Here is a 72,089-nt window from a genome sequence, read left to right on the forward strand (position 1 = left end):
AACCACCTCTGGCAAAAGTTGTAGCTTCGCAACAACCACACCCACGAATCCGCGCACACCCTGTCCCATCGAAGGAAAACGTGCGTCCCTTCCACCCAAGCTTGTCTCCCTCCCCTCTTCCATGGTCCCTCCAGTGCCCTGCCCTGCCATGAGAGGCAGTGGGCTGGCAGCTAACACCATGCAAAAATGCCCAAATAGTTTTACCAAATAATGCCCAAATATAACTTATGCTTCTATTAAATTATTATAAATGATAGTGAAACCAATCTCAATCACAAGTGTTAGGCTTGCACCGTAATGATAGAATGGTTTGTCTTGGATGTCTGGAATTTGAGGAATTGATCCTGATATCCAAATTGGATTAGGAAGGTGATCTTTGGGCTTGGTTTTGCTAAGCATATATTGTATCATCTACTACTGCTAGTTGTACTGAATGTGGATGAGGAATTGATAGTATTGGTGTGTTTTGCCTTTTGTAATGAGAGATAGAGAGAACGAGGGCACAAAATAGAAGAATCTGGAATACTTCCGTGTATTTCATCAATCAGTAAAGAAAACAATATATAGTAAAAGTGAGTAACACACTAACTAAGGTGCACGTGCATACAAGTGATTAAAATAAATTTAATACACTAATAGGCCCCCTCAAGCTGGAGTGTGTAAATTAAGAACACCCAGCTTGTGTAGAAGACTATGAAATCTATCTATTCCTAAAGGCTTAGTAAAAAAAATCACCTAATTGATGTTCAGAAGAAACATGTAAAGTAATTACAATGCCATTTTGAATCAAGTCCCTAACTAAATGACAATATATCTCAATATGTTTTTTTCTTTCATGAAAAAAGAAGATTAGCATCAATATGTAATGCTGCTTGACTAATACAATACAAAATAGATGGAGAGGAAAAAGTAATTCTGAAATAAGCAAGTAAAACAGTGAGCCATTTTATTTCACAACAAGTAGAAGCCATTGAGCGATACTCAACTTCAACAGAGGATCTAGAAACAGTCACTTGTTTCTTGGACTTCCATGAAATCAGTGAATCACCAAGGAAAATGCAGAAACCAGTGACGAATCTCCTAGAATTAGGACATGTGGCCCAGTCTGAGTCATAAAAACCTTTCAGCTACAGAGAATATGAACTAGGGAAAAACAACCATTGACCAACAGTAGCCTTAACATATTTTACAACTTTGAAAGCAGCATCATGATGAGATTGGTGTGGGTGGTCCAAAAACTGACTCAAAGTATTCACAGAATAAGAAATGTCAGGTCTAGTGAGTGTCAAATAAAGAAGTCTACCAATCAACCTTTTATACGATGTTGGATCATCAAGTAAAGGGCCACAAGATTCAGTTTTGGATAACTGTAAATTTTGATCCGTAGGAGAAATGGCTGGCTTACCAGCAAGAAGACCAGAATCAATAACAATCTCTAGTGCATATTTTATCTGAGAAAGAGAAATACCTTTAGTAGATCTTGCCACCTCAAGACCCAAAAAATACCTCAAATTGCCAAGGTCTTTCAACTTGAAATGTAAATGCAGAAAATTCTCAAGGTCAGCAACAAATGTGGAATTATTAGAGGCAATGACAATATCATCAACATATACCAACAGTGTCATAAAAGAACTACCAGAATACTTTCTAACTAAAGAATAATCAGATATAGACTGATTAAAACCATAAGTAATCAAAGTGGAAGAGAACTTAGAGAACCACTGACGAGAAGCTTGTTTTAAGCCGTATAGGGACTTAAGTAACTTGCATACCGAAGTGTCTCCAGGTTTTGAAAAACCAGGTGGTAATTTCATATAAACTTCTTCATCCAATTCCCTATGAAGAAATGCATTGTTTACATCCGATTGATGTAATTCCCAGTTGTGAATGGCAGCCAAGGCAAGAAAACAACATATAGTAGTAAGCTTTACAACATGGGAAAAAGTATCAAAGTAATCAATGCCTTCATGTTGAGTATAACCCTTGGCCACTAAATGAGCCTTATTTATATCTCTCTAAAATGTCATCAGATTTCAACTTGCACTTATATACCCATTTACAACCAATTGATTGCTTGCTAGTAGGTAAGTCAGTTGAAACCCAAGTATTATTAGCTTCAAGAGCATTGATTTCAGCTTCCATTGCATCCCTCCAATGAGGATGTTTTATGGCTTGATGAAAAAATTTAGGTTCATATAAAGAGTCAACAAAAGAGCAAAAATGTTTGTAGGAATTGGAAAATTTGGAATATGATAAGAATGAAGAAATAGGATATACAATACCTGTTGCTAAAGAACCATCAACCAGAGAAGAATGAGTAACTTCATTAGTATTGTTCAAGGAACAATGGTAATGTTGCAAGTAATCGGTGGTCTTCTATTTCTTGTAGATTTTTAGGTAGGAATTGAAGCAAAATCATTGTTTGGATTGGATGATGTGGATGGAATATTGGATGAGGTGAGAGTATCTGATTGAGAGTCAGATTGAGATTGAGAGGGATTTAGAACAGTGTCAGATAAAGAGGCTAGTAAAACAGGATCAGGAATGGAAACATAATCTAATGGAGTTATAGAATCTGATTTGAAAGGAAAAATAGTCTCATGAAAGACAACATTTCTTGAAATTAAAATCTTGTGAGTATGGATATTATACAGTTTATACCCTTTTATGCCGGCTGGATATCCAAGGAATATACAAGCTTGAGCTCGAGGAGAAAATTTGGTTGAAGAACCACCAAGAATTGATGCATAACAAAGGCAACCAAAAACTTTAAGATGATTATATTGAGGTTTAATAGAAAATAACACCTTGTATGGTGATTTATTAGAAATAATAGGAGTTGGAATTCTATTTATGAGATAAACAGCAGTTAAAACACAATCACTCCAAAAATTTAAAGGTATATGAGATTGAAATCTGATGGCTCGAGCAACATTTAATATATGCTTATGCTTTCTTTCAACAATAGCATTCTGTTTTGGAATATATACAGAACTAAGTTGATGTATAACCCTTTTATCAACAAAAAAAGATTTCATATCAAACTCCAAAGCATTATCAGTACGAATAGTTTTTATTTTCTAATTAAACTGAGTCTCAACAAAAGAAAAGAATGCTTGTTTATAAGATCGAGTTTCATATTTTGATTTAAGTATATCCAAGTACACCTACTAAAATCACCGACAATGGTTAAAAATATTTGAAGCCATTATAAGAGGGTATAGAAAAAGGTCCCCATACATCACAATGAATGATTTCAAACACAGATGTTGTATGAGATGTACTCAAAGGAAAGACAATCGTTTTTGTTTGGCAATGTCATGTAATCGAGAATTAGAAATATGTCCAAGTTGACAATACCATATGTAAGAATTATTTCTAACAGAATTACTGATGGGCACCAAGATGGACCTAGTCTTAAAGATCATTTACAAGTTCCAGATGGTTAAAAGGTCAAGAGTCAAGAAGATCAAGGAGGCAATGCAAGGATTCATGCAATCCACTTAAGACGAGTTTAGCAAGAGCCCAACATTCAAGATGGGCTTGAAGGATGAAAATCAAGATTTGATTCATTTGATAAGCTATGGAAGAGGATAACAACATGACTTAAAGGCTTTGGGCACTTGAAGGCTTTCATCTTATTTAATTCATTTAAAGGACTTATTTTATTTGTTTAGAATAATTGGGTTTATTATGGGAAGGACTTATGGGGGGCCTATGCAAGGGCATGTTGGGAAATTTATTATTTTGTTGAACTAGGGTTTTAAGAAGTACTGTAGCGAACTAGGGTTTCAAAAGTACTGTAGCCGAGTTACTGTAGCGACATACTGTAGCCGCAGCACTATTCACTCATGGGCATTTTGGAAGATGGAGATTTATTTTGGCTAGGGTTTGATTAGGTTTTCCTTTAAATACTCTTTGTAGCCTCATTTTATTAAAAGTTTATGAAATTTGATGAATTTATTCATTGTGAGTTGAGTTTATCTCCTCATATTCTTGATTGAACTTTTGAACTTATCAAATGTAAATCACAACCTTTGTGACGTTCCTCCTTTGTAATCTTGGTTCTTGAGACGGGTTCTTCAACGGGTCTAGATTTTAATATAATCTAGGTTCTTGGAACGAGTACTCATCGGGTCTAGATTCTCCATCCATTGACTTGATTTTGGCTTTCTTGGGCGAGTTTTCAAATTGATTGTGGGTTCAAGGGATTCCGTTCCTGCGAGGTCATATCAATTACAGTAAGGTGAAGTATCATATTAACAGAATTACAATAAATAGAAGTAATGCCTGGTACTTGCATTAAATGATATAGTCCTTGTGATTGCTTAGCTACTCCAATCGTTCTCCAATTGGAGAGGTCTTGAATATAATAGAAAGCATGTAACAATAAAAGAAAATGTGATAACTGTGAAACTAATTTGTTTATTGAAATAAGATTGAAAGTAAATGCTCGAACATACAAAACATCAATTAGAACAAAGGAATCAGAAAGTCTAATCATGCCCTTATGTGTGATTTGAGTATATGACCCATTAGGTAATTTGATAGAAATATTGACAGTGAAATTTATGGAAGAAAAAAGAGATAAGTGACCAATCATATGATCGGTTGCACCTGTATCAAGAATCCAAGATTGAGATGGACTGGAATTGTGAGTATTATTAGCAAGAACAATGGAAGTACCTGAAAAAGAAGAATCAAGTGTGGAGGGTACAAAATAATTAAAGGATGCAGAAACTGTTCCTGCTTGATTTACATAGGGAACATTAGACTCAGTTTGAAGAAATGTAATGAGCTGTTTACATTGCTCTTGAGAAAAAGGAAATGATTGGGTTAAAACTGAATCAGAAATCTTATTTTGGCTAGCAGATACTTGATTGACATTAGGGTTTCGGGATTTCAGTTTTATCTAGGCGGATATCCATGAATCTTGTAACACTTATTAATGGTGTGCCCTGATAAACCACAATGTGTACAGTATGGTCGATCATTCTGAGGAACAAAAACCTTGTTGGAATGTATGCCTTTGATTGATATGCATGCCTCAAATTGTGATAAGGGAACGTGTTCGCATGTTTTAATAATTTCAAGTCATAATGGGATATGTATTGCATGCATGAATGTTTTATTTTATGACGAGCATTTCGGCATTCATGGTTATGATGAAGCATTGTGGTATTTCATGTGTCTCATGAAGTTCTAAGGTCCATTATCATGTCACATGCATTGGAATTGTGAAAACCCCTTTTTGAAAGGAAAAGAGTCTTTTAGAAAGTAAAGTTTTTGTCACGACCCCAGATGCTGGGACGGGGGAATGTCCTAGTAGAACTCCTCTGTCCTCTCTGAAGTGTTTAAAATGGAGGATACCCTTGGGTCAACGAAGTACTGTCAACGGATCTCAAATGGTACCTAAAAGAAAAGGATATCGGAGTGGGATCCGCCTAAAGCTATTGGGTGCACCTACAATGAAGGCGAACTACGAGCTGCCGTATATGAAAGTCAAGGTTTAGTCACCTTGGTCAAAGTGGCCAATGGTTGATGCGGTAACTAGCGGGGAACACACGGTGCATAGGAGAGCCGTGAGGTATCCAATGTTATGTTATAAGTCAAGAACGACTACGAGCTCATAGGTATGTTAATGAAATGATGGAAACATGTTTAAGAAAGCAAAAGTCATGAAATGTCATGCTTTTATATGAAGTCTTTGAAAGGTCAAGTGCATATGCATAAGTTCATGTCCATGTATTCATTATTAAGTTTGCTGCATATGCTTATGATATCTGTTGCACGTTATTTGTTTACTTACTTAGATTTCTCGAAATCTCACTGTTGTATTTACCCACTATCATTCCTCGCTCGGAATGATAGAAGTTGTGCCAGGTGCTCGAGAACACTAAGTATGGATGGAATCAGTGAAATAATAGAGGATGAGTTCACTGTCAGGGCTCGCCGTCAATCTACCCTAGAGTTACTTAAGGTGTCAGCTCAGCGACTCAAAATGATTGTAGCTATTATCAATGAGTCCAATGTTGGTTTTTCATCACTGGACCCTCAGAAGATGTTGAGACTTAAGCAAGATATGAGTTTTGTGTCAAGACATCTAGAACAAACTAAGAACTCTACCGTTGAGGCTAAGGGTATAGCCATGGAGTTGGGTTTGGACATAGGTGTTCGCCCGTCTAGGTGAATATTCTTAAGTCTGCTTGAGGATGGGACCCTGGTTCTGACCCATTCCACTTTTGGGAAAGAATCTTTTGTTTAGCTTTTAAATGTCTTGGTCCCGTGTTTTGGGAGTTCTTTAGAAACTCATACCAACTTTGATGACTCTTTTGAATTATGCAATAGTATTGGGATCTTATATTTCGATACCATGACTAATGTTTCCTTAAAATTGACTATAGTTGACTTTCCGTTGCGATATACTGCATACTGTTAGTTATCAGTAGGTGCATTGCATCTTATCTGTCATGTACAAGGGCAGGTAACCCTGGTGTTGCATGTCCCGGCGTTTCAATCTCTATCAAATCCCAAGTGAGGGCTGGGGGCGCCACATATATCCATAAGTAATGCTCTGCAGTTTGCACAATCTATAACCTCAAGTTCTAAGAAAGATCATTCTCCAAATGGCGCACATACTATAACCTTATATGCAATCATTAATGATGGTTTGCAAAATTGATACCTTTAAATCTCATAAAGATAACTCATTTCTTAAAGTCTCCAAATTCATAATTTAGATTTATCAAACTTATGTCCTCATGGTGGTAAACTCCATGGCTTCAAATTTAGTTAGACTTCCCAACTGGTTCTTCTGAACCTAAAACCTCAAATCAATAGAAATCAGACCTTAAAACTTGAGAGTCTAAAACTTTAAACATCATGGGTGATCTGGGATTGTTACCTTCCTAAATTGTAATTTTTGCGTCTGTTCCATGATTCTGGATGACTAAGCCATGTCGTCCCCATCTATGATGGATATTCTCATGCTTTCTAGCTTCAAGACATCAATTTCCATCAAGCTTTAGTACCTCTTGTTTAAGCCTACACCTAACAATTCAAGCCACAATTCAAGCTTACACCTTCTTAATAGTTCGAACCTATATTCTGGTACAGTCTCCTAGTGACATGTAGGTTTTCCCAGAGACATAATTGCTCTGATACCATGCTCTGTGATGCCCCCAGCCCCTGCTTGGGATTGAATGGTGATTGAAACGCCGGGAAATGCAACACAAGGTATACCCCTCGTACATGACAGATAAGATGCAATGTACCTATGTATACTAGCAAGTAAACAAACAACATACAACAGATAACATAAGCATACAATGGTAAACCATGAAATGCGTGCATGGACATGTACTTGACATATGACTTATGCACTTGACCAGAACTTGACTTTTGCACTTGACCATTTTCAAAAGACATGTAACAGAGACTTTAACATTTTCATAAAACTTCTCTGACTTTCTTTTTCATGTTGATCTTAATCAGAACATGCCTTGAGTGATCCTTATCATATCACAAGATTTGCATCGAGTGATCTGTATCATATCACGAGATTTTCATCAAGTGATCATTATCATATCACGAGATTTTCATCAAGTGATCCTTAACTTATGAGCTCTTATCCTTCTTTAGAGGGCGGACACAACAAAGTTCCCTTTAGCACCTCGTGTTCCTGCTAGTTACCGCACCGTCAACGGTCCGTGCACAGTGATGAATATGTTATAAATAGAGATTTCATATTAACTCGACCTTACTTCGTCAGGTTACATGCCTTATGTACCTACTAGCGTTAGGCACTTCCTCACTCCTGCATTCTTTGAAAAGAATTCATTCGAGGCTCGTCGAAAGTTTTTTGTCGACCTAGGGGTTACCACTCTTTTCTTAAGCACTTCAGAGTGGACAAATGAGTTCTACTAGGACATTCCCCCATCCTAACACTTGGGGTCGTGATCAAATTTTTAAACTCTTTTCTTTGAAAACACTTGGAAACATTTTTCCCCAAATGCTTGTGACATGAGACTTAAGACATACGTTCTTACACTTGATATGAGACACTTGAGATGTTGTGCATGAGATAATCAAGTGTAACATTTCAAATCATGGCGTTATAACATAGAACACATGAGATATCAAAACAAACGCATCAACCTTAAAAGAACATGCCTTGGCCGAAACATATAAGCATATAATCATGGAGAAATTTCACTCTAACATGTTCCAAACTTGAAGCATATTGAATGAGAAACATAGCAAAATGAATCAAAGTATAAAATCATGATAATAACACAAAGATCCAAAACATTTAACCATGTTATAACCGAATCATCGTGATATATGAAATACCAACATAACCTTAAGCAAAACCGAAACACTATATACATTTAATTGTTTAATAACAAGTATATACAATAGCAACCAAGATGCAAAGTTTACACAATCATATACAAATATTAACCGAGGTAGGTTGAGGGTCTACTTACAAACTTTTCCTTGCTTACAAAGAGTATAATCTTCATGGGTAAGTCAGAAGTCTTGAAGAGGAGGCTCTGTTTGCACTGTTCTAATGAACAGCTCTCGATTTTCACCATTGTAGTGAGTTAGGCTCTTGATTCGAATGTGGTGCAGTTAGAGCTTTGGGTGTGTACATGAATGGAGAGGAAAGGAAGAGAATAGGGTAAGCAGTTCGTGTAAAACCCTCAAATCAGAAGATTAATGGGTGTTTTTATACTAAAAATTGCCCAAACTTTCTTTCTTCTTACTTCAGCTTTATTTCCAAGTGGATGGCCTTAGATTTTTGGCTATTGCATGTTGTACAAGTGGCATATGGCAGGTCTTCATGTTGGACAAGTGGCGTAGCTGGTGCATATGAGACAAGTGACATATCTAGTGCATGTGGGACAAGTGGCGCCTTTGCTAGGCTATAGGGAACACAAAAGTATTCGTGAAAAGAATAATCTTGCCAAGTGGCGTAGCTCCTTGGAAATTCGAAATCATCTTCACTTTCTCAGGAAATCTAAGAATTTCCTTACATGGGCACCATGTGTCAAAACCCCTCCATTGTCTCTCCTTGAGAAATCCAAAAGATCCTTTGCATGAGTGACATGTGGCGTGGTATCTTGTTAAAATTTGAAATCCTAAGAGGCTCCTTCGGCATGCTCCCCCATATGGTCTAGATTCAATGAATCTTTAGGCAAAATTGCCACTTGATAAATCCTAACCCTAGGCTTGAACCTTGTAGACTTGTGCATGCTTGCCAAGTGGCAAAATGCATGTAGAACATGGGTGCATGTTTCCCATGCGTCCTTCTCTGTCCCCGTGTGTCTTTACCTTTTCCCATGCATGTCTTTTACTTTTCCCATGCATGTCTTTTCCTCTTCCTTAAGCAAGAATCTTCTTCTTCCTATGCATGTTCCCTAGGTGACTCTCTCACTTCCTTATGCTTCTAAAAAAACTCAAAACATGACATGTGGCAATGTGGTGGCTGAAATCCTAGGGGTATATGGGTAATTTTTGTGCATAGTCTCTTCCACTCCCTTCTAGAACCTTTTTCTCTACTTATGCATGAATGAAAAATGGTAAAATGTCAGAAAATAACTTGGGTGGGTGTGTGGCTTAGGGATCTGAAAGTCTCTTAGTGTTCCAATGTAAATCCTTTAGAAAATCTCACATTTAGCTTCCCTATACAAAATCTTCTTGGAACTCCTCACTAAGGACAAGTGGCGTGAGGTGGAGGTGCTTGTGTAGTCCATTGGGGTTCCCAAAACCATGCCCCTTCATTTTTGTCATCCATGTTTACATCCAGGTTCAATGTATCTTGATGTGAGGTGTGCATGTTAGATATGTGGCATGTGGGTAGGTGAAATGGGCGTGTGCCTAGGTGTGTGCCAAACCCTACATCCTCCTCCATCTCCTTAGCTTCTTCTAGAAACCTTCAAGCATGTTTGCCAAGTGGCACCAATGTGCTAACCTAGGTGCTTATTCCCTAGTTCCGCAATCTATCTTGGAACTTCAAACTCATGCCAAGTGGCATGGTGTAGGCAAATGGGTGGGTTGGCCGAAAAGCTCATCTCTTCCCAAGAAGATCTCCTTCTACCAATGTCTTGGATATTGTGTGATTGATCATTGTGGGTGGCAAAATGTACAAATCCCCTTTGCCCTTGCTGTCCACCTCAAGTGTGCCCTCACAAGATTCTTCTAGAATCCTTATAGGCGTGTAGGTCCTTCTCTTCCCAAGAAAGATTTTGCCATTTTCCAATACAAAAATCTTCACCTTCCATTTGCATGCATGACACTTGGCCAATTCTTCTAGAAACCGAATCCCTTGCTTCTTCCATTTTTTCTTCTAGAATTTCAATGCATGCTTGACAAGTGTCATCCTTACCTTTTCTCAAAATTCCAAATGAGAAGTGATTTTCCTAAAATGACCAAAAACTCCTTCTTGAAGCCAAGTGGTGCCATCTCCTTGCCTAGAGGGTAAACTTGAGCCTTCCAAAGCCAAATTCCTTAATGGGCTGAATTCTTATGGTCCTTTTCTTCTATTTTTCTCTTTTGGGCTTTTTAACTTAGAACTCCAAGTTCCAATCCAACCAAAAATAGAAAGTGGCCTAAAGAATTCTTCCAACATTTAGCCAATAACCCAATTAAAGAAATAGATAGATAAATAATATCCACAAGAATTACGAATAGAAACTTAGCAAAAATTTGGGGTGTCACACGTAGTAAACCCAACAAGTGTATAAATAGACGATGATCAGAATGTGGAATAATACAAGAAAATACATTAATTTCTCTCTTATCCTTTCTCTAATTATTTCTATTACATCTTCTCTCTCTTTATTTCTGGGTGTGTGTGATAAGTTTGGTATCAAATAATTGATGATCTGTCGTTCTTCAGAATCCCATCAGAAGGCTTTGGAGATGGAAGTTGGCTCCTTGAAGAGGTCCTTTGATACAGTTGAAAGGGCTCACTACAGAAATGCAGAGGATGAATCTGAATAAAATTGGGGAAACATCTTAGCAGACAATAATAATGGGGATACTACAATTGAAGTGAGTAATGGGGCACATACCAGATTCGCAAGAATTGACTTTCCTACCTTCAGTGGTGAGGATCTTGCAAGCTGGTTGTATAAAGTGAACCTTTTCTTTACTTACTACAACACTCCTCATCAACAAACATAGTCTCTTGCATCATTTTATATGGAGGGCAGAGCCCTTATTTGGTTTCAAGACCTAGAAGATTTAGGAATGTTGACAGATTGGGATGTGTTTCTCAAGGCTTTATTGCTAAGGTTTGGGGCTTGCTCGTATGATGATCTAATGGAAGCATTAACAAGGCTAAGGTAGACTAACTTTGTGGAAAAATATAAAGTTAAGTTTGAAGCTTTATCTAACAAGTTAAGGGGGTTATTAGAAACTATATAAATTGAGTTTTTTTTGAGTGACCTTAAAGATGAGATAAGAGTACCTATTAGGATGTTCAACCCTATGAATCTTTTATTAGCTTATGGTCTTGCTAAAATTCAAGAAGAACATGTACTAAGAATATACTAATAGAAGTTATGGAGCAGGAGGATATACTAAGAATCCATCGAGTTTTTGGGTGGACAGTAGCAAGAATAGTCTACCTGTACAGAACATTTCTCAAGATCAGATGAAAGATAGAAGGGAGAAGGGCCTCTGTTATTACTGTGATGCGAGGTGGGTGCCAGGGTGTAACAGCCCACTAGAAATTCACTGGTGGAATTTCTATTGACTTTAGGAACCTCGTGAAAACCCCATAAGTTTTTACGAATCAATCAATCGCACAAGTTTTAATCTGTCAACATAGTCAGTGTTATCACTCACTATGATACTAGAAATATGAGTTTAATTATTTGAGGTAGTTAGAAGTGTCAGAATGTGTTTTGGTCTACGCCATTAGACTCAGTTGATTATTTAGGATTTTATGGTGCAATATCCAATTTTCATAATTTCGGACGAAACGACTGTTCGAAATTGTGAAATTATTTTTAGGGGCACTTCAGGGTTGAATTTCGGTAAACAATTTTCACTACAGGTTAATATGAATATTTAGGATTTTTCAGTACTAATTTTATTATGCATTTCTTCGAAGTGAATAATAACCTCGATAAGCGCACCCAGTGCAGTGTTTTCAAAATCACAGTGTAGAATGTCCAAATTAGGCTAGAAAAGTTTTATTTGGACACTTGGCAAGATCTTAGCCACACATAGTGAATAATATTAGACACTTGGCCCCATAAGGAACCATTAGATGGATTTGTGAAGGAAGTCAAGGTGTGAGATCATGCCACCTAAGCAAAACTTTGTTTCATCTGATCAACCAAATTGTGCCAAACCAAAGAGGGTTTCAACCCTAGCAAAACCCTAAATGGTTGGAATCCAATTGAAACCCTAAAAGCTTGATTGAAACCAAAATCCTAAACGGTTTCCCTAAACCCTAAAGTTGGCCTCCAAACCCTTTTTAATCAGATTTCTAGCATTGTGTTTAATCACTTGATTAAATCACTTCCACATGCTATTAATTAATCAAATCCTTGTTATGACATAATTATCCAACCTTTTAGACCTTGAAAATTTTGATTGGGCCAAGAAAAATTGGATTTGGGCTTGATAGCATCTCAAACCCTAACCAAACCACCTTTAAATCCCAAATTGAAGCCCACTTGGTTGGGGCCCACCAAGGCCCACGAATTTGGCCACCTTGGCAAAGATTCTTGAAGAAGTTTCCTTCCCCACATGGCAACCATCCACTGCCATTGGCTGCAACCCATTAGTACCTTGATGTGAAGAGAAGTCCACTCCATCAACCTCTATCTCTCACAGTTGCTACAGGCAGTCTTTTGCCCTCATTACTCTCCACTTTATGTCACATAGCCAACTTCAATCAAGGGTCTTTCAAGCCCATAACTTCCCCCTCCAGGAGTCTAAAGTCGTGCAAGACACACTTATCTCAGTTTTATCACTTATTTCCCTCGTTCTTAGAGAAAAAACCCAAAAGAGCTCTCTCAGGCAGATTTCTGGGTCTTTTTACGTCGCCATTTTCGACTCTTTGTAAGTATTTTCTCATGATGACACCTTCATAAAAGTTTCGTCTTTGAGTCTAGTTTCCGTATATATCTTATTAGTCTCATTACATGCTCATTTGATCGGTCAAAAGTATTTTTAAAAATGGAAAGGTCATTCTAGGCGTGAAACTTGAGAGTATGATATGTTTTGGAATTTTTGACCAAGCTAATGGACATATCTTGGTCCGAAAATATTATGGAGTGTTGTTAGCATATGTTTATGAATATTCATTGAGGTTTTGTTGCATAGATAAACTTTTGATGATAGATTTCCTTAGATTTAGAAACTTGAAAACCGGAAGTGGAAAAGCAGTTTTTGTTCTGTGAAAGTTGGAATATTTCATGGTTTGATCTTATTCCAAAGACTTTGATATTTTTATATGATGATCCTAAGCCTCTTATATACATGTTAGGATGTTATTTTGAAGATATTTAGTATTAGTTTTAAAGGTATGATTTTCCTATGCAAGAGGATTTCGGTTAGGCCTGAGATTTGATGTTCTTGGGTTAGATTCATGTTTTATTGAGTTTTAGCCATTTGATTTTACGTTTGATGGTTGGATCTTCTTTAGGACACATTTTTAAACCATGAGATGTTTTAGTTTGAAGATCACATGTGTTTAAGCCATGGATCCAGAGATTGATCTAAGTTAGTGGAGAGAAAAGTTTCTGTTTTGGACTAAGTTTAAAACCCAAAACTCCAAGTGTTGTTTTGTATTTTTGGTGGCTTTTGTTTGATGATTTAAAACATGGTTGATCTTAGGATGATGTTATGAATGTGTTAGAAGTAAGATTTGTTTTTTTTTGGAATTCTTGGAGATGTTTTTATGAAGGCCAAAACTTGTGATTTAAGGGTTTACTTTTTGTTAAAAAGTTTGGTTCTTTTTACAAAAAATTTGGTGTTGATGATTAGCTTTTCTTAATGGATATTTTAAGTGTATTTTTAAACTTAGGATAGGATGTTGTTTGTTACAAAATTTTGATTTAATCATGGGTTTTGATGATGGAAGAAATTGCAACCAAAATCAAGAGAAATGGCCTATGAATGTTTCGACCATTGTGGGTTTTCCATAGTTGTGAATGGTTTTAAATTTTTCTGACTTGATATTTGAGTCTAGGACAAAATTTATGTCAGGAATGTAAATTTTGGTAATTTTTTGAGTTAGGATGTGAAATCCTTAAATTAGTGATAAAATGAACATTTTTCCACATATAGAGGGTAAAATGGTAATTTTACTTTAAGTTGTCTCTTTTCATATTTCTAATTGTTAGTAATTAAAGTTTTAACTTTTAGAATACCCTCTTACAGTTCCTTGTGTTTCACGCTTTAATCTCGTAGAACGCGACGATCGAGGTAAGTTAGCTCTTAACTTACTATCAGTTTACTGTGTATGTGTGATGGGTAAGGGAACTACAGTTTATGTTTGTATGTTCGTATGTTGTTATATATGTCATGCCTTGCCATGTCATCACATGCTTATCTATTACACGAATTATTCTGTCACAAAAATCTTATCTATTACATAATATATTCTGTCACATGTTACTATCTGTTGCAAGTATGTCACATTACGTATGCCATCTGTTACATGTATCTCATGTCACATAATATTCATTGTCACATGTTATGCCATGTTACGAAATATTGTCTGTTACAAGTTATGTCATGTCAAGAAATATTGTCTGTTATATGTACGCCATGTTATGAAATATTTTCTGTTACATTTAGTGAGGAAAGCATATGGTAGTTGAAGAATGTATATAGAATGCAGAGTTTTGAATAATGAAACTATTAAGGATAAGTTTCCTATTCCGGTAGTGGATGTGATCAGTCGCTCTTTTTATCTCGATTGGTCATGAGTCTCGTCTATGCTTTTAAATCCTGAATAGTTGTTTCTAAATTTAGCATATGATTTTTAAATGGAGTCCAGTGTTTTAAAGTTTTTGATATATTTTAAATGTCCAAAACTATTTTAAATGGGCTATTTTTAGTATTATTGAAGCAAGCCCATGTTTTCAAGTAAGCCTTTTTATATTGTGAAGCCCCGAAAATAATATAGTTTTAGTAAATAATTTTATTTAGATGATTTTATTTCTTTAAGAATAGTAGTCAATACTCATCGCTTTATTTTATGTTAAAAAATCTATTTATTAGATGATTTTATTTCCCTTAGAAATATTTATAAAACTCTTCATTTTAAATTATGATGAAGAATATTATTTTAAATTAAGAAAACAAAGTTGAGTTTTAAACATAGTCTCATTTCATCTTTCTACTTATCTTAGTTAGTTATTTTTAAGTGTTTAAATCTCCATCGTCAGATCTAGGTTAGGGACCCCTAGATGAAGGGTTGGGATTAGATCCCAAAAATCCTAACGTTTCCCCCTCACTTTCCGTCTTCCCTCTCTCTCCTCCCCTCCCTCCACCTCTCGTCGCTGCCGCACGCCAACAACACCACCACACCGGCAAACTCCCTCCACCTCTGATCCCCTCCCCTCATCACGAATCTCTCTCTCTCTCTCCCCGAAGCACACCCATAGCCCCTCTCTCCCTTTCCCCCTCGGCTCCTCTCCACGGCGCCGCACGCCACTGAGCCTCACCGATCACCCCCATCCAGTGGCCCCCAGACCACTTTCGTGCACCTAACCCCTCCACCGAAGCTCTCTGTCTACCTCTCAGATCTCACTCGATCTCTTACACTACCGCTGCCTCCGACCATGACAATCGCCACCCACGGCTAACCCTCAGCCGCACCCCCATGCCACCACCGTACCCCAGCCAGCTCGAGGCCTCTACCTTCCTCTCGGCTTCTTCCTCCACCCACGGATCTATCCCCACCACCGTTAGCCCCCTCTGCCACTACGCCAAGCCAAGACCACCCCTCTCCATCTCCCTTCTGGTCAGCCACGACCTGGTCGCACCACCCACAAGCACCACTGCTCAGCCACCTCATGCCCCTTGCCACCACCCGCAACACACTGTATAACCACCCCAAACCCTCCCACAACAGTCCAACAACCACGGTAACCCCCTTGCCGCCAAACTATAGCTACAAGCCACCCAAACAGCCCCTATTTTAGGGTTACAGCAGTGACCACCGTAGTCACTGCCTAAACTAGTGGCTTTTGATGCCACGGGGCCTTGCCGAATAGCAGGCGACCCAACATTTTTGCCCCGACGTATGGTATAATCTCTCTCTTTTCCCTTGATAATTTAGCTTGTTTATGAAGCTAGACATTGTTGTGAATTGTGTTGTTGTTGTCGAGTGCACTATGTTGTGACACTGTGTACAGAGTAGGTTGTGTGGATTGTGATGTGAAGTGTCGGGATAACCTTTGTAATTGGACGAGTGTTATTGTGTAATTGTGTTGTGGCTGTAAGAAGTATGAAGTGGCGGAGTTGTGCGGTTGTGACGTAGTGGTGGTATGGAGTGATGTTGTTAAGTGTTCGGATTAAATGTAGAGTTGTGCTGCTTGAAGAATGGGGTGATTGAGTAGTTGTGCAATGGTTGGATGCCATGTGAAGTGATGTGATCATGGTGCAGTTTGGAAGTGGTTGGGAATTGTGTAAAGTATTGGGACTGTGAAGTGGCATGATGTCAAGTGAAGTATTGGGATTCTAAAGGTCGGGGAAGACTGTGAAGCGTGATGATTGTATGTGTTTGAGTTTGACACTAGTGTCCGGTGTATGAAGCTTGTTTATACAAGGGGTTGTTTAGTGGATTATATGTTGATCTTAGGTGATAAAAAGGGGTAAGGTACATGTGTAAATTGGTTGGACATATGTGCCAGACACATTTACCATATGTAATGGATAATCTATCTTAAGTTTGAGTACACGATGTTTAAGTCTCAAGGTTAGCTTAAAGTTGTGTATTATGCATGGTCAAGAGTACGGTGAAGTGTTAGTTAGGTTATACATGAATGAAGGAAGGGGTGTATGTATTAACTAGGATTGGGTTGTATAACTAGGTTGGCCCGAGTTATGCATCAAAAGTGATTATTTGGTAGGAAAAGTATGATGAAGGTGATAACATGTCTTAACCCTTAAAGTGAATCGGGTTCACTTTAAAGGATAAGAACTTGAAGTAGAATGATATATGTTGGAAAGGTGACCTCAAGTGGGTCTCAAGCTATGGGTTTGAGAATTTAGGAAACGCGATAAAGGAAAGCATAGAGGATGGACTTGGATAGAAGAGTATGTCTGAGTAAAGGAAGTCCAAGTGGAGGATAGTTTATGCATTTTCTAAGTTTTAGTTGCTAATTCACTTGAGGAAGAAAATGATGTTTATGTACGAATCTAGGTTGTCATCTGGCACTCACATGAATGGATTGCATGGAATGTAAATAGCATGGAGTCCATGTAAGTATTATGTTCATACTCTTATGGAGTTTTCCAGTGATACGAAAATGAAAAGAAATGTTCTCTTCATGATGCTTTATGAAATGAAATGAAATGATGCTTTATGAAAGTATGCTAAGTATTAATGTTTAAAGGTATATGTATGTAAAGGTCCCCTCTGGCAGCCCCTATTTATGAACCCAAAGTAATAGTTGTACACATGTGAATGGATATTATACATAGTAGCTATTGTCCTTATTTTCATGAAATGAAATGTTAAGGTTTATGCTTGATGCTTTTAAATGATGTTTAAATGTAACTCCCCCTTCCTGTAGGCTAGGAGTGTCACGTATTTTTCATAAAAATAAACCCGGCAAGAGATCTCAAATTTCATAAATGAAATTAGAAATTTATTTTGTAGAAAAAGGTCTAATAAAATGTCTTCCAAAAATATTAAATGAATAAACTGAATAAATTCATGTCATAAAAGCATGTTTTATTTTAGAAAGTCTACTGCTCCTTCTATTCCTGGCCTGCCTGCTCGTATTTATCATCCTCACCTGGGTGGTTAAAAACATGAAAACAAACTAAAATAAGTCGAAAACTCAGCAAGAAATCCATCACATTGTAAATATAATAAATATAAGGTTTTCATAAAAAATTTCATGCTAAGAGTTTAAATTCATGACTGTTCATACTGATGCTTATGCTATGCATGATTGATTTAACTGAATTAACTGACTGATCTGACTGATTTATCTGATTTAACTAATTTATATGACTGGCCAATACACTTAACCCTGTGTGCGAGGTTGTGCACTGACCCCACGCCCCGTTGTAGCAAGGGGAGCCGCTGATAGTATTCTGGCATACTATGGTGGACCACGACTGAGTTCGTGGCTTGCACATCCACCCTGAAACTGAACTGCATTGGTACCATGCATCTGAACGGCCATCTTATTAACTGATATGATCTTATCTTGCAATTTGAACTTAAGATAGCTTATGCGTTTTATACACATGAGATGCATGACATAATACATACATAATTATAATTTCTGAATCTGAACATGATGCGGAATGACACGATCTTATGCTATACTGGATGACATGTTTGCATATGACATGAGTGGTTCATAAATAATGGTTGTCAATGAACTGGCTTGAATAATACTTATATATAAGCTAAATTGTGATGATCCTAATTTATGATCAAATTACTTACCTCGCTACGCTTCTTCTTGAATATTACTTCGTAACTCGACATCTATATGCAATAATAACTATCACTAAATCTGTCTGGGAATAATAAGTACTAATATCCTACTTAATTAAATTCACATCGTATAACATAATCAAATAAATATTCTGTTTAACACCATAATCAATAAATCCTGGTATTTAAATTACTTAAAATACTAATTTATAATTTAATAGAACACTCGAGCTATTTTAAAATAATTCATAAAACTTAAATTCTTAAACTAAGTTTCATTTCTTAACATAATTATTAAATCTTATAAGAAACCTAATAAATTCTATTAAATATTCTTAACATCATAATTTTATTAAATTCTTAACATAATAATTTTATTAAATTCTACTAAATAGACAAAGGAATATTAACAAAATATTAGCAAAATATCCTTATAAAATAGCCTTTGACTAATATATTTATTTAAGAAAACAGACTTTTAAAATGTTACGCCCAATAAAATTAGTAAAACTGTTGTTGAAAAATAAGATCAAATCCAATTTCAAATACAAGTCCATTTAAAAGATTACTAGAATCTGTAAGAGTTGCAATTTGGCCCATAATAATATTACTACATGAGTCCAACAAAAAAAAAAAAAAAAAGTCCATCCCATGCACATAAAGGCCTAGGGCCCAAGGCCCATCAAGAACCTAAGAATTCTTCTAGAAACTGAATACACGGCTAAACAAAACAGAGAGTTTGAGAGAGAGGGAGAAGTTCTGTGATATAGGGCCGAAACTCAGCGAGGGAGAGAGGCTGATTCGGCGATTCTGGGAGGCCGGAAGTGGTCGACGGCGTGACTGGAAGTGGACAGCGACGCGGCTGGGTTCCTGACCAGGGAGGTTCGACGCCGTGAGAGAAGATAGAGAGAGAAACTATAAGAATGAAAACAAGAGAGAGAGAGAGAGAGAGAGAGAGTGAGTGAGAGAAGGCTGGCAGCGGTCGGCTTATCGGAAAGGAGTGGGCTCAACGGGGCAGCGGGTCGGCAGTTTCTGTGTCATCGGAGAGGGGGTTCGGCGCCTCTTGAGGTGGCTACCATGGAGGAGGGGCGACAGCTCTGCTTCGGACAACAGGGGTTCACCAAAAAAAAAAATGGTTTCCGTGAAGAGGGTGGGTCGGCTTATTGTGTTTGGGGAAAACTTAGCCTTGCACGGTGGTTGAGAGTGGGGGAAAACTCACGGTATGGAGAAGTTCCAGTGGGATGGCTTACGGCTTCGAGTTTCTCCTCTCGTATACGGGGTAAGCAAGATTTATAAGTGTAGAAGATAGAGAAAATAAAAGGAAACCTAGAAGAGTAGAGACGTGCATGTGCTAGAGAGTGGAGACATGCGGAGTGGAGAAAAATACTCATCAACAAAGTCGGTTTCCACTAGAATGTTAACAACCAACACTGAGAAACGTAAGGATTTTGAGGTTTATAGTGTTTGAATAGAGGCTAAAATCAAGAGATGAGGTTCGGTGGAGATAGGGAGAAATAAACTTTAAATTCAAACCAAGCTCTAGTGAACGTAATCTGATACAATTTAGTAATCATTATTAAAACAAAACTCTAGCAAATTTCAAATAAAAATTTAATAGTAATTATTAAAATAAAATAAATATAAAATCTGATAAAACTATATTCATAATAATGATAGAAAATTTTTTACTAGGAAATTTACTTATATACCCTAAATCCAAGACTAGTATGTTACATTAAATGATGCGATGAAAGTGTTTTTAAATGACACTATAAAAGTGTATTTAAATGAGGCTATGAAATGAGTGTTAAATAATGCAATTAAAGGATGTTTAAGGAATGCTATAAAATGATGTTTATGATGATGTTTAAGCTTATGCTTTTAAATAATGTTTATAAAATGAATGGACTGATGAATGAAAGGAAATGAAAATGAATGAACTAAAAGGACTGAATGAATGAAAGGAAAGGAAATGAATGAATGTTTTCATGTATGAAAATACGTAACGACCAAGACTGATTGAATGAATGATGGTATCAATGGACTGGGCAGATTGTAATGCTGGGTAAGTAGTACTGGTAGTGCACTCAGTGTTGTCCCTTGACTGAAAAGGATTCCCAACTTGTGACCACGAGCTGAATCCGAGTCCAGAAGACCGCTAACCCCAACACACAGGGCGTAACAGTGTGTACCGGCCAGAGGAAAAGTGAAAAGAATAAACTAAATGTAAAATGTTTTATGAAAAGAAAACCATTTTAAAGAAAAAACTCCACCTTGTAATGTTTTCAAAGGAAATGAATGTTTATGAAAGTATGTACAGGAATTATGAATGCATGAATGAAAGCCTATGTTAGTATATTTTTACAGTATGAAGTAATATTTACTAAGTATTTCACTCACTTTAGTTTTTATTTATATCCCTCTCCCTCTCAGGGACAAATCAAGGGAGGAGCATCAGGATTGACAAGGCCCCAGGGAAGTGTGATAGAAGCCTAGGCAGTTTTACGTAATGTATGAAAGTATGTTTTGTAAAATGACTTTTTAATTTAACTTAATGATTTCTGCTGCAAAACTCTCTCTTAGATTTACAGGGTATGTTTTAGTTTTAAACTTAGAATCTTTCATATCTTGGGAAGGAATGAGAAAAATTTTTAAAAGGGTTAGTAATTCCCGTATCATTTTCTAAAATCATTTTCTAAAGTCCCACCACAAGGACGGACGTTACAGTGGAAAAGTTGCTTGACGAATTATTTCGGTCACATTTATTCTAAGCTGGATCTACGATATGGTTATCATCAAATCAGGGTCAAATCTAAAGATATCCCCAAAACAGCTTTTAGGACCCATGAGGGTCACTACGAATTTTTAGTCCTGCCTTTTGGCTTGACTAATGCACCTTCTACATTTCAGTCATTAATGAATACCATATTTAAGCCCTATTTGAGAAACTTTATTTTGGTATTCTTTGAAGATATCCTAGTGTATAGCAAAGATGAGGCTGAATATGTCCAACACTTGCAAATTACACTGGAGCTATTGAGGCAGAATCAATTGTTTGTAAAAATGAGTAAATGCAGGTTTGGGTGTAATGAGGTGGACTACTTGGGTCATTTGGTTTCTATAAACGGAGTTAAGCTAATCCTGCTAAACTACAAGCCATGGTTGACTAGCCAGTACCCACATCAGTTAAATCTTTGAGGGGTTTTTTGGGTTTAACAGTATACTACAGGGAATTTATTAGAGGGTATGGTGGAGTTGTTGCTCCCCTTACTGCCCGACTTAAGAGGAATAGTTTTGTGTGGAGTATAGAGGTTCAAACAACCTTTGAGAAATTGAAAGAAGCAATCACTTGAGCAGTCACTAAACCTCCATATTTGGTTTTTCCTGGTTTCTCAAAAAGCTTTGTTATCAAGTGTGATGCTTCAGGTACATGTATTGGAGAAGTTTTGATGCAAGATTCAAGACCTTCGGCTTTTTTAGCCCAGCCTTGAAGGGTAGGACTTTGACCTTGTCTACCTACGAGAAAGAATTGCTAGCCCTAGTATCTGCAGTACAAAGATAGAGGCACCCTAGTATATGCAGTACAGAGATAGAGGCCATATTTGTTCAATCAGTCTTTTGTCATTAAAACTAACCATCAAAGTTTGAAGTATCTTTTGGAGCAGAGGGTGGGTACTCCTATGCAGTAGAGATGGATCACTGAATTGCTAGGCTATCATTTTAGTGTGGAGTACAAGAAAGGGCAAGAAAATCGAGTAGAGATGCCCTTTCTAGGCAGTTTGACGAATCTACTTCTTTCATTTCCTATTATGAATTGGTTGTCAGAACTTGAACAAAGCTATTCTAATGATCTTGAATTTTAGGAACTTTGTAAGAAGGTGGCTGAGGGTCAGATGTCATCTCCTAATTTTGCTATTAAAGCAGATCTGTTATTTTACAAGGGAAGGTTGTATATACGTAATGACCCCACTTTTATTCAGAAACTGCTACATCTCCTACAAATTAGTGTTAAGGGTGTACATTATGGAGTAGATAAAATCCTTTATAGGGCGAGGAGGAATTTCTTTTCCCCAATCCTTAAGGATGCTGTTAAGGAATTCATACGAAGCGGTGATGTGTGCTAGAGGATTAAGGTGGAGCAATCTCTGCCCAGTGGGTTGCTTCAGCCCCTTCCTATTCCTAATAAGCCTTGGAAAGACATCTCAATGGATTTCATTGAGGGTCTGCCAATTTCAAAGGGTCACTCAAATTCCATTTGGATAATGAGTTGAGATGAGATGAAAGTTGAAAGTTGAATAAAATATTATTAAAATATTAATTATTGTTTTGGAATTTGAAAAAGTTGAATTGTGTATTATATTTTGTGTGGAAATGAATGAAAAGTTGTAATGATGAGATGAAATGAGATAGATGCGATGAAACACTTATTGTATCCAAACGGGGGGTTATCTCAATGGTAGTGTATAGATTGACTAAATGTAGTTATTTTATCTCATTATCACATCCATACACTACTAAAACTATTGCAACTTATATTTAGATTATATCGATTTCCTAAATCTATTGTATCTGAAAGAGATCCTACTTTTACAAGCCGTTTCTGGAGGAAACTCTTCAAAATTCATGATGTACCACTATGCCATAGCTATTCGTACCACCCACAAACAGATGGGCAATCAGAGGTTGTTAATAAGAGCCTCGAGAACTATCTAAAGTGCTTTGTTGGAGATTGTCCTAAAGACTCGGTGCAATGGATTTCATTAGCAGAGTGGTGGTACAATACCTCAGTGCACAGCTCGACTGAAATGACCACTTTCCAGGCTGTGTATGGATTTCCTCCACCTCGGCTCATGTCCTACATGCCTGGTACCACTCAAGTTATGGAGGTAGATAAGAAACTGTTGACTAGAGATTAGATGGTACATCTACTGAAAGACAACTTGCACCGTGCACAAGATTGTATGAAAAAGTTTGCAGATCTGAAAAGAAGGAGCAAACTTTTAACGAAGGTGATTGGGTTTACCTTCAATTACAACCGTACTGTCATATGTCAGTATCACAGTGTCGATCTCTCAAGCTAGATCCACGTTTCTGTAGCCATTTCCAAGTGACCCAAAGGAGTGGAGAAGTTGTTTACGGCCCGGTTTGTATTCGCAACCTATCTCAACTCATCTCACTACTATTCATCAACTTTAACTCATAAATCTTACTACTATTCACAATTCATCTCACTACTATTCACAACTCATCTCAATTCATCTCAACTCATCTTCGAATACAAACGACACCTAAGTCTAGCTACCCATGTCATCTCAAATCCATCCAGTCTTCCATGTGTCTCAGCTAAAACGCAAGCTGGAATCTGCCGTTATGATTCTACCGTAGTTACCTCCAGTTGATGCAGGTGGTGTCATTAAACCAGAACCAATTGAGGTTCTCAATAGGCAACTTCATAAGCACTACAATCGAGTGTTGCTTGAGTTATTAGTACAGTGGCAGGGACAAACACCTAAAGATGCTACTTGGGAAGAGTTTCATTCTCTCGCGGTGACCTTCCCACACCTCGTGGGCTAGGTGTTTTGAAGGGAGGAGGGATTGTCACATATCAAGGGTGGCGACTAGGGCAACATGAGATCAGATAAGGCATGAAGACTCAGACATAAGATTAAGGCAACATGCGACTATTGTGGGTCTGATGGGCTGAAGTAGTGATGGGTCATTGAGCTAAGCCTTTAAACAAGGAAATGTATTGTAATTACTTTTGGGTCACAAAGCCCACATTTGTAATTGAGCCCATAATGGCTTATGTAGCAGACCTAAGAAGTGTAAAAATAGACGATGACCAGCATGTAGAATAATACTAGAAAATCATATCAATTCTCAATTTCTCTCTTATCCTATCTCTAATTCTTTCTATTTCATCTTCTCTATCTTCTATTTGTGGGTGCGTGTGACACATTTGATCACAAAGAACCTAAAATGATCAACATAGATGGTCAAAACGTATGGGGTTAGAGAATTACCTTGTCTTAATTTCTTGTGGGATGAAACTTTTTTTATGGCTCGCCATTTTTTTTTTTTTGTTATGAAACAAACAACTTCGTTGAGATAATAAATGATTACAAACTTTCATCAAACCATAAAGTTTGATAAAGAAATTCTGGAGTACAATCCCACCACATTTCAATTCTATCAACTCTCCAAGCATATCTAGCCAATTGATGTGCTGCTCTATTTCCTTCCCTGTGCACATGAGGAGAAAGCTCCACTAGCAACAAACTCACTCTCCACCATGATATTGGCAATGCCCATAGTAAAACATAACTGGAGCCCTCTTAACACAGCGAGCAACTCGATAGCCTCAGGCAATTCAACTTCAACTCCGCTTATACGTGCAGCCATCACAACCTTTCCTGCTTCATCCCTCAAAATAATCCCCACACCCGCCTAATGGATATCTCCAAATGTTGCCCCATCAATGTTCAATTTAAGAACATGCTTTGGTGGAGGCACCCAACAGTATTGATGTTTGAGTTGCACCTTTGGCATCACAAGTACTTCTTGATATCTTTGCATAACACACAATGGATGATTTGACACAGAAAGAGGACTAAGACAAAGTTGTTCAAACTCCATTTTATTCCTCCTATGCCAAAAACCACAAGCCAAACAAAAGAACAAACCCAAATTACTCATATCATTACCCTCTCCCACCTGCATTTCCATTTCCAGAAAAGTATAACTAGTTGATCCAATCAAGGAAGGGAAATACCGGTGCCATATTTTTTTAAGCTGGGAGCAACCAAACACAGCATGAACTATACTCTCAACAAGATGCAAGCAGAAACTACATTGAGTATCCAAACTAACCTTCCTTCTCCTTAGATTATCCTTAGAAGGCAGACCCTCCTTACACGCACGCCAAGCAAAAACCTTTATTTTATTAGGTATCCTTAACTTCCATAGGGACTTCCATAGTCTTTGTTGTATTTCCATCGAAGAAGAACCTACCCCACCATCTCGCTGCTGTGGAAAGATGAATCTGCAACAGCTTTTAATTGAGAACTGCCCACTTCTTTCATGATTCCAAACCCATTTATCCCCTGCATCCCTGGTAATATTAGAACTTTTAAACTCTCAGTTGTTATCTTTGGATTGAAGAGAGACCTAACTTTACCAACATCCCACCAACCTATTTCCTCATTAATGATTGAAGCCACTACATCCTTTCTATTTTGCACAACCAGCCCAGCTTCTCTCTCTAAAGCTCTACAATCTGGAACCCATTGCTCAGTCCATAATAATGCTATTTTCCCATCACCAATCCTCCACCTACAACCATCCCTCAACCATTTTTTAGCTTTCCAAATCTCCCTCCAAGTAAAAGAAGGACAATTCCCCAAACTAGCATCCATAAAACTAGAATTTGAGAAGTATCTAGCCTTAAGGAGCTTATGCAAAACAGAACTCTCATCCTGCAATAACCTTCAACCTTGCTTTACAAGAAGAGCAAGGTTAAAAGTTCTAAGATCTTTGAAGCCCATACCTCATCTATTCTTCCCAACACACATATTACTCCAACTAACGCAATGAATCCTTTTTTCATTAGATTTTTGGCCCCACCAAAATTTAGACATTAAACCCTCTAATTCTGAGCAAAACTAAACAAGCAAAAGGAAACAACTCATAGTATACGTTGTTATGGATAAAGCTAAAGCTTTTAATAAGATTTCCTTACCCCCTCGAGATAACAATTGTTCCTTCCAACTTTGAAGTTTTTGCCAAACCCTTTCTTTAATAGACTGAAAAGCACTAGATTTATTTCTACCAACTATTGGAGGCAAACCAAGATACCTTTCATATTGCTGAACTTCCCTGCTTCCCCACAAAAAACAGATCTCATCTCTGACCTCTCTTCCCACATTTCCACTAAAAACCATAGAAGTCTTTTCTCTATTAATTTTCTGACCCGAAACACTTTCATAAATGTCTAAACAGCTTGCACTCTCTTATTTTCTTCCACTTCAGCCTTACAAAAAATGACGCTATCATCCTCAAATAGCAAATGATTTATATCAGGAGCTCCTCTACAAATCTTAATCCCTGAAATCTCTCTTTTAACCCCAGCTTCATTCAATAAGGCTATAAGACCCTCAATGCACAGTAGAAAAAGATAAGGGGACAAAGGGTCCCCTTGCCTTAACCCACTACTTGGCTGAATATGCCATTTTGGTTCCCCATTAATTAAAACTGAGAAAGAAATAGTTTTCACACAAAACATCACCAATTGAACAAACCCATGCTGAAACCCCATAACTTCCAACACTTTAGCTAGAAAACTCCACTCAACATGGTCGTAGGCCTTACTCATAAGCTATGAGGACATTATCAGTAATTAAACGTCTTGAAACAAAGGCTCTTTGACTATCTCCAATCACACATGGCAAGACAACTTTTAATCTATTAGAAATCACCTTAGCAATCAGTTTATAAGCCACATTTATTAAGCTGATGTGCCTATAATCAGAGATTGTGCAAGGATCCTTTTTCTTAGGAATAAGTGAAATATGAGTATGATTGAGAGTGGTTGGAAATGACCTGTGTTAAGAGCTTCAAGGATAGCTTCAAGAATGGAATTGCCCACCACATGCCAGTATTTTTGGAAGAACATTGGAGACATACCATCCGGGCCATGAGCTTTAGAAGGGTTCATTTCTGCTAAGGAAGCCAAAACTTCCTCTGTTGTATATCTCTTGCACAACTCTTCATTCATAGAGCTTGAGACTCAGTAGAACCACTAGGATTTGAAGTAGTAAACAGGTTCTGAAAATAATTGACAATAGCTCGATCTCTCTGCTCCCCATACTGCCATTCCTCAGTATCATCCTTAATTTTAAACAAACAATTCTTCTTCCTCATTTGAGTTGCCTTCATGTGAAAGAACTTTGAGTTCTTTTCCCCTTCTTTTAACCATAGTGCCTTTGACCTCTGCCTCCACATCACCTATTCCCTTTCCAACCATTTTTGAACTTCTTCTCTAGTTTGATCATGGTCTGCCTTCTGTTGCCCTGTCGGATCCTCTACACTCAACAACTCCATATTTTGTCTGGCCTTAAACAATTGCTTTTGAACATTACCAAAACAATTTGTATTCCACCTTTGCAATTAAGTCCCACAATCCTTTATGGACCCTATAACCTCTCCCATATTGGTATTCGGCATACACCTAGACCAGGTAGCCCTAATAATGGCTCACCATTGAATATGATAGAAAAAGAAATAACAATGATAGAGTTCAAAATTGATTGAATTAACCTTTTATCAGTAAGCCAACGAGGGAACCACTAAAGAAGCTGTTGTATAGTCCAACTGGTGGATTTTTTTTAATATGATTTTTTTGCCACATTTAGGGAAGCGACACTGCAACCAACTATTCAGGTGATTTCAAATAAAGGAAGCTCGAGTCTATTTGCAATTTTACCTTTGTATAACACATTACACAAGCTGGTAGATCTAAACTCTATCACTCATGTTGGCTCTTTCACCATTGGAATTAAGAAGAAATAGTTTATGTTTATTGAACCCAAAAGTCTTCAAGAATGCAAACAATCGAGTAACGTCTAACAAATCTCATCCTCCACCACAGGTCAATTTTTTGACAAATACAAGCTAGGAATCCTTCCGAGCTAAAAGATTTATGCAATGCCATTTGGAAGACTGCTAGTTTCACTTCTCTTACTGTTGTGACCATCCGCTCTTTTTTCTCTTGATTCGTCACAAGTCTCACCTTTGCATTTTAAATCTTAAATTTGTATTTTAAATTTAGCGGATAATTTTAAAATCCTTGAAATATTTTAAATGTCTCAAATTATTTTAAATGGGGTATATTTAATATTATTGAACCAAGCCTATTTTTAAAGTAAGCCTCGTTATATTTTATAGCCCGAAAAATAATATAATTTAAGAAAATCATTTTATTTAAATTATTTTATTTATTTTGGAATATTATGTAATATTCATCATTTTATTTCATGTTAAAAACTCTATTTATTTAGATGCTTTTATTTCTCTTAGAAATATTTATTAAACTCATCATTTTATTTTATGATGAAGATTGTTAGTTTCAGATCAAGAATAAAAGTTGGTTTAAAACTCAGTGTATTTTTCTTGCAATTATTTTTATTTGTCTATTATTTTAGTTGGATTTATCTCCACCGCTAGATCTAGGATTGGGACCCAAGATGGAGGGCTAGGATTAAATCCCAAAAATCCTGATTTCCTCTCTTTCCACCCGCGTCATCCCCCCCCCCCCAAATCCGAAACTCCCCATCGTGCCTCCTTGCCAACCATCGTGCCGTCGCCGTCGCCATCAATAGCACCGTCGCGTCTCGTCGGCGACAACCCCTCATTCCTTTCGACTTCTTCTCTTCCTGATCCCTCTATTCCCCTCTACATCTCATTCCCTCAATTTCTCTCCTCTCTCTCGGTAACCTAGCCCAGCCGCCACGGAGGACGCCACACCACTGCAAGCTATCGACGTAGCAACCCACAACAGCCCTGCAGCCCACCGTCGTGCACCCCAGCTCCCACGTCACTCTCTCTCTCTCTCTCTCTCTCTCTCTCTCTCTCTCCTTCTCTGTTTCTCTCAGCCCATCGCCTCAGCCCTTGCTCTTCCCACGCCGCCACCAGCCACCTCCGCCACCAAGCCTCGCCACGACCACCCCCTCCTCTCACCCATTTCGGTTTCACTCTCCCTCTCTTAGGTCTCTCTTCTCCCTCGCATCCACTCTCTCTTTCCCTCTTCTATTCTCTGTTACCATCGATCGCCGCAGCAGCTCCACCTAAATCTTAGCCCAGCCCTGTCGCACCCTCGCCACCATGCTACATAGATGCAAGCCGAGGCAACCCTCTATTCCCCACTCGAAACATAGCAAGTTTCCTTGCTCCTCCGCCAAGCTTCGCCACAAACAGCCCACCTCCCCACCACTTGACTCTCCTCGAACCTGGCAGCTCTTCCCATCCCCTGTTCTCTCCTCCACTCCACACACAGTCAGATCACCAAACACACGAAACTCTCCACCGTGCACCTCCACAAATCCCAGCCCCTGTTTTTAAGGTCACGGCAATGACCACCAAGCCTCAACCCAACCCTCCTTGCACATATGTAGCCAGCACCGCGAGACCATGTCGGACAGTAAGCAATGCAACCATTTCAGGCCCGATTTATGGTATATTGTCCATCCCTTACCTTTAGAACTGTTATGTTTGTGAAGCTTAATTGGTGTTGTGAATGGTGCACAGTTGTTGGTAATTGTGAATTGTGAATTGTGGATTGTGAATGGAGTAGTTGTGATTTGGCTGTGGAGTGTGAAGTGATGGAGATTGTTGTGTAGTTGTGTTGTGGTTGTAAGAAGTGTGAAGTGGCAGGGTTATTGTGCAGTGTGTGATGTAGTTGTGATATGGTGGTATATTATGAAGTGATAGGATTAAATGTGAAGTTTGTGATGTGGTTATTGATGCCTTGCATAATTTCTTATATTTTATCACTTCTTAACTTTAAACTTTAGTCCAATTTTTTTTTTTTTTTTGTCGGTTTTAGGCTTCATTGTTGTCATTTAAATTTTATTTCAAATTTGAAGAAAAAGTAGACCAAATTTTATTAGCCTATCGTCTAAGGACTCTCTCATTTAAATGAAGATTTATCTGAATATAAGGGTTGATCATCGAGGTTGTTTTGGAGATAACAATCAAGTTGAATTTTGAAAGGTTGAAGATTGTGGAAAAGTTGAAGACAAGAAAAATCCGCTTCCTCTTATTCGATTTTCTGTCGTATTCCAGCGTCAATCACAAAAGATTTATGTCGTATTCAAAAATTTGAATAAAAGCGCAGATTCTCGGGGAAAAGAAAAAGGCAGGATTTGGAAGTGGAGAAACTAGATTTTCAAAAATGGAAGCAAAGTTTCAAATAAGAAATAACGGCAAAATTTTGGGGAGAGGATGAAATTGAAAAAACAGAAAGGCTGAACGAGATTTTTTTGGGGAAACTGAAGCAAACGAAAAAGACAGAGAAAGAAATTTGAAGATGCTGAAAAATCAAAGGAGTCTAAACGACGAAGGAAAAACAAAAAAAAAAAAAGAGACATTGACGCTTGAAAGAAAAACAGAGAGATGACGTGGAAGGCTGAAGACTACGGAGACAATTGGAAGTTTCTTTACTCTCAGAAAAATTATGGTGAATTCATTGATGTTGAATTTAATTTCAAAGATGAACTAAGTATTTTTCATTCTAGGAAAACGATGTAATCTAGTTTCAAACTATGCTTGCTTTTCTATGCTAATTTGAAGTAATTCTCTGTTATGTTTGTCTGATTTATTCTTAACTTAGTGCTTCTAATTGACTGGCTACTTCAAGACAAACACTACAGCTGTTGATTCCATATCATGGGTGGGGTAGTTCTTTTCGTGATCATTCAATTGTCTCGACGCATAAGCCACTACTCTTCCTTCTTGCATTAGAACTCATCCTAATCTATATTCTGATGCATCTCTATATACCACGAATGGTTTGTGGGATTCATGTAAAGTCAACACAGGGGTTGTGGTTAGCCTTCTCCTTAGTTCCTCAAAGCTCTGCTCACATAATTTGGTCCAGTTGAATTTGTCATTCATCCTAGCCAACGTTGTGAGAGGTCCAAATGGTGATGCCATTTGGATTAACTAATAACCAATAATCTCAAGAAACTCCTAACTTTGTGTACCGTGTTAGGATGTTACCAATCCACGATTGCTTCAATCTTACTAGGATCTAACACGACTCCTTCCTTGGATATCACATGACCGAGGAGCTTTACTTCGACTAGCCAGAACTTACAATTGTTGAGTTTGGCGAACAACCAATGCTCCTTAAGTTCCCCCAGTACCAAACTTAGGTGGCTTCCATGATCTTCGACATTCTTGGAGTATATTAGGACATCATCTATGAATATTACCACAAACCTATCCAGCAATAGCTGAACACCCTATTCATAATGTCCATGAATGTCGCTGGGGCATTAGCTAATCCAAATGGCATTACCATAAATTCGAAATGGCCATACCTTGTCTGAAATGCGGTTTTTGGTATGTCGTCCTCTTTGATCCTTCATTGGTGTTAACCAAACCTAAGATCGCTCTTAGAAAATATTGCGACTCCTTGCAACTAATCAAAGAAGTCATCTATTCTAGGCAAGGGATATCTATTTTTTACAAATATTTTATTCATCTTCCGGTAATCTATGCACATCCTAAGTGTCTCATCTTTCTTCTTGACAAATAGTAGCGGTGCTCCCCAAGACGATATACTCGATAACACTTATATGAAGAAGCTTGTGAAATGTAAATAGAGCACGAGTTTGAGACATCTCTACCCTAGAAGAACATCAACATGAGACAAAGGGGATGGCTAGATAATATAAGCAATTGTCGGTGTGAAATCAAGTACCATCTAGGAATGGCCAACCTGGTCTCCAATGCGCTAAGTCGAAAGTCTAGATCGGGAGATGTAGGAGGTCCTATAGAAATGGACTCACTTCTTGAAGGAATGAGATAGCTATTGGTAGGGAGTTTGCAAAAAGAGGAAATCCTCGCCGCAGTACAAGAATTAAGGGTGAAAGATTATGACGAACTAAATGATCAGAAGAGGAAAGATCTGAAGTTATTAGAGATATAGCGAAGAATCCAAGGAGGAAAAGGGCTTCTAAATTAGTTTGGGTGAGAACGGAAACTTGTCATACAAAGGATGAAGAACGGTTCCGACGAATTCAAAGATTATGGAAAGAATACTCGTTGTAGCCCACTCGTCGCCATATTTGATACATCCGAGGAGTACAAATATGTATTGGGATCTTAAGCAGAACTTCTAGTGGGAAGGAACGAAACTGGATATTGTCCACTTCATCAAGAAGTGTGCCACGTAAAGGCAAGTAAAGGCTGAGCATCAAAGACCTGCCAGGAACTTGCATCCCTTACCCATTCTCGAATGGAAGTGGGAGGACAAAGTTATGAATTTTGTTGTTGGATTACCTTGAACCCTAGCAGTAAGAATGCAATTTGGGTGATCATAGATAGATTGACCAAAAATGCCCACTTTCTACCAATTTCTAGACACTTTGGGCAAGTTGACTGGAAGGAATAGAGGCTATGTTCCAAAACCGTACCATTGGTAAAGGTGTAATGGGGAAGCTTGGGAAACGTGGAATTTACATGAGAAAGTGAGTGAGTCGCGTAGAAGTAGTTTCCTATTTATTTGAGCTACAATAATTGACCTAGAACACAATAGTAAGGGTAGAAAACTAAAGGTAGGAGTGTGACTATAAATGAGCTTTCGGACTGCCCTTTGGTTACAACATCTAGAACTCCATAACTATTATCATGGTGCGAGAAAAGAGGACAGCACGAAAGGTAGCCATACCGTCAAAAGTAATCCATTGTTTCATGGAAGGATGATACGAAACGGTTGGGCTGGAAGGAGAACACCGACGAACATAGAAGGAACACCGTTGAGATTAAGAGAATCATTGAAGGGCTGGGGCCTGATATCAGACGATCTTGTCGACGAAGCTGCGAGGCAGTAAGAAGAGAAGCGGATGCCTCCAAAACATGATGGTCAAGAAGAGGACAAAGGTGAAGTCTTGCCAATATAGTGTAATGCCGAATCTAGTGGTGGAGCTAGGATGCGAGAGAGTAGCAAAGACGGTTGGAACTAGAGCAGCCACTAAAGGAGACACGAGGAGGGAACTCTTGTCTTAATTGCATATGATGGCGCAACAAACATTATTGTAGTTATATCCTTTGTTTAAAGTGCTCCAATTATTTTTTAGGGAGAGAACCTCCAACTTCTCTCTAAAAACTCCCCCAAATCGAAACTAGCTAGAGGGGGTGGGAACTTCGGCTCCTCGCCCCTCCCTTCCCTCCCGCCCAAAATGTTGGTCCTGTGTCTCTTTCTTAGTTTGTGTTTTTTTTTTTTTGTTTTTGTTTTTGTGTTTTTTTCTTTAGATCAAATAAAGGACAAAAGAGAAGTTGGCCCGATAGTGGAGAACAACGGCATCGCAATCCATGAGCAGCCCAAGAAGCACGCTCGCCGAGTGTTTTGCTCCACTGCTGCACCCCAGGTTGACTAGGCTGTGTCCTGCCAAAGCAATCGTTTTCACCACCATGAGCCCTGCTCATAACAGAGCTTTGTTTCCACCATCGTGAGCCGCATGCGCAGCTACCCAGTACCGACGATTGTGGTCACATCGTGGGCCGCATGCGCAACACCAAGCCCCCTAGCACAGACGAAGCACCAGTCACCCAATTGCCGACCACCTAGCAGTGCCTAACCTCATGTTCGTTACGAAGCTTTTAAGCAACAAGGGTTGGGCGAGTGGCAATGGTAGGTGGAGGGCAAGCTCTGGCAGGTGCTCGTGCGGAGGTAGTTCTGATGGAGGGGGCGGCGAACGGAGGCAAAAAAATGAAGAAGGGAGGGAGTCACGAGCAAAGAAGAAAGAAGGAAAAAAAAGAGAGGAGGAAAAAAGGGGGTGCGGCGTAGGAAGGAAAGTGATGAAACCCTATGGCTTCTTGCCAAAACGAAGCAGTTTTTAGGTGGACGGGCTGGGGCCAGCTACTTCGGGATCTTCAAGTTTATATTTCAATTTTTTATGTATTTACAGTTTTCTGTTGTTTTGTTTTATGTAAAAAATAAAAAGAAATAAGCTATTGGACTTGGTGTCCATAGCAGCATAGTCTCGTTCCTCCTTTGGGAGGAGGCGGAGTGATAGTACTCCTTTGGGGGGACGAAGGGTCATGGTACTTCTCTTTTTTTGGAGAGGGGTCATTTAGTTCTGTTTTTACAGAGCGCTATTATCTCAGACAAACCAGAAGGTTTGTTAGGAGAGAGTTTATAGAAGTTAAGACAATGTCCGTCATAAAGAAATTTGTGTGCAGGGCTGCCCCGGAGTAGATGCGTAGCTTGGCTTGTAGTCTGGGTTTTTTCCCTGTATTGATAAATCACAACTGTAACTTTGGTTTCATTAAATGAAATGAAGTCTATTTCCAAAAAAAAAAAAAAAATTGCAAATGATGATGAAGGTCGAAGGGTGGACAGGAAAGAATGGGCCATCACCTCAACCGGCATCGACAAAGAACGCCAAAAAATTCCCAACCTTAAGCACATCCCTCAAAGTTCCATCCCAATGGATATCCCTTACCAAATTTGGAGGATGAAATTCTATATTAAGGATGTGAGTACTGTGCCGAAGGAAGGGAAGAGACCCCTTTCAACAAGCAAGGTGCTGTGGAAGATGAGACATAGGGGTAAGCAAAGTGCAGTTAGTTCAAAAGAAGGGCGAGCGGCACTATGTAGAAAGCCTGGCTTATAAGGTCCCGCATCAGGTGATAAAGGACTTGATGTAGCATTGTGAGTTTTATGCTATCTAAAGGGATTGCTGGGACAATGTTTGTTTTCCTTCGTAGAACAACCTGAAACTCATGGCATGTTATGACTCAGATTGGGCAAGTTACCCTGCCACAAGGAGATTCGTCACTGAATATTGTACATTTCTTGGAAATTCCCTATTTTTTGGATGACCAGGACACAAATCACTGTGGCTTGATCATCAATTAAGGCAAAATATGGAGCTATGGCTGTTGTTAGCTACAAATTCACTTGGTTGCACTATCTCTTGAATGATTTGCAAGTTTTTATCTTAAAACTAGCAAATCTCTATTGTAACAATCAAGTAGCCATGCATATTGCAGCAAACCCAATCTTTCATGAGCAAATCAAACATATAGAGCTAGATTGCCATTTGATATGCGAGAAGATTCAATCTAGCTTGATCACCACACCCGCATAACTTCTCCACTTCAAGCAACTGACATATTTACGAAGCCCTTGGGAAATGCTGCTTTTAAAAATTTATTAAGGAAGTTAGGCATTCTTGACATCCACGGAGTGTAAAAGTAGAAAGTTTACTGGCAGCAATGTGTATGATCAACAAGTACTCTTACCTTTTTGGACCAGATCTGTTGTAACAATTTCTATGCTTTAGGTGCAAGGGCATTCCCATTAATAGTTTTCATATTTCCATATTGTATAAACTCTTGTAAAGCCTATATATGTTGTATTTTACATATATAATAGATAAATTAACAGAGAAATACAAAACTCTTCATTACTTTTTTCAAACATGACGTTCCTCAACCTCAATGCATGGTACCGATGTAGTAAGCAAATTCTAAACAATGCTTTATGAACATTTTGCCTGCCAATATCTATAGGGTTTGACATGCGGTTGCCATTTTCATTCGTCCATTACAATTAATTTTATTCGTTTTCCCTGTTGATTAGCACACTTGTGAAAATACATTGTTTCCCTCTCTATTCCTTATTCATACCTATTTAACCCTCTTGTTCCCATCTCACTTCTTCTCCTTCTCTTCTTTATTTATTTATTTATAGAGTGAGCTCAATCCACTTCTCTTTTGTTTTTAAAATGATTATGTTTACCCCATGTAGTTTTGCTCAATTGCTGAAGTTTTTCCATGCATTGCGATAAACTAATTCTTGCACTCAGCTGACCATTCTTGCGGGTTATATCTTTGCATTCCTCATCCTTCACCCAATATGCGTCAAATATGAATGTCTACAATTTCCTCTACATTTAACAGCCACATTTTCTTATTGTATTAATTGAATTAAAGGAACAAGTCCCTAGCTATTGGAAAAAAAAAGGTTCCTATTTATAGCAAAATTATATCGGGATGAAATAAGATAAATATCTTGATCATCATAAAAATCAACTATCTTATAAAATAAAATGTCGTCAACTCGCCACACCATTCTAACCCCCTTTGGAGGTCATTCCAAGTCTTAGAAATCTCTTCACAAGGTTAGAGCTAATTTCTAAATTATGATGAAGGACGACCTTTAACTAACATCACTACAAGAAAACAGAGCTATTGCGGTGATTTTTGTTTTGTTGTAATAGAAATCACCGCAATAGCATACTATTTGCAGTGACTTTGAATTCGTCGATCGCTTTTTACAGCAACTTCTACAGTTATGATTTCATGGGTATTCATCCCTTTCTGCAGTGATATATTTCTCTATTGTGTCGAAATAGTTCGTCGCAATAAAAAAAAAAAAAGATTTTGCGACGTTTTTGGCCATCGGAAGTTTGTGTTTTAACAGCAAATATATCAACAGAAAGCGCCATAAAGTACCAAATGTTCTTTCTCAAGCCTTCGATAGCCAAAATGACAATTGAAGGCACTCAAGATTTTCTTCCTTTCCTGCACACCTCAGAGTGCTCAGACCGAAATTTCGATCCCCTTATCCATCTTCCCAAACCTCGATTCATTACATTTACTCCATTCGTGCAACCTACTAATTCTCACCTTCTCCTTGGCTTTGATTCCTCATTGTAATGAACCCAGTTAAAGGAATAATAATATAGACAATAAAAGAGAATCAAGAATAAGGAAGATGATGATAATGGCAACGCCTTAGGGTATTCGAGGTCCCCAATTCCTCCCAATGAAAATACAAACTGTTTCAAAGATATTTTCCAGATCCTTCTCGGTTCCATTTCTGGCTTACATATGGAGGTAGCCCATGACTAACAGAACTAATGAAAATGAAACACGTGGAAAGTAAATAGAATGGAAATAACAGATTGCAACAACTATTATTCTAAACAGCAAGCTATAGACGACTTGTAGTTTAGTTGCCTTTCTTGGCCTTAAAAACAATGCGGTTGTTCAATTGGGGATCATAACACTCATCCACAGATTCGATTCCTCATCCATTCCATTTCTCCTCCACTGGACAGAACCTGTGGCGATTATCCCTTCGATTTGTCGCCTCATCCACAGTTTTGGCTCCTTATTCAAAGTCGTTGGTGGCAGTCTCCATCTTCTACCATTTTCAGTGAAAAATCCGGTACAAAACATCGTGCATGTGATACCTCTATTTTGATTCCGGCAAACACACTTCCAACTGACCTCCTCCCCGTCCTCCACTTTTCCAATTCCTCCTCGAGTTCCATTCTGAATTTGGCCAATTTTCGGACACTGACTGAGTGGTGGGCATCCCATTTCAAAGGTGCACATCTTTCAATCAACGCGAAAGGCCCAACGGTTTGGTGCCCTACAGGTAACTCTGTATCTTGTTGGAAAATCTCTCCCCTTCGCCCTTGCAATTCCTGATATTGCCTTGCCATATTCTTGTAGAATATGGCTTTTAGTTGGGGCCTTGAACCTTTGTCATTTCTGTGATTAATTAGACAATTGGAAAAATGATTAGCATTATATGCTACCAGATTTATAAATTATTAGCAACGACTGTATACATATGCACTATAAGAAATCTGACTTAAATAAGCAATAACTACATTATGGTTAATGCATTGACCCCCGTGCAACATTATTCCCCACAATGTATTACTTGGTCAGAAGATACATGTTGTTGTGAGCGTCCCGGTCCATTGTGGTTTCAATTATTGCATGCCTTGATATTACATGGTGCTCTATGACTTACTAAAGTGTATGTACTGACATCGTGGTATAACCATCAAGATTTGTTAAGCTTCGTATTATTGAGGAAAGGTGAAAAAGGATGGATGAAACCACAATATCTGTAAGAAACAAGCTAGGGCAAAATTCTAATTTTTGTAAGTTGGATTCTTAAGTTCCATCTAGCCCACATAGGTACCCACCTTCTATCTCTTTGTTTTCTGAAACAGAGACAACACAAACATGTCAATATAAACGTAGCTCTGCCTATAAATATAACTGCTTCATATATCCATTTCCTCAACAGCAGATACATGCATAAGGTGTTCCCTAGAGTTTCCCTGAAGACACCATTCTCTCTCTGTATAGAACTCTTATCAGGTTTGACATCTTAGTGCCTAATTCCCTTTCATCTATAAACTGCAATGCCTTTGCAACTTGTGTAAATCAGCCATTGCGATGACATAATTTGTGGCACAGTATGAAATCATGTTTAAGAACTATTATATATGAAGAGTATGGCTTACCAAGTATTAAATGATGTCCTTTTTAAGCAACTAATAAGTGAACTATTATGTTTACACAATTCAGTTAGAATATTGACAAAAACACATTGTGGCACTTGCAATTTAAACAAACATCCCTGCTCTCAAATTGGCCAACCTCGACCTATAGTCGACCAAAGCTGGCTCAACCACTGTCTAGAAACCCGGGAAAAGTCTACAATGCCCTTGCCTGTTTCTATTTTTTTATTATTATTATTTCTTTTTGTTTTGTCCATATTTTGACCACCCGAATCAATATTGTCTTGATCTCTTAACTTATTTTTAAGAAGCTCCAGTTTTTCTGATACTAGCCTTTCCCACCTGCAACTTCATCTATTGTTTCATCTGCCGTTGTCTCCTCCTTGTCTTCATTCGCATGGTCCTCATCTATTACTAACATCTTTAACTTCAATCGATCCACCAGATAAATCTTTGGCTACTTGATTCGCATCAAGTCTATTCTCTTCATATTGCTACATAAAAACAAGTTGATATTTTTGCTAATAAAATCATTATCTAAACGTTTGCCTGTTGTGAGGACGCATGGAGTAAACTTGAGTGGACAAAATAGTAATATGTCGTTCACAGGATGCCTGTAAATCAGTTTATTTTTTAAACCTGGCACCACCTCAGTCAGTGGATCAGCTGCAACTCAGTTCTACATAATCTAAGTCTAGTTCTAACTCGATAGGAGATAATAACAACGTAGGGGTATGACCACTTAAACAGCTTTGTATAAAGTCTGTCTACAACTGTGGCAAAAACAAAGTATTAAGATAAAACAAAACATAAACCGAAAATGCTGACTAACAATATTACTGCTGCAGATGCACTTGAAGAACTCAAGTCCCATTACATATTACAAAGGCTTGCTTTAGTCTTCAAAATGTCCAGAGAATTCCTCATCGAATTCTCTGCAGTCCCCAACTTCATACCGTTATACACAAGCCCACTAATTTCAGTACAAGAAACATCCAGGAGTTTATTTTGCAGAGAACTCCATAATTGAGTGGGCAAAACAGAAAGCTATTGCATCTTGGAGTAGGCAATAGGGTTACATGCAACCTGTCAAACAGTTTAAAGGCCACAAAACAACACCAAGATTTGGGTTCTTAACTTAACCCAATAGGATACCCAAAAATACTGTGCCTAAAAAAAGGCTGCAGTTACAACACTTTTTAAAAGAGTAAGTTGGGAGTTTGGATGGTTTTGGGCATGCGTGGGCAATGATAAAGGTTTGTGGGGGACTCCATTGAAGTTGTAAAGTGCTCCATGGAAACTACAATATTCCCTAAACTGTTGTGTATGGAAACTCAAAGGCTCACTTTTTCCTTCCTTTCTTATTAGAGAAATATTTTAATCATAAAGAGATTATACAAAAGTAATTCTATTTGCAAACTGATGTGATTTAATCATGTCTGTTACATTATAAAAGGTATTTATTGTAAAATACGATCCAATAGATGCTATGAAACTACATCAATGTTTGAATTATTTAAATACATTTCTATTTGATTGTCTAGCACTTGGGTGTTGTCTGTAATATCGAAGCTAAGACACTATTTGTAGCAAACCCACGAATATCAACCCCTTGTCTGTATTCCAACCACTATATCTCGTGGACAATGTAACCCCTATATATCATTACTTCATATCTAATGTAAAATGCCTCTCTGTTTAGATACTTAGTTGAAGATATCTGATCATCTTGTTTATTGAAGTTGTTTTCATTTATGTTTATGTTCTTCTTCTGACCCATGATGACATTCACATATTTAAGTCTCTCTCTCTCTCTCTCTAGATAGTAGAGGATAAATTTTACTTGATGAATATTTTATTCCATTGCTGTTGTTGACAGACAGACTAGTGCAAATGTTCATAGCTATGCTCTTCCTATCTTTTGTTATTTCACCCATTTACAGGTCACCTAAATACCTATCCAATACCGATTTCCAGCACAAGCAGCCATGAATATACTTGCTTCCAGAACTCAAGAAACATAGAAATAGCCCCCATGCAGTCCCAGGTCACATCTCTCGATCCCTTCTTTTCAACGCGTCTTCCCTCTCATTCCAAGAACAACAATCCAATCCTGTCACCGCCAACTTCCCCTTTACCTGGATCTATAGCACTAGAAATGTATAGAGTTGTTTGTCTTTAATTGCTAGCAAACCAATTTCAAATCTCTCCCACTCACGCCAGATGCCAGCTTCAACCAGTTTAAGGATCCATCTTTCTATATATATTGTCGTAATAGGAACGTTTCTTCTCCTTCAAAGTGATTTGTTCTAGGCTTCTTTACTCCTCCACTGGTTGATAACTTGATATTACTTGGTCAGAATTGGCTACGTTAGGACGATATATATAGAGCAGGGGGTGAAATTATATGATATAACTACTTGCCTCCTATAGAGTAGTGTTTTTTTTATGAGTTTCCGTTTTGATTAGATTTCAAATCTCTTCCCCACTACATCAAATGGTTGGTTAAACTTTAAAACTTTTCATGCATTATGGTTGGTGGCATGTAATCAACATGGGAAAAAGATAATAGGAAAGCAAAAGCGATTTTGTAACATAATTTAGATGTCTGATCATCATGGTTTGTCTGGGATCTTTGGCTAGTTGATGTTGGTTGGAAAGTTTCTGGGTATTTTTGAATGTACATGCAGTGTGTTGTAATTAGGAAAATCTTGCATGTGAAATTTAGATAGAAGCAGTAACTACTCTGCCATAGGACTTTTATATGTACCTATGGTCATGAGATGGGGTGCTTAGATACTCCTCATCTTTAACACAAGTTTTTGGAGCAGGTATTGTCAAGAAAAATGGTTTGTGATGCATATATCAGCTTATAAACATAGATGCACATTGTAGAGAACTGTATAAATTTCCTAGTGTCTGAGACTTTGGCATAAAAGCATACTCTTAGGGTCATATTCATATACCAAAGTTGATGAAATCGTGGTGCCATTTGTAGGAAATGATACCGTTATGCATGACTGTACAGTTCATAAAGTTACTATATATATATATAGTAGTTCACTATATATATATATATATAGGGGACTATAGTCTAAGTTGTGTAGCCAATTGAAAACACACATTGTAATGATGTTTACCAAGAATAAGAAAGAATTATGACTTAATAAAGTTAAATTGTCGCAGCAGTGATTTAGTGGTGGCAAAGTAATGGGATTGAGTAGGATATAATCTATAAATAAGCATAAACCCTAGTTTTAAAAAAAAAAGTCTAGACCCATATTAAAAAGCTACAGTTAGAAAGCTATCTTCGACATTGTTATATGAGCAGGTATGCACTAATGCATGGCTGGCCAATATCTTAAAGAACACATTGTGACAAGTAGTTTGATGCCTCACAGAGGAACAGAGAAAACTTTATGTAATGAAGATTTTTTTGCTTGGTTTGTAGGGTTTTTACAAAAAGCATGCCAGAGTAATGTTGGGTAAATGTTGGGCGAAGTACCATGCTAGATTTTGATGGACAGTAGATGTCCGCTAGATAATTTTTAACAATCATGACAGTACGAGTAGCAGGTGCTGCTGCGAAGGGCATCTATTACTGAAAGAGAAAGCTGCAATTCATTGAGTCCATGTGTAAGACTCAAATAGGGTATCATATCTAATTGCTCGATGTAAACATCTTTCTACATGTTTATTCACTGAATGCACCGGTGTATATAGTGTCTTAGGAAGTGAAAAATGCATGATGTAAGTGACTTGGGGGGCACCCAAATGACTGGTTTATTCACATTACAGCGAAATATTAGCGTATTACGGTGATATGTAATTGTTGAAAAATAACTATTACAGAGATTTTGGGGATTGGACGACAAAATGATCCACTATTTGCGGCGAAGAGTTAACTTATTTCGGGGAAAATTTCTGCCGCAATTAACTTTTTCCAACAATGTAAGTGTGAGACCTGTATAGCCAATTGCGGCGATTATAGATGTAATTGCGTTGACCAATATTTGTCCAAAAAGGGTAACTAATTGCGACGATTTTTGCAGTTCGCTGATCTTATGCAAACAAAAAAAAAAAAAAAAAAAAACAAACAATTCCAATGAACATGCAGTGATTGAAATAGCGACGAGAATGAGTATTTCCAGCGATTTTCCATATTATTAGCGACGAAATGTGGTGCTAGGAAAAGTCTTATTTCTTGTAGTGCATGAAAGAATGTTCTATTTGTTATATAAGTGCAAGGATGAAAATAAACACCCAGTAAGTGTTCCCCAACGACTTCCTATGTCTACAAGGAGTTAGCTAGACTTATATTTTTATGATGAATTTCATTAAGTACTTGCCTCTCTCCGGGGTTTCTCAGAGCGTATATGTGCATGGTTGATGATCCTTTAACTAAATATGCTAATTTCATTCATGCGGCTCATTATCCGTTCTCAGTGGTAAAGTTACTAGGTTGTGAGATAAAAATCTTAGGCTTCTTATGTGGAGCGCAAGGAATTGTCCTGTGGCATGAGTTGTCATGCATGTAATATTGGGAATACTTTGTAATGCATTCATTCATAAAATTGCTAATGCTAATGAACTTCGCTTTAAGGTTTGATTTCCTCAAACAAATTGGTGGAGGGTGTGATATTAAAATTTGATTACAGAAGCAATTAGTAGGAATTGACATTTGAAGACTACGAAATGAAGTCAAGAGTGGCACGGCACATCAACGGAGACAAAGACGAGAAATTTGTACAAATTTAATCTTTTTTTTAAAAAAAATATATATATATATATTTTATTTCTAAGCTTTTACCTTCGAAGATATATATACTTTCCATTAAAAGTAATGTCAAATACAATTTTAGAGTATGTAAACTCTTAGCATTTCCTTTAAAAAAAAGTATGACCCAAAATTAAAAAGTTGGTTTTTCTCATAAAAGTTTTAGATTTGTCAATTTTTTTCGGAATGCGGGGCTTGTAGATCTTGGAACTATACAAATCATGATTTTCCTTCCGTGAATGATTGTCAAAGGATCAAAATTACATCTAGATCTACTTTTTTTTTTGTTTTTTGATGGAAATAAACTTCATTTCATTCAATAAAATTGAAGTTACAACTATGACTTATCAATACAGGAAAAGACTCAAACTACAAGTCAAACTACGTACCTCCTCTAGGGCACCCTCACACTCAAATTTCTTTGTGATAGATATTGTTTTAACATCTATAAATTCTCTGCTAACAAACCTTCCAGTTTGTCTAAGATAAGAGTGCTCTGTAAAAACAGAACATCTAGATCTACTTGAAATGAAACAAAACGACCCTATGCCAATACTCTTATGGCACAGTACGCATGACTTTCCTTTTGCAACTGGAAAAAAAAAAAAGGGTTTCTCTAGGACCGTGAAGTTTTGGAAGATAAAACTTGAGATATTATGAGCATAGTAGGCCTAGATTGTGGATCAGCATTCAAGCACTCAGTTGCAAGGTTTACAACAACTACAACATCATCCAAAATTTGACGTTTTGGAAATGGAAGGCGCGGGTCCAAAACACCCTTCAGGTGTATATTTTCGTTAGTTGATGGAGATGAAAGTGAGGAGATGGAATCACCAGGATGCTTTCCTTTTATGACTTCCAATGACAACATCCCAAAGCTATATACATCACATTTCTCAGACACCTTCATTGTATAAGCAAGCTCTGCCAAGAAAAACAAAATTATCCTTAAAAATGCTCAAAATGGCAATGAAACTACATTAAACTAAATAAAGTTATAAAAAAAGGAATAAAAGTGGCCCAAGATTTTTTTTTTTTATGTTTGTTTAGTTTTGAATTTGTAAGGAGGGGGTATTTGCAAATTTAAGGTAGATTGCAACTTTTGGATGGTTATTTATAAGGGGGTGATTCACAAATTTGATTGGTAGTTAATTTAAAGGTGTTTCATATTTTCACCTTAAAATTAAATTGAGAGAACAATGAAATAAATTACCTGGTGCTATATATCCATATGTGCCTGCAAAGGATATCCAATTGGATGAGTTTAGGTCAAGAAGCTTAGCTGTGCCAAAGTCTGAAACATGAGCCTCATGTTGAGAATCTATCAAGATGTTGCTACTTTTAATGTCCTGGTGAATTATTGGTGGTGAGCAGTCATGGTGCATGTAAGACAAGGCATGAGCCACTCCTTTAACAATATTCAACCTCTTACGCCAATCTAATTCTTTAGCAGCCTCTTCATTCTCCATAATTGTTGTCAAACTACCACATTAGAGGTACTCGTAAACCAAAAGCGAATGTCGAATATGTGAACAGTATCCATGAAGTTTGACGATGTTTCGATGTTGTATTTCGGTTAATGCCCTTATCTCATTTAAGAACTGTTTTTGGATTATTTTCTGATCACCATCAGGTTGTGGGTTGAGTTTCTTCACTGCTACTATCTCACCAGATGGCAAGTTTGCTTTATAGACGACTCCGCATCCTCCATTTCCGATGCAATATTTGTCATTAAAACCTTCAGTTGCTTTTTCGATTTCTTCATACATCTTTCTTCCATCGAAAGTTAATACCGAAAGTAGTCCTCCATTCTGCTTGTTGCTTTCTTTTGATTGTAGATCTTTCTTTCTTCTCTGTAAAACGAGAAGAATTCCGAAGAAAGCAAGAAGAAATAAAAGTGATCCAACGACAGGGAAAATTACTACAAGCACTCCTTTGTGGGACCTTTTTGAGATATGTGTGCATGGTCGTAGTCCTCTACCATTCCCACACAATCCCTTATTCCCTTGCAAGTCTTCCATGGGAGCCTTTACAAATGCTTCGCTATTGGGAATGGGACCCTGCAACTCATTGTAGGATACATCAACATGCAACAAGCCATGCATTTGTTCAAAGGCCTTAGGAATGAAACCGGAAAGATAATTATGAGAGAGGTTCAGATCCTTCAAACTCTGCATTTTGATGATTTCTGATGGTATCTCTCCACTTAAAGAGTTACAGCTTAAATCTAGTACATATAGATGAATTAAGCTCATGAGCGGTTTTGGAATCCCTTCGCTAAAACTGTTATGGCTTAAATTCAAGTTGTACAATTTTGGTAGGTTCCCAAGAATATGTGGAATTTGGTCGGTCAACTTGTTTGAGGACACATCGAGGAATTCAAGATTGGTCAGTGATTCAAATTCTGAAGGTAGAGCACTAGAGAGTTGATTGCCATTCAACCACAATTTCTCTAGAGAAGTTAGTTTTCCAAATTCTTTTGGAATCGCCCCAAGTATGTGATTTAAAGAAAGATCAAGTACATGCAGTTGAGTCCAATTCCCAATATCGAGTGGTATGCCACCAGTAATATTATTCCCACTCATTTGTAGGGTTCCTAACTTTGGACATTGTCCCCAATTACTTGAAAACTTTCCATGAAAGTAATTGTGGCTTAAATCTATGAATTGCAAGTTTGGATAGACACCAAAATCTTTAGATATATCTCCAACAAGTTGGTTTCCATTCATGTGGACTCTTACCAAGCTCGTACAGTTTTTCAAGCTTTGGGGAACATGACCAATGAAATGGTTGTTGTACACAGAAAAGTTTTGAAGTAGTCCAGAACGACAAATATTTTCGGGCAAATAACCAGTAAATTGGTTTTCACCAAGTTCCAACAATGTCAAGTTCATGGAATCCCCAATTCCTTGGGGAATGGGACCAGAAAGTCTGTTTTGAAGAAGAGATAAACTTTCTAAACTGCTCAAATTGGAAAATGAACTTGGAATAGCACCATGGAGTTGGTTCATGCTCAAGTCTATTTCCTTCATCTGCGTTAGTTTCCTATCTCTTCAGGAATAGAGCCAGAAAGTTTGTTCCGGTGGAGATAGAGACGAGTAAGATTTCTTAGACAACCTAATGATGCTAGAATTGAACCATGGAGTTGGTTCATGCTCAAGTCTATTGCCGTCAAATGCGTCAAGTTTCCTATCTCTTCAGGAATGGAGCCAAAAAGTTTATTTTGGAAGAGATATAGATAGCTAAGATTTCTTAGACTACCTAATGATGCTGGAATTGAACCATGGAGTTGGTTCATGCTCAAGTCTATTTCCATCAAATGTGCCAAGTTTCCTATCTCTTTAGGAATAGAGCCAGAAAGTTTGTTTCGGTAGAGATAAAGAAGAGTAAGATTTCTCAAGTTTTTTAAAGAAATAGGAATGGAACCTTCCAGACGGTTTTCATAAAGAGAGAGATTAATTAAAGAAGTTAAGTGACCTATTTCTTTGGGAATAGAGCCTGAAAGTTTATTTTGGAAGAGAGAAAGATAGCTAAGATTTTTCATATTGCCCAAAGAAGTCGGAATAAAACCGTCTAACTGATTTGCTGAAAGATCAAGCTCAGTTAGAAACTTTAGGCTGCCTATATCTTTTGGAATGGAGCCAGAAAGTTGATTATTGTAAAGATACAACAATGTAAGATTTCCCAAGTTGCATAAAGAAGTCGGAATGAAACCATCCAAATGATTTGTGTAAAGAAAAAGGGTAGTTAGAGAGTTTAGGTGACCGATGTCTTTAGGAATCGATCCATTTAACTGATTTTCAAAAAGGCTGAGGTATTTAAGATTTGCAAGGAGGCTAATTTCTGGTGGGATTTCTCCAGACAAGAAGTTACTAGACAAATCAAGAAAAGTGAGTTTGGAAAGATACTTAATTTGATGCGGAATGGTCCCAAAGAGAGAGTTCACAGAGAGGTCAATATGTGCAAGATTTGAGAATGACGAAAATGACAATCCATGAAGCGTACCTTGGAAACCAATTCTGGTTAGGTTAATTTGGATGACACTTCCAGCAGGGTCGCAAGAAATACCAAACCATGTGCATGGAATTGTACTCAGGCTTCGATTTGCAGAAGAATTAGATTGACTATTTGGATGGAAAGTCCATGAAGATAGGCGGGACTGGGTTTCGTTTTGAAGGGTGTTTTTCCATTTCAGAAGAGCAGCAGCTTCTGAGGTATTTGAGGATGAAAAAACCTGCTGAACATACAAGACAAAGGAGATTAGCATGCATACTTTCACCAGGATTGATGATGCCATTCTTTATGGTTTGTTTAATGTATGATAGTTCATGCCTTAATTTTTAAGCACATGCATCCCTATCATTTATGCCTTTCCTCTTCTACGTGCCTATCATCACAGTTGTCCTTTTCAAGGAAAGGAAAATAAAAACGCTTTTTTAAAATGGTTTATTTAAAGTCTTCTCCACTTGTCTAGTAGAGAAGAAACTTTCGGAGTGTATAACGGGTTAGAAGAAGGGAAAATGCTAGTTGAACTGATAAAAGTGATCAATTGAATTTTTTATTTTTTATTTTTTTTACTTAATGGTTAAAGAAGTGAATATTAATAAATTGGTATTTTTTTATTTTCTAAAAATGTTTAAAGATGTATAAAAAATTATTAGAAAAAAAAAAGAAAGAAAAAAAAATACATTTGCACTCATCAGTTGAGTTCTTCGATAAAATTCATGGTCCTTGTAGCACGGTCCCGGAAGAAGAAGGGCTTATAAATGTATTGGTGAGAAGTGACACCACAGTTTGTATTTCAAAGTCTTCTACCCTCAAGATACGTCACATGATAAGTCTTTTACCATCACGTGAGTACCATAACGTGAGTTGAGAATACGAGATGAGATGAATTGAATAGTAGTGAGATATTTGAGTTGAAATGAGATGAGTTAGAAATAGTTTGAGTTAAAATATATTATGGAGTTTTGGAAAATAAAAGAGAAAAAATTAAATAAAAATATTATCATAATATTATATATTTTTGTATATTATTTTCATTTTTAGATTTTAAAAAATTGAATTATTTTTTATATTTTATTTGAAAGTTTGGGAAAATTATAATAATTAGAGAATGATTAGATAAAAAATTAGAAGATTTGAAATTGAAAAATATTTGTATTTACGGTAATGCTAGGGATCCCGATCTTGTCCCGCTCCCATTTTTTTTAATTTTTTTTTTTTTAGTTTTTGTTTTTACTTAGTAATTAAGAAAATGTTGTTTAATAATATAATGAATTTTTTTCTGTTTTTTTTAATAGTTAAAAGTGTTAAAAACTTGATGTGAAAAAAAAAGTTTTTAATATTTTTTTTCACATAATTTTTTTAACACTTTTAAATTTAAAAAAAAAATAAAAAGATTCACAATATTATTAAACAACATTTTCTTAATCACTAAGTAAAAACCAAAACTAAAAAAAATTAAAAAAAAAAAGGAGCAGGACACGAGCGAGATCCCCCAGCGGGATCCCTATCATTTTCCCTGTATTTATGGTATTTAGATATTGAGATGAGATAGAATGAGATGGAAGCATCTCTCTATCCAAACTAGGCCTTAGTGTATCTCAGATGATCTGTAAATAGTAGTGAAATAATTTGTGAATAATAGTACAAATAGTAATAAATAATTTGTGAATAGTGGCAAAATAGTTTGAGAATATATGAGAATAGATATGTTGCAAACTGGCCCTAAAGATGATAGAATTGAAGATGAATAACAGCATGATCTTCTACATGACCCTGGCGATATTATTGTTGTTTAGCTTCACTCTATTGCTTTGTAACGGTTTTATTTTTTGATGTGCTATCAGCCTGCGGCTTCTTGGGTTTCTTTCGTAAAGCATCTTCAGATTAAATAAACGTTATAGCACCTTTTTGGTGCAACATTTTTTGTTTTAAGAAAAATAAACATTGAAGGAAACTCCTTCCGTTAAAACATGACTTGAATTCCAAAAAATAAATGTAGTATATATTCAAGCCTCGCTCCAAAAATCAAGGGAGAAAACTGATGGAGGTAAAGACGTTAATACAGAAAACACAAACCGCTTGAACCTTGGACTAATTAGAAAGAGACCGTTTTTCTTTTCAAATAAAAGAAATGCAAGTGTTTTTCTTGCTTGGACTAAACAAGGGATCTTTTTAATACTAAAAAAATTGAAACAACTTGAAGGGGATATTTGGGTCCTCTTGCCACCCAGCCTAAGCAGGCCCAGTTTATCATTTTGACCTGTAAGGCCCACAAGAGTATTATATCAACATGGGGGCAACATCATTCACAAGGTGATAACGTCCCAGGATGAAGGCAGTTATCCTAAGATAGATAATCTCTATAAATCATAGCAGTTATCTCCTTCTCCTTTGTTAAGGGATAGTGGGAGATAAATGCAGAGAACGGATGGTTATCGACTTCCTGGACACACTCCTGCATTTCTATAAATGGTACATGAAGGTAATAAACAAATGTTCTCTTGAGTACTATTAAGATGAGCGGTGCTACTCTACTGCTCAGAGTAGCCCACTCTAAGTGACCGCTAGGCCAAAATTGCATTTTTATTTTTTTTCATTCATATTTTTTTATCATTTTAAAAAAGTTTTAGAAAATATAAAAAATAATATCAATACACTAATAGTCACTTCCTTAACTATTAAGTAAAAAAATAAATAAAATACATGAGGTGTCAAAATGAGGAGACAAATTGAGTGAACAAAGTAGCATTTTTCTATTGAGAGATTATATTATGAGACTACTTCTCTAATTTAGGCATGAAATTTTATCCTGAGCAACTAGTGCCATCAGTTTGTTCTTTGCAGGTCGTTCGAGTGGTTGATGGTGTAAAACACGCCCTTTACACAACTTAAAGAGCAACAATCAATCTAATGTAACTCCCAAACTTAATAACTAAATTAATGAATTTCAAAATCCACCATTAATAGACATTAATTAACATAAACAGGTTACAAATATTTTATTTATTAAAACATGAGAAATGATAGTTGTAGTCATGAGTATATAAGTGCAGTGCAATCACTTTAAAAAATGTGAATAAATTCGGGATCTATATAAAAAAATAATAATTTATTAATAATTGATCCCACTCTTTTACAAAATGACTGTACGATACTTGTACACTCCACAACTGCACGTAGCATTACTCTTAAAAAATACCCTTGTCTAGTGGAAAAGTACCTGCATCCCTATCATTCTTAATTGTTTGTTTAATGTTCGATAGTTCATGCCTTAATTTATAAGCACAAGCAATATCCCTATCATTTCTGTCTTTCCTCTTCTACGTGTCTATCATCTCAGTTGTCCTTTTCAAGGAAAGGAAAATAAAAACGCGCTTTTGGAAAGAAAATAGTTTATTCAAAGTCTTCTCCACTTGTCTAGTAGAAAAGTAGCTTTCGAAGTGCATAATGGGTTGGAGTGCATAATGCTAGTTGAGTCAATAAAAGTGATCGATAGAATTTATTTTTTTTATTTTATTTTTTTAACTTAATGGTTAAGGAATTTAATATTAATGAATTGGTATTTTTTTTTATTTTTTAAAAATCTTTAAAGATGTATAAAAAATTATTAGAAAAAAAAAAGAAGAAAAAAAACTACATTTGCACTTATCGGTCGAGTTCTGTCTCAGTCCTTGTAGCGCAGTCCTGAAAGAAGTAGGGCTTATCAATGTATTGGTGACGAGTGACACCAAAGTCTTCATCCCTCAAGATATGTCACATGATAAGTCTTCTACCCTCACATGAGTTGAGAATACGAGATAATATGAGTTGAGATGGTTTGTGAATAATAGTGAGATATTTGAGTTGAAATGAGATGAGTTAGAATAGTTTGAGTTAAAATGTTTTATGGAGTTTTGAAAAATAAAAGAGAAAAAGTTGAATAAAAATATTATAAAATTATAATATTATTTTTATATATTATTTTCATTTCCATATTTGAAAAAATTGAATTCTTTTTTTGTGTTTTATTTGGAAGTTTAGGAAAGTTATAATAATTAGGTAATGATTAGATGAAAAATTTAAAAATTTGAAATTGAAAAATATTTGTATTTATGGTATTTAGATATTGAGATGAGATAAAATGGAAGAATCTCTCTATCCAAACCAGACCTTAAAGTATCTCAGATGATCTGCAAATAGTAGTAAAATAATTTGTAAACAATAGTGTAAATAATAATAAATAATTTGTGAATAGTGGTAAAATAGTTTGAGAATATCAGAGAACATGTATGTTCCAAACAAGCCCTAAAGATGATAGAATTGAAGATGAATAACAGCATGATCCTCTACATGACCCTGGCTGTATTATTGCAATCTTGCTTCACTCTGTTGCTTTGTAGCTGTTTTTTTTTTTTTTTTTTTTTTTATGTGCTTTCAGCCTGTGGCTTCTTGGGTTTCTTTCGTGAAGCATCTTCAGCCTTTTTTTTTTTTTTTCTAAGCAAATAAGTAAACTTCATTAGAAAAGATGATACATGAGGAGGGGTTGGAATTCCCCATCAAACACCCCAGAACAATAACAACAGTGCAAAATGGTGGATAAAAAAGAAAAAAAAATGATTTTTGCGACCAATTTCTTGGTCTTTACCCATGTCCTGCAATGAGAACGTCGTCTTAAAAGACAGTAATAAGTTGTTCGCAAAACTTTGCAAACAATGAAACCACCGCTGGAGGGGGTGGAACATCTGCTGAAAGCGGTGAAACCTCAGCTGAAAGCGGTGAGAGTGGCGGGTGCACTGTTGTTTGTTGTCTTGAGATAATTTTTAGAGAGATCTGCAGTCCCTTCTTCAAGATTACGGGTTAGAAAAAGCGATAATATAGTGGAAAACACGACATCGAGAGGACTGGTCTGCGGCTAGTGATCATATGCGTTCTCGCGCTCCTGTGATGGCTTGTGGCAGCCACGCGCTGGTGGGATGGAGACGGGTTGGCCCAGATCCGGAAGATCTCGGCGAGATGAAGCTGCAAGTACGACTATCAATCAGGCCTAGCTTACCATTTTGACCTGCAAAGCCCATGGGAGCATAATATCAACAAGGGGGCAACATCATTCGCAAGGTGATAATGTCCCAAGATGAAGGCATTTATCCAGAGATGGATAACCCCTATTAATCAGAGCAGTTATCCCCTCCTCCTTTGTTAAGGGATGGTGGGAGATAAATGTAAGGATCGGATGATTATCGACTTCTTAGACACACTCCTGCATTTCTATAAATGGTACATGAAGGTAACAAATAATCTCCTAAGTACTATTAAGATATTATATATTAAGATCACTTCTCTTACTTGGGCATCGAAGTTTATCCTGGGCAATCAGTGCCATCAGGTTGTTCTTTGTAGGTTGTTCGAGTGGTTGGTGGTGTGAAACACGTCCTTTACACAACTTAAAGAGCAACAATCAATCCAACGTAACTCCCAAACTTTATGACTATGTTAATGAATTTCAAAATCCACCATTAATAGACATTAATTAACATAAAAAGGTTACAAATATTCTATTTATTAAAAAATACCAAAATAAAGAATTTCACAATCTGAAATCCCAATCAAGTCACGAATTCGCTATGATTTCTATGTTTATGCTATTTAAGCTACAATTTGCTACGATTCTGCATCCAAAAACATAGCTAGAAAAATCATAAAAACAGCAAAATTGAAAATACATATTAATTAATAACGTACAAAGCGATGAGAATACATTGCTTGAAAGTATGCCTTAAAAAAGGGTCAAAATATATATTATTTAAAAAGAAAAAAAGAAAAAAAAAGTGAAGAGACTCGCAATCAGGGAAGATTTTCAAGTATTGAGTTTCCTTATTCAGATTTAACTAAAGACAAAGCTTAATTTGTTATCTTCTTTTAACACACCTCAATGCTATATTTGGAGTCAACAAGACTCCAACGCTTCATACTGACGTCTCTGTCTAAAAATACAAATGACATAAAATGTATTTTTAAAAATGACAGCACGAGGACGAGAACGTAATTGCGGGAAATTGGGAGGGGAAAACGAAGCCAAGAAACTGTGGCAAGAACTACAAGCACAGAAGAGCTGGAGCTCTCTATAAGTGGAAATCACGGATTACGCCCATTGTTCATGGAAACTCAAAACAAAACCCATGTACAAATGGCCACCAGCAGAGACGACCACTTTATATTTCAAAAACATGTGATAAGCGAAGCAGCTCCGGCCCATAAAGTAACCAGAAGGGTCCATGTAAGTAATACCCAAGCCCACTGTTAAACCCAAACCCAAGAGATTAACCCAGCCTGCCGGATTAAAAAATAAAATAAATAAAACACCAACAGTGCGCTTTGAGCACTTCTAGAAAAGAGTAAAGCTGAACAGTTTTATGATATTATTGCCGTAAAACAGAAAATACAATGGAATGAGTTTATATACACATACAAGGGTATAAAAGGAATGACAAACATATCTAAAATGTTATGTAATACAGAATAAATATGTAAAGTCTAATGATACGCCCCCTCAAGATGGAGTGTGTATGTTAATGACACCCATCTTGCGAAGATGCATGGATAATTAGTTAGATCCAAGGACTTTGGTAAGGATGTCAGCCATTTGAGTGAATGATTAAACATGCAGTGTTTTGACTCGGCCAAATTGAAGTCTCAAATCAAGTGACAGTCAATATCAATATGCTTCGTATGCTCATGGAATACTGGATTGACGGCAATGTGAAGGGCAGCATTGTTGTCACAAAAGAGCAAATAAGGTGATGGGATCTCGACTAATAAATCTTTGAAAAGAATTGAGAGCCGTAATAGTTCAAAACAGGTTGATACCATTGACATGCATTTTGCTTCTGCTGATGACTGAGACATAGTAACTTGTTTCTTAGATTTCCAAGAAACTAAAGAATCTCCAAGAAAAATGGAAAAACCAGAAACTGATCGACGAGTATCTGGGCAACCAGCCCAATTTGAATCACAGAAAGCTCGTAGTTGCAGCTTGGATGAACTGGGAAAGAAATGGCCTTGTCCAGGTCTGGATTTAAGATACCTCAAGATCCTCTGAACTGCAGTAAAATGAGGTTGACATGGCTGAGTAGGAAACTGACTCAGAGTGTTAACTGTGTATGCTATGTCAGGTTTGTCAGTAGTCAAGTACAACAGTCTGCCTATAAGTCTTCTGCAAGATTTGGGATCTACAATTAATTCTCCATCTGATTTGGAGAGTTTTAAATTCTGCTCCATAAGAAATGTGGAAGGCTTGGTCGCTAACAAATTAGCAAGAATCTCCAAGGTACATTTGCGTTGGCAAATGGAAATGCCAGCAGTGGATCTAGCCACTTCAAGACCAAGAAAGTACTTTAGGTGTTCAAGATCCTTGAGCTTGAAATTGGATTGTAGAAATAGTCTCAAAGAATTCACAGCATTTAAGTCATTACAAATAATGACAATGTCATCCACATACACAAGAAAATCTATGAATATGGAAGAATAGGATTTTGTAAACAAAGAATAATCTCACATTGATTGAGTAAATCTATATTCTAGCCAAAAAAAAAAGAACTAAAAGGTTTCCATTCAAACGGGTTTTTTAGTCAAATTCGAACAGTTTCAACTGGTTCCGTCCAATTTCATCCCTAAAAATGATTTTTTGAGACGTCTCCATTAAATTTTTGAGATGCTCTTCCATTCCTGCACACCTCACAGTGCTCAGACCGAAATTTCGATCCCCTTCTCCATCTTCCCAAACCTCGATTCATTACATTTACTCCATTCGCACAACCTACTAATTCTCACCTTCTCCTTGGCTTTGATTTCTCATCCATAGATTCGATTCCTCATCCACTCCATTTCTCCTCCACTAGACAGAACCTTCGGCGATTATCCCTTCGATTCGTCGCCTCATCCACAGTTTTGGCGCCTCCTCATTCAAAGTCGTCGGTGGCAGTCTCCATCTTCTACCATTTTTAGTGAAAAACCTGGTACCAGACATCTTGCATGTGATACCTCTATTGCGATTCCAGCAAACACACTTCCAACTCACCTCCTACCCATCCTCCCTTCCTCCACTTTTCCAATTCCTCCCCGAGTTCCATTCCAGATTTGGCCAATTTTCGGATGTTGACTGAGTGGTGGGCATCCCATATCAAAGGTGCACATCTTTCAATCAATGCAAAAGGCCCGATAGTTTGGTGCCCTATAGGTAACTCTGTATCTTGTTGGAAAATCTCTCCCCTTCGCCCTTGCAATTCCTGATATTGCCTTGCCATATTCTTGTAGAATATGGCTTTTAGTTAGGGCCTTGAATCTTTGTCATTTTCGTCATTAATTAATTTTATATCTATGTCTTTTGTGTGCTTCGTGCCATTCTTATGATGTTTGTATTACACATTGAGGAATTTTCCTACTATTGATAAGCTTTGTTCACATAGCACAAATGCATTAGCTTCATATGTTGGCCAATGGCATCTATGACCATCCATCCCTATTGTTAGCCCTTTTGACATGTGTTTTAGTACGGCCTGATTGGAAAATCGACCATAGGCAATTGGACAAATGATTAGCATTATATGCAACCAGATTTACTAAATTATTAGCAACGACTGTATATATATATGCACTATAAGAAATCTGACTTAAATAGGCAGTAACTACATTATGATTAATGCATGGACCCCTGTGCAACATTATTCCCCACAATGTATTACTTGGTCAGAAGATACATGTTGTTGTGAGCGTCCCGGTGCATTGTGGTTTCAATTACTGCATGCCTTGATATTACATGGTTCTCTATGACATACTAAAGTGTATATACTGACATCGTGGTAAAACAATCCAGATTTTTTAAGCTTCTTATTATTGAGGAAAGGTGAAAAAGGAAGGATGAAACCACAATATCTGTGAGTAACAAGCTAGGGTAGAATTCTAATTTTTGTAAGTTGGATTCTTAAGTTCCATCTAGCCCACGTAGGTTCCCACCTTCTATCTCTCCGTTTGCTAAAATAGAGCCAACACAAACATGTCAATATAAACATAGCTTTGCCTATAAATATAACTGCTTCATATATCCATTTCCTCAATAGCAGATACGTGCATCAGGTGTTGCCCTAGAGTTTCCCTGAATACTTGTAAGAAAACACCATTCTCTCTCTGTATAGAACTGTTACTAGGTTTGACATCTTTGTGCATAATTCCCTTTCATCTATAAACTGCAATGCCTTTGCAACTTGTGTAAATCAGCCATTGCGATGACATAATTTGTGCTACAGTATAAAATCATGTTTAAGAACTATTATATATGAAGAGTATTGCTTACCAAGTATTAAATGATGTCCTTTTTAAGCAACTAATAAGTGAACTATTATGTTTACACAATTCAGTTAGAATATTGACAAAAACACATTGTGACACTTGCAATTTAAACAAACATCCCTGCTCTCAAATTGGCCAACCTCGACCTATAGTCGACCAAAGCTGGCTCAACCACTGTCTAGAAACCTGGGAAAAGTCTACAATGCCCTAGCCTGTTTCTATTTTTTTTTTTATTATTGTTTTCTTTTTGTTTTGTCCATATTTTGACCACCCCAATCAATACTGTCTTGATCTCTTAACCGATCTTTAAGAAGCTCCAGTTCATCTGATACTAGCCTTTCCCACCAGCAACTTCATCTATTGTTTCATCTGCCGCTGTCTCCTCCTTGTCTTCATTGGCATGGTCCTCATCTATTACTGACATCTTTAACTTCAATCGATCCACCAGATGAATCTTTGGCTACTTGATTTGCATCAAGTCTATTCTCTTCATATTGCTACATAAAAACAGGTCGATATTTTTGCTAATAAATTCATTATCTAAAAGTTTGCCTGCTGTGAGAACGCGTGGAGTAAACCTGAGTTGACAAAATAGTAATATGTCGTTCACAGGATGCCTGTAAATCAGTTTATTGTTTAAATCTGGCACCACCTCAGTCAGTGGATCAACTGCAACTCAGTTTTACATAATCTAAGTTTGGTTCTAACTCGATAGGAGATAATAACAATGTAAGGGTATGACCACTTAAACAGTTGTGTATAAAGACTGTCTACAACTGTGGCAAAAACAGAGTATTTAGATAAAACAAAACATAAACCGAAAATGCAGACTAACAATATTGCTGCTGCAGATGCACTTGAAGAACTCATGTCCCATTACATATTACAAAGGCTTGCTTTAGTCTTCACAATGTCCAGACAATTCTCTGCAGCCCCCAACTTCATACCATTATACACAAGCCCACTATTTTCAATACAAGAAACATTCAAGAGTTTATTTTGCAGAGAACTCCATAATTGAGTGGGCAAAACAGAAAGCTATTGGAGTAGGCAATAGGGTTACATGCAACCTGTCGAACAGTTTAAGAGCCACAAAACAACACCAAGATTTGGGTGCTTAACATAACCCAATAGGATATCCAAAAATACTGTGCCTAAAAAATGGTTGCGGTTACAACACTATTTAAAAGAGTAAGTTAGGAGTTTGGATGGTTTTGTGCATACGTGGGCAATGACAAAGGTTTGTGGGGGACTCCATTGAAGTTGTAAAGTGCTCCATGGAAACTACAATATTCCCTAAACTGCTGTATGGAAACTCAAAGGCTCACTTTTTCCTTCCTTTCTTATTAGAGAAATATTTTACTCATAAAGAGATTATACAAAAGTAATCTATGTGCAAACGGATGTAATTTAATCATGTTCGTTAGATTACAAAAAGGTATTTATTGTAAAATATGATCCAATAGATGCTATGAAACTACATGAATGTTTGAATTATTTAAATACATTTCTATTTGATTGTCTAGCACTTGGGTGTTGTTTGTAATATCGAAGCTAAGACACTATTCACAGCAAACCCTCGAATATCAACCCCTTGTCTGTATTCCAACCACTATATACCATTAATTCATATCTAGTGTAAAATGCCTCTCTGTTTAGATACTCAGTTGTGGATATCTGATCATCTTGTTTAGTGAAGATGTTTTCATTTATGTTTATGTTCTTCTGCTGACCCATGATGACCTTCACATATTTAAGTCTCTCTCTCTTTCTCTCTAGATAGTAGAGGATAAATTTTACTTGATGAATATTTTATCCATTGCTGTTATTGACAGACTGACTAGTGCAAATGTTCATAGCTGTGCTCTTCTTATCTTTTGTTATTTCACCCATTTGATGGCCACTTAAATACCTATCCAATACCGATTTCCAGCACAAGCAGCCCTGAATATACTTGCTTCCATAGCTCAAGAAACATAGAAATAGCCCCCATGCAGTCCCAGCTCACATCTCTCAGTCCCTTCTTTTCAACGCGTCTTCCGTCTCATTCCAAGAACAACAATCCAATCCTGTCACCGCCAACTTCCCCTTTACCTGGATCTATATCACTAGAAATATATAGAGTTGTTTGTCTTTAATTGCTAGCAAACCAACTTTCAAATCTCTCCCACTCACGCCAGATGCCAACTTCAAACAGTTTAAGGATCCATCTTTCTATATATATATTGTTGTAATAGGAATGTTTATTCTCCTTCAAAATGATTTTGTCTAGGCTTCTTTACTCCATTGGTTGATAGCTTGATGTTACTTGATCAGAAATGGCTACGTTAGGACGATATATATAGAGCAGGCGGTGAAATTATAAGATATAACTACTTGCCTCCTATAGAGTTGTGTTTTTTTTATGAGTTTCCGTTTTGATTAGATTTCAAATCTCTTCCACACTACATCAAATGGTTGGTTAAACTTTAAAACTGTTGATGTATTATGGTTGGTTGCATGTAATCTAAATATACATGGGAAAAAGATAATACATTGGCAAGTGAAAAGCAAAAGCGATTTTGTAACATAATTTAGATGTCTGACCATCATGGTTTGTCTGGGATATTTGGCTAGTTGATGTTGGTTGGAAAGTTTCTTGGGTATTTTTGAATTTACATGCAGTGTGTTGTAATTAGGAAAATCTTGCATGTGAAATTTATATAGAGGCAGTAACTACTCTGCCATAGGACTTTTATATGTACCTATGGTCATGAGATGGGGTGCTTAGATACTCCTCATCTTTAACACAAAGTTTTTGGTGCAAATATTGTCAAGAAAAATGGTTTGTGATGCATATATCAACGTATAAACATAGATGCACATTTTAGAGAACTGTATAAATTTCCTGTTGTCTAAGACTTAGGTAGAAAAGCATACTCTTAGGGTCATATTCATATACCAAGGTTGATGAAATTGTGGTGCCATTTGTAGGAAATGATACCGTTATGCATGATTGTACAGTTCATAAAGTTACTATATATCTATATAGTAGTTCACTATATATATATATATATATGTATATATATATTTATATAGTATTAGGGGACTATAGTCTAAGTTGTGGTAGCCAAATGAAAACACACACTGTAATGATGTTTAACAAGAATAAGAAAGAAGGATGACTTAATAAAGTTAAATTGTAGCAGCAGTGATTTAGAGGTGGCAAAATAATGGGATTGAGTAGGATATAATCTATAAATAAGCATAAATCCTAGTTTAAAAAAAAAAAGTCTAGACCCATATTAAAAAGCTTTTTTTTTTTTATAAGTAATAAATTATTTCATTGATAAAGAAAATAGGCATAGCCCAGGTACACTGAAAGTATACATGTGAATACACCTATTTAAGAACTAGAAATAGTTACAAGGAAATCATGGAAGCTGAGGCCATTCAAATCTAGAGCAATGGCCCACAAAAACAAAGTCTTCCAGAAAAAATTCCTAAACTCTTCCATGGAGCGCTCATGATCCTCAAAAAGCCTCTCGTTTCTTTCACACCAAATACACCAAAACATACAAATGGCCGTCATCTTCCACACAGCCTTGATTTGTGGTGTTCCAGCGATCCCTCTCCAGCTTGCTAATAGGTCCTCCACCCTACCCGGCATTACCCAAGCTATTCCCATTTTATTGAAGAAATAACTCCAAATATCTTGAGTAAAATCACAATGTAAGAGTAGATGGTCCGTCGTTTCATCACTATTTCTGCATAAACAGCACCTGTCCGTGATGATAAGGCCACAACGTCTAAGATTATCTATGGTCATAATTTTCCCTAGAGCTGCTGCCCAAACAAAGAATGCTGCCTTGGTTGGTGCTTTACTCCTCCATATGGTCTTCCATGAAAAATTATGCCTTTGTTGCATAGTAATAGAGTCATAGAATGGCCGTACTGAGAACTTCCCTTTCCTAGAGGGTCTCCATTCCAGCGAATCTTCAGTTATGGTCGCAATAGGAGTGTTGTATAGCAAGTTCAGAAACTCCACCAAACTAGTCACTTCCCAATCATGAGCATCCCGAGTAAGGCTAATATTCTACTCTTGTGAACCTTGGTTAATTACCCGCAAATCAGCCACCATAGCTTCCTTCTCCCTTGCAATACTGAAAATCGTGGGATAAGCATCCTTCAAGGCCATGTCTCCCACCCACACATCCTTCCAAAAGCTGATCCTACTCCCATCCCCCAAAACAACCTAGTATTACTAGCAAAGGAGCACCAACCTTTCCGTATATACTTCCATAGCCCCACTCCATAAGACCCCCTACCTTCTTTAGAAACCCAACCCCCTCATTCACGACCATACTTCATGTCAATCACCCCTTTCTATAAGGTTTCCCTTTCATTGTTATAATGCTGCAACCATTTACCTTACAAGCCCTTATTAAAATCTCTCACATTCCTAACCCCCAAGCCACCATCCCTCAAAGGAGAACATACCTTGTCCCACCCCACCAAGTGGAATTTAAATTCATCTCCTATTCCACTCCATAAAAAGTCCCATTGAATTTTCTCCATTCTAGTTGCAATGCTTACAGGAAGAGGAAATAAAGATAAGTAGTATGTGGGAAGGTTAGATAAAGTACTTTTGATAAGAGTGATATGCCCTCCTTTAGATAAAGACAATCTTTTCCACCCGGCCAGCCTCCGCTCAAATGTTTCCAGTACCACCTCCCAAATTGTCTTAGCTTTGAAGGAAGCCCCCAACGGAAGTCCAAGGTACTTCATTGGCAACGAAGAAACCACACAACCCAATATGTCAGCCAACCCTCTGATATTGTTTATAGCACCAACCACAACCATCTCTGTCTTAGCAAGATTAATCTTCAACCCGGATACCGTTTCGAAACAAAGTAGGATGGCCTTCAAAGATTGAATATACCCTACATTTGCCTCACAAAATAGCAATGTGTCATCTGCAAACAAAAGGTGAGAAATAATGGTAGAGTCGTGGATATCTCCTACTAAGAAGCCAGAGAAAAAACCTCCCTCTACTGCAGCTGACACCATTCTACTAAGCGCCTCCATAAGTAGAACAAACAAGAGGGGTGACAATGGATCACCTTGACGTAGTCCTCGCAAACTATTGAAGAACCCCACGGGGTCCCCATTTACCAAGACTGAGAAGCGAGCCGTTGACACACAATACCTCATCCATTTCCTCCATCTTTCCCCAAAACCAGATCTCCCCAACATATAAATCAGGAAATCCCAATTAACATGATCATAAGCCTTTTCCATATCTAATTTGCATATAATACCTGGAACTCCCGACTTGATCCTGCTGTCCAAACATTCATTAGCTATAAGGACCGAGTCCAAAATTTGTCTCCCTTTCACAAAGGCATTTTGTGACTTAGAAATGATCTTCGTCATGACCAAACTCATCCTATTAGCAAGGGCTTTTGAAAGTATCTTATAGACACTAACCACAAGACTAATCGACCTATAATCTTGTACCTCTATTGCACCAGCCCTTTTAGGAACTAGAGCAACAAAAGTAGCATTTAAGTTTTTCTCAAATTTGCCATAAGTGAAGAATTCCTGAAAAACCAACATTACATCCTCCCTCACCACTTCCTAACAAGATTGGAAAAAAGCCATAGTGAAACCATCCGGACCTAGAGCTTTATCTTTATTCATTTTCCTGATTACTTGTTGTACCTCTTCCTCTTCAAAAGGTCTTTCCAACCTGGCCGAACTATTTTGATCAATGGCCTCAAAGGCTAAACCATCTACAGTAGGCCTCCAAGTTTGTGGTTCCGACAACAGATGTTCGAAATGGCCAACCACATGCTCCTTTATCACAACCTGATCTGAGAATGCACCACCATCTATGTTCAAGGACTCAATGGAATTGAACCTCCTATGTGCATTAGCAACTCGGTGAAAAAACTTTGTGCATTTATCCCCCTCCTGAAGCCACAATGCCCTTGACTTTTGCCTCCATGAGATCTCCTCCATTAGAGTCAGACGTTCAAGTTTAGAAACTACTTGATCTTTTCAGTTGTTCTCATCTCCTACACCCTCCAAGCTTTGTAATTCTTGAAATAAGCTCTTCTTCTGTATAGGTACATCACCAAATGCCTGTTCATTCCATGTCTTCAAATCCTTCTTCAAAGCTTTCAACTTTCCAGCCAATACATTGCTCGGATTGCGCTTAAAGCAGTATGAATTCCACCATTGTCTAATCAAATCCACAAACTCCTCCGTTTTTAACCACATATTCTCAAACTTGAACGGGCTTCTACCCCCTTGAATGCCACCACAATCTAACAAGACAGGGAAATGATCCGAACATATCCTTGGGAGCCTTTTCTGACTTAAGTCTGGATATTGTAGCTCCCATAAGGGAGAAATGAGGAATCTGTCTAGTCTTGACCAAGCTTGATTATTAGACCAAGTATAATCACCTTCCATTAGAGGTATATCCATCAAATCTAACTCAAAAATGAAGTCCGAGAAATCCACCATAACTTGATTTTGTCTTCCCCCCCTGATCTTTCGCTTGGAAATCTTGGCATGTTAAAATCCCCACCAATACACCAAGGAGCCTCCCACCAAGAGCATAAGCTAGCTAGCTCATCCCAAAACAGCCTCCTCTCACTCTATAAATTAGGGCCATATACCTTAGCAAAAGCCCATACGAAGCCATCCTCAATACTTTTATAAAAACACCCCACTGAATATTCTCCCACAAACTCATCAATGCTCTCCACCACCCTCTTATCTCACATCACCAACACTCCACCCGAGGCCCCTTTCGAAGGTAAGTATGCCCAATCTACAAATTGACAACTCCAAATACTCCGAATAAGCTTCAACTTTGTTTCCTGCAAGCAAATGATGTCGAACTTCCATTGCCTTAAAAAGGCTCTTATTTGAAGGCGTTTATTAATCTCATTCAGTCTCCTAACATTCCAACTCAGAATTTTTGGCTTCATTTATCAATTGTTCCAGCCCTCCCCTTGTTTCTACCATGACTTGCACTTCCCTCCTTTCCATCGTAATTAACGGACCACGTCAACCTCTTCAACTCCCTCTCTCTTTTTGACCCTGCACCTTGATGTCCTGCCTCCATGGCTATAATCAATGCCTTGAACTGCTCTTCATAGCCCTCACACGAAATTCCCATACAACTTTGCAATTCTTCTACCTTTTTCAACAACCAATTAGAGGACACACTAGGAGGGATCATACTTAAAAAGCTACAGTTAGAAAGCTATCTTCGGCACTGTTATATGAGCAGGTATGTACTAACGCATGGCTGGCCAATATCTTAAAGAACACATTGTGACAAATAGTTTGATGCCTCACAGAGGAACAGAGAAAACTCTATGTAATGAAGATTTTTTTCAATGGTTTGCAAGGTTTTTACAAGAAGCATGCCTGAGTGATGTTGGGTAAATGTTGGCAAAGTACCATACTAGATGTTGATGGATAGTAGACGTCCGTTAGATAATTTTTAACAATCATGCCAGTTCAAGTAGCAGGTGTTGCTGTGAAGGGCATCTATTACTGAAAGAGAAAGCTGCAGCTCATTGAGTCCATTTGTAAGACTCAAATAGGGTATCATATCTAATTGCTCAATGTAAACATCTTTCTATATGTTTATTCATTGAATGCACCGGTGTATATAGTGTCTTAGGAAGTGGAAAATGCATGATGTAAGTGACTTGGGGGGCACCCAAATGACTGGTTTATTTACATGATGAATGAATGAGCACTCTGTCTTAGCATGATGATGGTACTTAATTATTTGTGGACTATAGGTTGGCGTTGAGATGAGATGTACAATATAGATTCAGCATGGGTGTGCATATATAGCCATATACTTGATGAATGTATTTCTTTTTGTTTTGTTTTTTGTTTTTTTTAAAGAGTGAGTAATCACCTGTCCAATAGTGATCCTCACCCAAATTTATTAATAAACCCTCACTTGTGACGGAGGAATACCATGGTAACAAACAGATGTACTCGGGCTTTACAATAAAAAGAAAGACTAATTAAGCCCCAAGCACCTGACACCAACAGAAAAACTCAAACAATATAACCAAACTTACAAGTGAACAAAACCAAATAAGACATGCCTATCTAAAGGATTCTTATGTAAATAAGAGTACTGATCCATCCTTCCTAAAAAAGTATTACCCATAATAAAGACATCCACACTTCCTGAGATTAGCCAATCCACATGAATCTGTTCTAAGTATACCTCTTAATAGATGAGGAACTTCCGTCTGCCCTAACCACTCATGGGAGACCCCATTACTTCCCAACCGAGCCAAAAAATCTACAGCCTTATTCCCTTTCCGATAAATATGCTTAATAGAAAAATTCATCTCTGCCAACATATTCATAGTGTCTTCCCAAAAATCCTCTAAGTACCAGAGACTATATCTTCCGTCCTAAACCCAATTAACAACCAAAAGCAAGTCCATTTCAATAATTATATTATTAAGCCCCAATCTTTTACAATGCTCAAGCCCTCTTTGTAAGGCTATAACTTTTGCAAGATTATTGCTACCACTTCCAATGGAATCGGCAAATGCAAAAACCATCTTCCCAAACTCATTTCTTACTACTCCTCTGGCACCCTAAATTCCAGGATTATTAATGCTACTTCTGTCCACATTCAATTTAAACCAATCTTTCTTCAGCCTCTCCCGTCTTACTGCCATTAAAACCCTATTTTTTTGAATTAATTGAAAGATTCAAAGACTTCAAGATCTGTACATCCTTTTCCACTAGCCGGGAATCCTTATGAATCTTAATACCCACCCAATTAATCCAATACTTTATCAATCTCCATAGAACCTGAACCTTCTCCTTCCTACCTTCCATCCACGTTGTACATCGCCACTTCCATAAACTCCATGTGATGATGACAGGTATAACTCCCATAAGAGTACCTAATTGAGAGGACTTCGATGCTTTTCGAAACCAAGCCTCAACAGTTGCCCTCCAAGACCGGATCGGGACAAACAGGATACCCAAAGTATTTGAACTAAACTTCCATATAGCCTTAGCAATATTTCCACTATATAACACATGATTAATATCCTCAATGGCACCTTCTCGACAACATTCACATTTCGAGACTAAAGGCACACCAAGTCTCCTTTTACGATCATCCACAGCAAGGCATGAGTTTAAGGCCTTCCACATAAGCACAGAAAATTTCTTTGGTAAAGCTGAATTCCAAATCCAATCCGACCATTGACAATTAGGATTACGAATCCAAACAAAAGACCAGGCGGTTTTAGTCGTGAAAGACCCATCCGAATTTTCTAACCAAATAAGCTGATCCTTACCAGTCCTCCTACTACTAATTTCATTGACTATTTCCTCCGTTTTCTCAGGCCCTACTAGCTACTCAAGTTGCTCCATATCCCAATTGTTATTAATCATACAATTCTTCATCTTCAATTCTGGATCTCCCACCATCGGATACTGCTCCATTAGAGGTCTAGAATTAAGCCAACTGTCTCTCCAGAACGACACGTTCCCCTCCCTAATCTTCCACTTGGAACGTGAAAGTACAACAGGAATCTCTTTTACAATTGCTTTCCAAAACCTGGTGCTTCTGGATGGACTAAGCTCCAACGGATGCTGTCCCTGCATGTATTTAGCACAAAAAAATCTTTTCCATAAAGAATCTGAACTAAACAAATTCCAGGCAAATTTAAGATGCAACGATCTTTGTACATCAACAAAACATCACAAACCAGCCCCTCCTTCATCAACAGGTTTGCATAATCTTTCCCATTTAATCCATTTCCTCTTGGGACTCCCATTAATTAAGCCCCAAAAGAAAGTGCTAAATAACTTATTAAACTGGAGCAACACTAATTTCGGAACCTGCATCATAGATAACAAGTGAACCGGCATACTCGACAACACATGCTTTAATAAGTTGACTCTCGCCCCTGTGGAAAGAAAATTCAACTTCCAACCTTCAATCTTCTTTCGAATTTTTTGAATAACATCCTGGAAATGAATTAACTTCAATTTGCCAGAAACAACTGGCACCCCTAAATACCTGATCGGGAACACCCATTCCGTGAACTGTGTATTCGATAAGAGATGTATACGTCTAACAGAACTAATTCTTTTAGAGAAAAAGATAGATGACTTGGCGCAATTTACCTGTTGACCTGACCACTCAGCATAAATGTGAAGAACGTCAACAATCTCTGAAACTCAAGACCTCCCTCCATTTGCAAAAATCACCATGTCATCGGCATATAAAAGATGGGAAATAACAGGACCATTTCTAGGATAGGAGAAACATTTAATTCTACCCAACTCAAATTTCTTTTTTAACAGTCGAGAGAGAACTTCTTCTACCAAAAAGAATAAATAAGGAGATAGAGGATCCCCTTCAAAGAGACCACGTCCACCCTTGAAAAATCCTTTTGTAGCTCCATTCATTACCACAGAATACCCAGGCGTAGTAACACATTGAACTAACAAATGACAAACATTCAGAGAAAAACCAAAAGCTTTCAAAATATGAATTAAAAAATCCCTGTCAATTGTGTCATAAGCTTTTGCAAAATCAATTTTCATCATAATATTTCCTCCTCTAACTGGCTTGTTAATATCATGAATAAGCTCCTGAGTAAGACTAATATTTTCAAAAATACTTCTACCAGGCAAAAAAGCTCCCTGTTCCATGGAAATAATCCTACTGAAGACTGAAGCAAATCTGTTCACTAAAATTTTAGAGCAAATTTTATAGACCACTGAACAGAGACTTATGGGCCTAAAATTCCCAAACGATGTAGGATTCTGAACTTTTGGAATTAAGACAATATAAGATGTAGAGTAAAACCTTGGTAATGCAGCCTCGCCAAAAAAATCACTAATAGCTTCCAATAAATCTTGGTACACCAAGGACCAACAATGCTGAAAAAAAGCCGAGCCAAATCCATCCGGCCCCGGACTACTATCCACAAGAATAGAAAAAAGTGCATCTTTTACTTCCCCAACCGACGGATTACTAGCAAAAAATTGATTTTCCTCCTCCGAAACTTCCTCTGAAATTAACCCAACCAAATCTGGCAATGAACTTGTTGACTTAGCTTTGAGGAAACTGTCAAAATAAACACACGCAGCCTCATGGATATTTTCAGGCGAGGTAAGCACTCTGCCATCAGAGAGCTTCATTTCCATCACCATATTATGTTTTTGATTCTGCAAAGCTTTAAAGAAAGCATTTGAAACCTCACCATGCGATACCCACTTTTGTTTGACTTGTTGAGCAATACAAGACTCTTCCCTTTTTAACCAAACATCAAGCTCAACCTTGTTAGCTAAAACGTCTGCTTCAACATCCTCTGAGCAACATTCTTGTAGCCTAAATTCACCTTCCTCCACTTTTGCTTCTAATTCTTTAATATGCTTTCCTGTCCAGCCAAACAAGTCCTTGTTCCAAGATTTAAGAACCAGTTTTAACCTCTTCAATTTTGCGGCAAGCTTCCACAAACCCGTACCATTAACCTCCACTGGCCAAGAACTAGAAACACATCTCCAAAAATCTTCATGGTTAGTCCACATATATTGAAATTTAAATGAAGTGTGACCATACCTAGTAGTTGAAACCGAAAGACCCAAAACCATAGGGGAGTGATATGATGTCCTCCTAGGAAGATACTGAATTCTACCCGACGGATAAAGATCCTTAAAGTTGGAATTACATAAAGCTCTATCCAGTCTAGCCCATGAACGCGCCATACCTAATTGTCCGTTGTACCAAGAAAAGCCATTACCTGAAAAAGGCAACTCAACAAATCTACCATCATCAATAAAGGAACAAAAATCCTCCATTGCAATAAGCATCCTTGGATTTCCCCCTCTTCTCTCATTATCGTCACGTAAGACATTAAAATCCCCAATAATCACATGAGGAAACTGCAAATTATTAAATCCAAGTAAATCAGACCACAAAGACCTCCGATCTAAAAATCGGCACTTTGCATAAACCGATGAAATCAATAAACTTGAATTAATAAGCAAAGTAAGATGCTAATCCGAAACACCCATTACATCCACCTTCAAACCAGACTTCCAAAAACACCAAAGCTTTCCTGCTTGACTAGCATTCGACAGACACTCATCAAATTCTAGGAATGTCTTCCAATAACTCAAATGAGTATCATCTCTAAAAGGTTCTGTAATAACCAGAATAATGGGGTGCTGCTCTCGTACCAGCCCCCACAAATGTTTCCTCGAGGTACCAAGGCCTCGGATGTTCCAAAACAACACTTTATTAATCATTTATTCTGCTGAGAGGGCTTGCTAGGAACCCTATAGGACCTACGTATCATACACTTACTAGGTGACTTCTTTACTACTAAATCAGAATCCGAAAAATCATCTATTTGTTTACCTGGGTGAGGATAATTACCTTCATCCTCGGATTTGGACTCCATATCAGCTGCCTGCTTGAACACCACCGTTTGCAAATCTGGCAGGTCTAATTGCACATCTCCTTCCGCTACTGGTATAGTCCCGCTGGGAACCACTTCAATTCTGGGTTCTAGCTACACAACATCATCCTCTACTGGTGTATTCCCGCTGGGATCCACAATACTGGGTTCTGTATGCACTGTAACTTCCACTACTGGTATAGTCCTGCTGAGTTCCACCATTCTGGGTTCTAATTGCACAACAACTTCAGCAGACGGGTCTTGAAATGTTTTTGATAAACAAACCAACTCCTCAGCTGGTAAAGTCCCGCTTGCCTCTCCGCAAATCAACGAATCTTTCCTCTGTACGGGAGCTTCCATATCTTCAATATCTCTCTCAGTCACCAACTTCGACTTCCCTACGTCCTTGCCTCCATCCAAGACAGGCACCTCAATCTCAACGTCTTCCAATACCAAAACAGGGGACTCTGAGGCTTTCCCCGAATGATCTTTATTAATCTTCACATCATCTTCTTTATCCTTTGGCACCCAGATTCTACTAGACTTAATAACCTTCAAGCTCTTACTCTCTTTTCCTTCTTTCATGTTTGCCTTACATGTCTTTGAGTTATGCCCTTGCACCTTGCAAAGAGAACAAAATGCAGGCAATGTTTCATAATCAACTTCTTGGAAAATGCTTGTTGGATGTCTCAGCGTCCCAATCCAAATGGAGTGAATCGGCTCATGATCTATATTCATCAGAATGCACACCTGTGCACCATCTGTGCGAGTCGAACAACGAGTCGCACAGCGAGTCGCATTATCTCTCCTCAAGAAGAGTCCAATCGGTGCAACAATATTCCGTAAGAACAATTCTTGATAAAGATTCGGAGGCAGCCCAGGCAACATGATCCAAACTGGAACCAACGCCGGTTCCTCATCTTCAGTAAAATCTGTAATCCATGGAAAGGGCCTATAAGCAACCCCTTCAATATCACAGCTTTCACGGGACAAAGACTTCAAGAAATCATCTTAATTTGGAAATCTCACAAAAACATTTCGAGCCTTCCGCATGGCTAAAAATACTGGTTGTTTCGATAGTCCCCATCTGCTATGAATTAACCCTCTGATGTGATCCAAAGATGGTCTTTGCCTTAAGAATTTTAACACCATAGAGAACTGGAAAGGGACTGCAGAACTATCAAACTCCTCCTTAGTAAATTGCACAAAGAACTCACCTTCAACACATTTTGGTGGCCTGAAAGGAATCGAGACCTCAGGGAGGGCCTGAGGAAGCTGGAAAACTAGTTCAGCGAACGATCGTGTCTTTGCATGCGACGTTGGGGGGGGGGGGGGGGGGGGCTACCCCCAGCACCATCCATGCACGTAAGAAACTAACGAGCTCTTGGACGAAACTCCAAAAATCAAGACGCTATCTTGGAGATGCTGTATTATATTCTTTAAATCATATTTCCATCCTATTCAACCCCTTCATCCCATGCAATCTCCACTTGATGTTGTTTATGATTGCATTTGAATAGAAGTAATTATATGACTGCATTTGAATACAACATTTGTTTAACTATCGATTGGGCTATAAATTTGGGGTATTGGTCCCAAATTTTTTGGGAAACAATAGAAGTAATTATTTCCAACCCATAGATTTTAGGCATCCATCATGCTTATTTAAATAAGCATGAGGATTATTTTTGCAATATATAGTTGTGCAAAAAAAATGCAACCAAAAGTAGTAAAATTATGTGTTTAGATCATCAATTGCAGTGATTTTTTACAACCAGAAGTAGCAATATATATTTGGTTGCACAAAAAATGCAACCAAAAGTAGCAGATGCCAACCAAGAAAAATGAATATTTTTTTACATGGGACTTAGATCATCAATTGTGGCAAATTTTTTTAGACGCTCATTTCAGTATATCAACAGTCATTTTACCATCAAAACAGTCAAAAATTGCTGCAATTGTTATCTATTGCGGCGAAATTTGCAGCAGACGAGATTGCTACCAGAACAGTGGAGTCAATTGCATTGAACATTAAGTCGCTGTGAAATCTCCTATTGTGGCAAAATTATTGGTGCTGCAACAACCATCTACTGCGTATGAAACCCAATTACGTCGAAACAAAAATTGTTGATAAAAACCAATTATGGCAATATACGAACGACGGGAAACTGAAATATAATTCAGAATAAGCATTTTTGGCAATTTAGAGATCATCGCAAAAATACATTAGCAGCGAAATATTAGCTTATTACGGCGATATTTATTCGTTGAAAAATAACTAGTGCAGCGATTTTGGAGATTGGACGTGAAAATGATCCACTATTTATGGCAAAGAGTTAACTTATTGCGAGGAAATTTTTTTGCCACAATTAACTTTTTCCAACGTGTAAGTGTGAGATCTGTATAGCCAATCGCAGCAACTATAGATGTAATTGCGTCGACCAATATTCGCCGAAAAAGGGTAACTAATTGCAACGATTTTTGTGGTTTGCTGAACTTACGGAAAAAAAAAAAAACAATTCCAATGAACATGTGGCAATTGAAATAGTGACGAGAATGAGTATTTCCAGCTATTTTCCATAGTATTAGCGATGAAATGTGGTGCTAGGAAAAGTCTTATTTCTTGTAGTGCATGAAGGAGTGTTCTATTTGTTATATAAGTGCAAGGTTGAAAGAAAACACCCAGTAAGCGTTCCCCAACGACTTCCTATGTCTGTAAGGAGTTAGCTAGACTTATATTTTTATGATGAATTTCATTAAGTACTTGCCTCTCTCCGGGGTTTCTCAGAGCTAATATG

At 37.5% G+C, this 72,089-nt stretch overlaps 2 protein-coding genes and 1 pseudogene across 2 annotated transcripts; all 3 read right to left on the minus strand.

Annotated features, from left to right (window-relative positions):
• Positions 1-43,956: 43,956 nt before the first annotated feature.
• Positions 43,957-46,521, minus strand: LOC121259000 (annotated as a pseudogene).
• Positions 46,522-46,526: 5 nt separating this feature from the next.
• Positions 46,527-47,813, minus strand: LOC121259001 (probable leucine-rich repeat receptor-like protein kinase At1g35710). The gene has a single exon (XM_041160468.1). The coding sequence runs from the start codon at positions 47,784-47,786 to the stop codon at positions 46,527-46,529; it is 1,260 nt and encodes a 419-aa protein (XP_041016402.1). The 5' UTR covers positions 47,787-47,813.
• A 6,353-nt stretch (positions 47,814-54,166) lies between these two features.
• LOC121260179 (uncharacterized mitochondrial protein AtMg00810-like) lies at positions 54,167-55,776 on the minus strand. The gene is made up of 2 exons (XM_041162022.1): positions 55,551-55,776; positions 54,167-54,981 (listed from the first exon to the last, which is right to left on the minus strand). The coding sequence occupies exons 1-2, from the start codon at positions 55,774-55,776 to the stop codon at positions 54,167-54,169; spliced, it is 1,041 nt and encodes a 346-aa protein (XP_041017956.1).
• Between the last annotated feature and the right edge of the window lie 16,313 nt (positions 55,777-72,089).

The sequence above is a fragment of the Juglans microcarpa x Juglans regia genome, chromosome 4D (assembly GCF_004785595.1).
Source record: "Juglans microcarpa x Juglans regia isolate MS1-56 chromosome 4D, Jm3101_v1.0, whole genome shotgun sequence".
NCBI lineage: Eukaryota > Viridiplantae > Streptophyta > Magnoliopsida > Fagales > Juglandaceae > Juglans > Juglans microcarpa x Juglans regia.

Coding starts and splice junctions, on each gene's coding strand:
- LOC121259001 (XM_041160468.1), bottom strand. CDS start 47,786: ATGGCATCATCAATCCTGGTGAAAGTATGCATGCTAATCTCCTTTGTC.
- LOC121260179 (XM_041162022.1), bottom strand. CDS start 55,776: ATGGCAAGGCAATATCAGGAATTGCAAGGGCGAAGGGGAGAGATTTTC. Junction 54,982..55,550: donor GAAGGGAGGATGGGTAGGAG/GTGAGTTGGAAG, acceptor CCATATTCATAG/ATTTTCTTGTGTATGTGGAT.